This window comes from Esox lucius, chromosome 5, assembly GCF_011004845.1.
Source record: "Esox lucius isolate fEsoLuc1 chromosome 5, fEsoLuc1.pri, whole genome shotgun sequence".
NCBI classification, from domain to species: domain Eukaryota; kingdom Metazoa; phylum Chordata; class Actinopteri; order Esociformes; family Esocidae; genus Esox; species Esox lucius.
The window spans coordinates 32,435,861-32,496,808 of NC_047573.1; the positions used below are offsets into that span (position 1 = coordinate 32,435,861).

Here is a 60,948-nt window from a genome sequence, read left to right on the forward strand (position 1 = left end):
TTTCTGAGAAAAGAGGCTTAAAAGATTCACACGTGCCAGAGGGCTGATCTTAGTTTACGCCCATTCAGCATAGTTTACATCCACCCAGCAACTTAAGTATTCCAGCATTCTGGCGCATCTGAAAGAATTCAACGTTACCAACCTTGTTACCTAGGGTAACCAACAAGGCAAACAAGGAAGTACAGTGCAAGACTGTCAAGAACACCCAGACACACCCTTCCAGGAATTAATTACATTATGGATGTTATTGTTTAAGATGTACAGTGTAATAATGACATTTTGTTGCTTTGCAGCCTGAAATGAAGACAGACACAGTTTTTGTTTCATTCAGCTGTATTTACTCAGTGCAACTTAAAAAATCAAAGTGAAAGATACACCAATGTCAGAAACATTTTTTAAATTAAAAAACATAATCACAGAGTTGGAAAAAGGATCACCCTTAGTTTATTGTTGAACCACCTTTTGCTTTAATTACAGCCTTTGATTTGTTGGGATATGTCTCTACTAACTACACATCTAGACGTTGCAATATTTGACCACTCTTCTTTGCAGAACTGCTCAAGTTCAGTTAAATTTGATGATGACCGTTTGTGGACTGCTGTCTTCAAGTCATTCCACAGATTTTCAATGGGGTTTAAGTCCAGGCTCTGACTAGGCCATGCAAAGACATTCACCTTTTTCTCCTTCAACCACTGTGTGGTCAGTTTTGCTGTGTGCTTTGGGTCATTGTCATGTTGGAAGGTAAATCGTATTCCCATTGACAAATTTATTGCAGAGAACTATAGATTTTCCTCAATAATTTGACAGTATTTTGCCCCATCCATTTTTCCTTCTATCCTGACAAGTGCTCCAGTCCCTGCTGCAAAGAAAACAACCCCATAACATGATATTACCACCTCCATGCTTTACTGTAGGAGTGGTGTTATTTGGATGGTGAGCTGTATTGGATTTTCGCCAGACAAATCATAAAATCTTAGTCTCATCTGACCCTAACACCTTTTTCCACGTAGCCTTAGAATATTCAAGGTGTGTTTTGGCAAAGCTCAGTCGTGACTGCATGTGCCATGGCCTTTCTTGAGGAGTGGCTTTTTTCTTGCAACCCTCCCATACAAGTCACATTTGTGGAGAATTTGTGATACTGTTGTCACATGCACATTGTGTGTGTGACCACTCTTTGTCCTGAATTCCTGCAACTGCTTTAGAGTTGCTGTAGGCCTCTTGGTAGCCTCTCTGACCAGTTTCCTCCTGGCTATTTCAACCAGTTTGGAGCAACGTCCTGACCCAGGGAGGGTCTGTGTTGTACCAAATACCTTAATAACAGACTTCACTGTGTTTCTAGCGTCAGGGACATTTCTGAGACCTGTTGTATTCTCACTGATTAAAGGACTGAGTCCCATTGTTTAGATAAGTTGAGGACTGTGGGAGAGGGGGAGCTGGTATTTGCATAGGGGGCATCATTGACTGGTGTCGGCTGTTATAAAGGTACTCATTTATCTGTGCATTTGTATGACTCATCGGGGCATCTATTGTCTGTCCAGATGCTGTAAGAACTCATAGAATTGAAGAAGTTACTTATGGGAGGAAGGAGAGCTGTCTCCTTCCTCCCATAAGTTTAGGTAATAATAGAACAAAGGGAATGTGTCCTGTTGAGTTGGGGGATTGTGCAGGATTTTGTCCCACCCCGCTTCTGTCCTTATATAGTGTTGAATGACATGTATCGAGTCAGAGACTCTTCGGATGATTATGTTTGTAAGCGTTTGACACGTCTCTCATATTTGCAAATATTAATAAAACTGTTAGAATGTGCCAAGAGAACTTTGTCTCCGTTTCTTACTCCTTTAAGAGTATCGATACATGGAATTACACTAGGCACTGATAATGCCTTTGAATTTTTTTTTATCCATCTCCTGACTTGTGCCTGTCCACAACTTTATCCCAGAGATCTTTTGACAATGCCTTACAATCTATAGTTTATTGTTTTCTTCAGTTGCACTACCAAGGACTGAAATGCTTCAGGAAAAGCTTGTTTCATGCTGAGCTAATCAAAAAGACCACAGTTGAAAGTCAATTGGCTTTTTGTGCTATTGAGAAGGTGATTAACTACACCTGGTTGGGTTTTCAAGGAGGGGGGTGATTCTTTTTCCAACTCAGTGATCCTGTTTTTTAATTTGTAGTATTATATTGGTATTGGTATTATATTTTTCACTTGGATGTTATAAGTTGTAAATATAGCTGAATAAAACAAAAATAGTTTTTGTCCATTTTCATTTCAGGCTGAAAAGCAACAAAATGTGATTATTTTAAAGGGGGGTGATTCTTTTCTACACCCACTGTAAGTCCTACAAATGCCAGTTGTGGGTTCCTTGAATACACACTGCCACATTTCTACTTCAAAGGAACAGAAACCAAATACCTTCCATTTCCAGTTAGTCATAGTGTAACATAACAAGCTCTGTCAGATTGGATGGTTCAAGTCTGGGCTTTGGCTGGGCCATTTGTCACGCACAGACTTGTGGCAAAGCCAGTCCAGCATTTCATTGGGTCACTGTTGGGCTAAAAGATGAATAATTGCCCCAAAGGGGCAATCTGAGGAAACCATTTTCTCCATGAAAAGGGGCTGTTGCTTTCCAGGCAACGCTATGTCCCAAGCCAGTCCAAGCAGAGAACATTACTACAGTGGGGAGAACAAGTATTTGATACACTGCCGATTTTGCAGGTTTTCCCACTTACAAAGCATGTAGAAGTCTGTAATTTCAGAAAATCCAGAAAATCACATTGTATGATTTTTAAGAAATTAATTTTCATTTTATTGCATGACATAAGTATTTGATACTTCAGAAAAGCAGAACTTAATATTTGGTACACAAACCATTGTTTGCAATTACAGAGATCATACGTTTCCTGTAGTTCTTGATGGTCATTGGCAAACTTCAGGCGGGCCTGGACATGCGCTGGCTTGAGCAGGGGGACCTTGCGTGCGCTACAGGATTTTAATCCATGATGGTGTAGTGTGTTACTAATTGTTTTCTTTGAGACTGTGGTCCCAGCTCTCTTCAGGTCATTGACCAGGTCCTGCCATGTAGTTCTGGGCTGATTCCTCACCTTCCTCATGATCATTGATGCCCCAGGAGGTGAGATCTTGCATGGAGCCACAGCCTGAGGGAGATTGACCGTCATCTTGAACTTCGTCCATTTTCAAAAAATTGCGCCAACAGTTGTTGCCATCTTACCAAGCTGCTAGCCTATTGTCCTGTAGCCCATCCCATCCTAGTGCAGGTCTACAATTTTATCCCTAATTTCCTTACACAGCTCTCCGGTCTGGGCCATTGCATAGAGTTTGGAGTCTGTTTGATTGAGTGTGTGGACAGGTTTCTTTTATACAGGTAACGAGTTCAAACAGGTGCAGTTAATACAGGTACTGAGTGGAGAACAGGAGGGCTTCTTAAAGAAAAACTAATAGGTCTGTGAGAGCTGGAATCTTACTGGTTGGTAGGTGTGATGGTAATTCCATCGATCGACACTCTTAAAGGAGTAAGAAACAGAGACAAAATTCTCTTGACACATTCTAATAGTTTTATTAATTAGTCTCTAAAGTCTCTAAATTAGTACAGTACAATCATCAGTATATAAGGGAGGAAAAGGGGTGTGGTAAGATGCTGCCTATCTGTCTCATGTCAATAAAACACATTCCCTTTGTTATGTTACTTCCTAAGCTTCACACATGTCACATGCTGTCCTCCCCCACCTTATCCTTCCTGCCAATGTTTACTGTTGTTTTAACCAAAAGGGACAACTGACCTTACTTCCCCCCCAAGGACCACATTCCTTTTGTTATATCACTACCTATCTAAACAATGGGACTTAGTCCTTTAATCAGTGAGAATACATTGGTTAGAGAAATTTCCACAACATAGGTGATCAAATACTTATGTCATGCAATAAAATGTAAATTAATTATTAAAAGAAATCATACAATGTGATTTTCTGGATTTTTGTTTTACATTCCGTCTCTCACAGTTGAAGAGTACATATGAAAATTACAGACCTCTACATGCTTTGTAAGTAGGAAAACCTGCAAAATCACAGTGTATCAAATACTTGTTCTCCCCACTGTATTGGTGTAATGAGTCAGGGAGTGGCAACAATGAATAACACCTAACATCAAGGTGTGCGTAATTGTTAGGCAGCTTCATGACCTCAGGTAAAATGTGCCAAAAAAAGATTTAACTGACACTGAAGTCATAAATTGTAAAATGATTTTCAGACGGATGCAACACTCTTGAAATAGCTAAACTATTGAGGTGTGACCAACAGACACTCAAACGTTTTGTTGTGAATAGTAAACTGGGGCGCAAAAAAAGCACGGAGAAGAAAAGTCGCAAATGAACTGCATAAGACATGAGAATAATTAAAAGTGAAGCTACCAGGAACCCATTATCCACCAGTGCCATCATGTTCTAGAACTGAAACCACCTGGAGTGACCAGAAGTACATGTTGTCAAGTGCTCAGAGACATGCCCAAGGTCAAGAAGGCAGACACACGACCACCACTGAATAAGATTTGAAATTTACTGTATAGATTGGGCAAAGAATTATCTGAAGACAGATTTTTCAAAGGTTTTATGGACAGATTAAATGAGAGTGACTCTTTAATGGACCAGATGGATGGGTCCGTGGCTGGATCACTAATGGACACAGGGCACCACTTCAGTCAGGCGCCAGCCAGCTGGAGGAGGGAAACTGGTATGGGCTGCTATCATTAAGGATGAGGTAGTTGAACCTTTTCGCGTTAAAGATGGACTGAAACTCAAATCTACTGCCAGTTTCTGGAAGATACTTACCGTGAGTCCTCAGCATTCAAGAAGGCCATGATCTTCATGCAGGACAATACTCCATCACATGTATCCAAGTACTCCACTGCTTGGCTAGCCAGCAAGTGCCACAAAGATGCTTGAATAATGACTTGGCCCCCTTCCTCTTACTGACTTAAATCCTATTGAGAATTTGTGGACCCTTCTCAAACGTGAGATTTACAGTCAGGGAAGACAAAACACCTCTTTGAAAAGCATTTGGGAGGCTGTGGTTGCTGCTTCAGCAAAAATGTATCGTGAACAGAGCAAGAAACTGACCGACTCCATGGATGGAAGGCTCATGGCAGTTATTAAAAAGAAGGGTGGTTATATTGGTCACTGAATATTTTTGAAAGGACAAACATTTAAAATAATTGTCATTTTGTGTTACTTATTTTTTACACTTACTTTAAAAAATTTAAATAAACACGAGTTGGGAGAATGTTTGTTTTTAATTAGGTGCCTAATAATTCTGCACTTTTATGTAGTCCCCTGAGAAAGATCAAAAAACTTCTCCTTTGTTATACATTCAGGGTTGAGATTCAATAATATTTTGGATTGACTGAGAGCGTTGTGTTTATTCAAAAATAAAAGAAATCTTGAGGAATACGATTTGCCTAATAATTGTGCATGCAGTGTAGTATAAGCATCTTCAAAAGTAGCAATCAGGTATAAGAATTTTCAAGGCACCAAATATACCCCGGATTAGAGTAAAGTCCATTATTCAGTAATGCAGAGAGCAGTGAATCTATACTCCGACTCTTCTCAAAGAGGCATCAAGAGGCCTATGCCAACTTTAAAGGAGTTGCCCTATTCCATGGCTGAGCTAGGAGACCCGGTTAATATTGCAAAAATAGCCTGGGTGTTTTTACAAAAGGGTCCTTTGTGTGAACGTGGAAAAAAATGTATCTTGGCAACAGTTTACTATGGGGATGATTCTCTGCTGCAGGGACTGGGCAACTTGGGGGGTTACGGTTGGTGGGTGTCCCTTTGGTTTATGCCTGGCAATGTGGGTGGATTGCCAGGCATCCACCCACGTCTCAGTTCCAAGGTGTTACGCTGCTATATTATTGTGCTGGGGAATATGAGGAATGCACTACTAACTTTTCTCAGTCTCCTCCAGTTTTAAATTTTAGGAGGAGATAAAGGGTCCTGGTCCACACCGACAAATTACCTGGTTTTGGGGGCCCGTTGCTGTTCCTGTCCTTGTCCTCCTGGTCATACTTCTAACCTAGTCTAAAATCAAATAGACTCTGGATTTAGCCCAGATAAATGTATTTATTATTCCAATTGGACTCTTAATATCTCACCCGGCACAGCCAGAAGAGGACTGGTCACCCCTCTGAGCCTGGGTCCTCTCTAGTTTCTTCTTAAAATTCGGCCTTCTTAGGGAGTTTTTCCAAGCCACTGACATTCAACACTATTGTTGTTTGCTCCTTGGGGTTTAAGGCCGGGTGTCTCTGTAAAGCACTTTGTGACAACTGCTGTTGTAAAAAGGGCTTTATAAATAAATTTGATTGATTGATTGACTTATGGAAATAGATTTCATTCAAGATGTTGTAAAACTAAAAGAAATGAGTCACAAATATGTGATGCAATTGTCAAATAAAAATCACAGTCAACAAATATGTGCTTACAGTTCCACAAACGTTATGTAAAAAAAAAACATAATTAAACGATAACAAAAATAAAGCATTATCGAATACATGTATGTATGTTCAAACATGTTTCTGTGAATGTCAGTGCACTTGTCATCTGCATTTTACCAATGTATGACTTTCATTACATTAGTGAGTGGCCTTACAGTGAGGGAAAAGTATTTGATCCCCTGCTGATTTTGTACATTTGCCCACTGACAAAGAATTGATCAGTCTATAATTTTTGAACAATGAGAGACAGAATTACAACAAAAATAACCAGAAAAATGCATGTCAAAAATGTTATAAATTGATTTGCATTTTAATGAGTGAAATAATTATTCGACCCCTCTTCAAAACATGGTGGTAAAACCCTTGTTGGCAATCACAGAGGTCAGACTTTTCTTGTAGTTGGCCACCAGGTTTGCACACATCTCAGGAGGGATTTTGTCCCACTCCTCTTTGCAGATCTTCTCCAAGTCTTCAGCTCCCTCCACAGATTGTCTATGGGTTTAAGGTCTGGAAACTGGCCAGGCCACTCCAGGACCTTAATGTGCTTCTTCTTGAGCCACTCCTTTGTTGCCTTGGCCATGTGTTTTGGGTCATTGCCATGTTGGAATACCCCTCCAAGACCTATTTTCAATGACTTGGCTGAGATTTGACGGTACATGGAACCATCCATCGTCCCTTTGATGCGAGGGAGTTGTCCTGTCCCATTAGCAGAAAAACACCCTTTGATATTTCCACCTCCATGTTTAACGGTGGGGATGGTGTTCTTGGGGTCATAGGCAGCATTCCTCCTCTTCCAAACATAGCGAGTTGAGTTTATGCCAAAGGGCTTGATTTTGGTCTCATCTGACCACAACACTTTCACCCAGTTCTCCTATGAATCAATCAGATATTATTTGGTAAACTTCAGACGGGCCTGTACATGTGCTTTCTTGAGCAGGGGGACCTTGCGGGCACTGCAGGATTTCAGTCCTTCATGGCGTAGTGTGTTACCAATTGTTTTCTTGGTGATGGTCCCAGCTGCCTTGAGATTATTGACAATATCTGGCTAATTCCTCACCGTTCTCATGATAATTGACACTCCACGAGGTGAGATCTTGCGTGAAGCCTCAGAATGAGGGAGATTGACATTCTTTGTGTTTTTTTCATTTTTGCGAATAATTGCACCAACTGTTGCCACCTTCTCACCAAGCTGCTTGGCGATGTTCTTGTAGCCCATTCCAGCCTTGTGTAGGTCTACAATCTTGTCCCTGACATCCTTGGACAGCTCTTTGGTCTTGGTCATGGTGGAGAGTTTGGAATCTGATTGATTTGATTGCTTGTGTGAAGAAGTATCTTTTATACAGGTAACAACCTGACATTAGGAGCACTCCCTTTAAGAGTGCTCTTCTTTGGTATTGTGATCCCAAAACACAATACCAGAGAAGAACCAGTCAGGATGGATAGGAAGAGAGTTGTGGTCTGTGGCCACCACCTGCAAAATCATTCTCTTTTTGAGGATTGTTTTGCTGTTGCCTCTGCAGTTCACCTGTTGTTACTTTCATTTGCACCAAAACAGTGATTTACAGTGATTCACCATCGCTTATCCTTCCTAACTGGACAGATTCATATCCCTGAAATGTAATTGACTTGGTGTTATACTGTGATGATTGTGTTTCCTATATTTTTTGCAGCAGTGGATATTTGTGATTCACAGTATTCATTTGTCACTCGCTATATGCAAGTAAAAAATCTCCATAGATTTGCACCAGCTTGTTCAGGTTGGTTAAACCTAAACAATGACCTGCAGACTGGTTCTTTCGAATAGTGTCAAATATACCCAGTGGGATTGAGATCAGGACATTGGTCCACTGTAGGACATTCACCTTATTGTTCTTGACCTACTCCAATGTGGCTTTGGCCTTGTGCTAGGGTCAATTGTCCTGGTTCAAAGTACCTGTGTCCTTGTTTCTTTCATCTGTTGAAACGGGGAGCGTCCGGGCCACAACAGTTGAACACTACGAAAGCCACATGTTTCTTTGTTAACCTGTTAGTTCAAGTGCAAAAAAAGTCAATTTCCGCCTAAAATTATGTACCCAAATCTAAATGCTTGTAGATCATGACCTGAATATAGTAGAAACATTTGTTTGGTACCATTTGAAAGGAGACACTCTGTAGTTTGCAGAAATTATTAATTAATGCAGGAAAGTATAACACAATAGATTTGGCAGAAGATAAAACAAACCAGAAACATATGTTTTTTGAAAACAAACAAAATTCCTCATCATGTTTGAGTTGCAGTGGGGAAGGCCAAACATGGATTAGGAACCTGGAGGAACTTTCCACTTGATCTAATAGATGTCAGCAGGATCTGGGTAAAGTTTCATGGCCATTTGATATAAAATTCAGTGATCTACTTACTCTTTTGTAAAGCAAGGCCAAAGTGTCCTTTCCAGATTGGCCACTTTGTGCCAAATTGGACAGTTTGGACACATTATGAATTTTTAAGTTCGTACATACACAGAACATACAAAAGTGCAAAAGTGATTAATATAAGCCAAGGGTTACACACTCCCAGGAATGTTACACATGATGGAAAATTTGCTTTCCTTCATAAAGGTACTAACAGGAGGCACCACAAGGAGGCGGGTCCAATGATCTAACGTGTTGTGTTTGCATCATATGTGGTGATCTAACATCATTATTGGTGTTTGCATCATATGTGGTGATCTAACATGTGTGGTTTTTGCATCATATGTGATCTAACATCATATGTGGTGTTTGCATATTATGTGGTGATCTACCATTAAATGTGGTGTTTGCATCATATGTTAGATCACCACATATGATGTTAGATCATATCTAGTATCTATGCCTCCTTACACACATAGATAGTAAGCCAACAGTTGGCAGGAGTAGAAAGGAAAAGAGTAGAAGGGAATAGGAGAAAGAAGGGGGAGACTTATCGACTTCTGAGAAATCTCTGAAATGATGATGGTGTCACAGTGGTTGTGATGGTAATTCCATTGATCGACACTCTTAAAGGAGTAAGAAACAGAGACAAAGTTTTCTTGGCACATTCTAACAGTTTTATTAATAATAAGAGAGACGTGTCAACCGCTTACAAACCTAATCGTCTGAGGAGTCTCTAACTCCATACAAGTTAGTCAACCATATATAAGGGAGGAAAAGGGGTGTGGTAAGATGCTGCCATCTGTCTTGTCACATAAGAGTTTACCCAAAGGGCGGGCTGTCCCCCCCATGGGTAACCTCATCAACTCTAGGAGAAGACTCACAGCACCTGGACAAACAACAGATAGTCAGATTTACGATTAACCCTATAATCTACTGTTACCAATCAAGAATGCCCCCTTAAGACAAATACCCGATCCCCTCTATCACACTCCTCTACCTATCTAAACAATGGGACTCAGCCCTTTAATCAGTAAGAATGCATCAGGCTTCAGAATTTCCACAACAGGGTCAAGAGCCAGAGGGACCTCCTGAATCACTGTTGGTTATTCAGTGAGAAATATGGGGATGAATAGGCCATAAGAAACAGCCACAAAATGTCATAGCCAAATCACAGACAATTGGTTACATATAAGGACATTATGAACTGAAATCTACTATAATGACGTGACCCAATTGGCAGTAATTGCTCAGAAACTATATGACATAGCCTAACATAGCATAACATAGCCTAATATGCTAAGGGTAATACACTGTATGTCTTGGGTAATCTATCTTATTGTACTCACCAAGTTGCTTGACTCACAGTCCATGATTTCTTCCAAAAATTAAGTCCAAATTGGTCTGCTATGTTGTTTTTCCACTTAGGAGTAGCCCTTTAAACTTTAAATGCTGAGTATAGTTTAGTGAGCTGTGACAGCTATGCTGTCACAATAGTCAAGTTTGCACAATAGTCAAGTTTGGTTGAAGATTTGTGGGGGTGGTGGGCACTGTTGGTGTGTCCTGTGTGTGCGTCTGACGGTGATCGTTCAAAAATTGCCGTAAAGTGTGGCTCATGTTCTCTCAACCTAGCGAGTTTCAAATCCATTGGTCATCATTTGAGGGAGTTACATGCTACCCGCTGTTTTGCCTCTTTCACAGCAGAGGTTGCAGCCCTTCGGGTCTGTCGGTACACCGCAACCGTCTCCGGAGTCCTCCGGGATAACATATCCCGGAAGGCCTCCTTCTTCAGTCGGACGGCTTCCCTGACCATCGGTGTCCATCAGGGCGTTCGAGGGTTACCGCCCCTTGATGCACCTAAGACCTTTAGACCAAGGCTACCCGCCGCAGCTTCGGCAATGGAGGCTTTAAACATTGACCACTCAGGTTCAATGCCCCAAACCTCCACAGGGATGCCAGAAAAGCTCAGCCGGAGGAGTGAGGAGGACAGGGGCCTCCTCCAGACGTTCCAAGTTCACCCGCACTACCCATTTGGGTTTTCCCGGTCTGTCCAGAGTCTTCCACCCACCCCTTGACCCAACTCACCACCAGATGGTGATCGGTTGACAGCTCCACCCCTCTCGTTACGCGGAGTGTCCAAAACATGCGATCTCCGGTCCAATGACACGATCACAAAATCAATCATCGACCTTTGGCCTTGGGTGCTCTGGTAACATGTACACTTATGAGCATCCTTATGTTCGAACATGGTGTTCGTTATAGATAATCCATGACTAGCACAGAACTCTAACAACAAACGACCACTCGAGTTCAGATCAGGGAGGCCGTTCCTCCCTATCACGCCTCTCCAGGTGTCTCCATCATTGACCATGTGTGCGTTTCCTATGGAGTTTCCTACTGGAGCCCCATACAGGACTCCATTCAGGGTCTCCAAGAAGGCCAAATACTGAGAACTGCTGTTTGGGGCATATGCACAAACAACAGTCAGAGATTCCTCCCCCAAACCCATAGGTGTAGGGAGGCGACCCTCTCATCCACTGGGATAAACTCCAACATAGCGGCACTCAACCGGGAGCTTGTGCGTATCCCAACCCCCGCCCGGGGCCTCAAACCCTGGGCAACTCCAGAGAAGAATAAAGTCCATCCCCTATTCAGGAGTACGGTTCCAGAACCGAGACTGTGAGTGGATGTAAGCCCCACCAGATCTAACTGATAGCGCTTCACTTCCCTCACAAGTTCCGGCTCCTTCCCCCACAGAGAGGTGATGTTCCAAGTCCCCAGAGCCAGCCTCTGCCGCCCGGGTCTGGTCCGTCGAGGCCCCAGGCCTTCACTGCCACCCATATGGCAGCGCACCCGACCCCAGCGGTTCCTCCCATGAGTGGTGCCACGTTGCTTTTTCGGGCTATGCCCGACAGGGCTCCGTGGCAAACCCGGCCACCAGGCGCTTGGGCCTGGCTCCAGACGGGGGCCCCGGGCTTCCTCCGGGCAGGGTAACTCCTCCTCTTCCTCGTTTATACATGGGGTATTTTTTAACCATTCTTAGTCTGGCTCCTCCCCTGAGACCACTTTGCCATGGGAAACCCTACCAGGAACACTAAGGCCCGGACAACACAGCCCTCAGGTTCATAGGAACACACAAACCTCTCCATCACAATAAGTTGATGGCTCCCGGAGAGGCTAACATAATGTTAATCTTATAAATCACTTGTACTAAACATAGATGTTGCAAAACATTTTAAGTGCTTTAAGAGTGTGCTTAATTTAGTGCAAAGAGGTGAGTAAGCGTAAAGGTTTAGAATTACATAGAACACAGTTGAACACAGACCTGCATTAACTGAATACATTTCTACTTCACCATCTTTTCTACATAGCTTAATTTCCTGGCATGTATGCTTTTTATGGATTATGTATATCTCATATCACATGCTATTCTATTTAATTTTCTATTAATAATATTTTTTCTCTATCTTCATATGTTAGGCTTAATACCAAACAAGGGGTTATTTTGGCTGCCTTTTAAATGTGTAGATTGTTTGATGATTAAAAATAAAATTATGTTTAGAATATTGCAGGAAGTCTTCAGTTGGTAAACAGACCAACAGTTGAATAGCCCTACTCTAAATGTATAAAACATACGACAGTCTATTAATAACAGTTTCTGATAACTTACCATGCAGGATGTACCTTTGAGAAAAATCCAAACGAGGCAACAAATAAAATTAATGTCCATGTTGTGCTGTGTGGTATGTAGCAGTTACATAGTCTTAAAAAAATACAGCTCTGGAAAAAAGTAAGAGACCACTGCACCTTTTTCTTTCCTTTCCAAAAAAGTAGAAAAGGAAAGTTTTGAGTAAAGGAACAGAGCAGTTAAAATTAAGAGACTACTGGAAATTGAACGCTTCTGTTCCTCAGTCAAAACTTCCCTTTTCAACTTTTTTGGAAAGGAAAAAAAAGAGTGCTGTGGTCTCTTAATTTTTCCAGGAGCTGTATCTATAACAACTTCATCATGAAGAGAATCATATTGTGGAGTAATGGGTAGGGATTTTACAATATTACTGAAGCTCTGAGGTGTTGGCACAAAATCAGTAACAAACAAGTCCTCGCTTTCAGTAGAACCATGAGATTGGTTTGTTAGTTTTGGGTTGAAACTCCTCTTACTTTGAGATATTGTTGGTTGATTGTTGCAAAGAAATTGTTGAGGGTTGGTAATAATATAGGCTGAGAATTGTTTTGAGTTCTTCAGGAGTTGTCTTCCTGTTTTCCTGACAACAGTCACTCTGGGAAATTAGTTGTTAAATATAAAATGTTCTTATAAATGTACAGTTAGTTTGTCCGGCCACCAAATTTAAGACTGTGGGATCGAGACACTACCCTGCCAAAATCTACAAGTGTTGTATAGTGCCCTCCATAAGTACTGGGACAATGAGCCACTTTCACTGGATAATCAAGACACATGAAAGCACGATTAAATGATGAATGAGGCAAAAATAGACTGTTATTTTCATCTGTTTCATCTGAGTCACAAAGTAAATTATGTATTTCAATAGTAAATGAGACTATAATGCCATCTTGTGGAAAACTAAAGTTGATATTGTTCAAGCTGAAATTTGGCACATGGCTCCAGTGGCTAGCTTGAAAGCTGCATTGCAATGAAGACGTTGTTTGATGTGTCTTTGAAAATCAATTAATAAGTTATTGATTTTCAAATCTGTAATTGTGCTTTTACAGATTTCAGGAATTTGTACTAAATCCTACATAGAATTTCTATTGAAATCAAAGCTTGTAAGATTATGCCAGGTATTTATAGAATAAATCCGACATTGTTTGATGTATATATGACAATCAATAAGTTATTGATTTTCAAAGCTGTAAATGGCTATTGGTGAATGTCTGTTAAATCTCGGTTGAATGTCTGTTGAATGTGTATGCGAATATAAAACCAATTTTAGAATTCTAGACAATGAGAGAATCTTACAATGCATGTGTGCAGTGTCTTTAGCTGGCAAGGTGATAGTGTTCATGTCTACCGTCTGAAAGGCACACAATGCACGTAGCTAACGTGAGGCTAATCCAGTACGTTTGTTCTATGTTGGTAGGGTTCACACACAATAGCTGAATTTGCAGAGCTATAGTAGTGGCCAAACCGATGGCGCAAACTAAAACAGTAATTTATTACAGTACAGGATTGCCATATCCGAGGTTTTCATACTAAATTGGGCTACTTTTTAAACAATGTCACGAGGGAAAATTGTTCGCAAGTTGCACGTTTTTGGTCTACTACTAGGGGCAGGTTTCACAAAGCTATTTTAGACTGGTATATAGTGCTAGAGTAGTCTAAAATGTGCTGATAGGCTAGTCTAATGCAAATTAAGACCTTTTCATAAAAATAAAGACTGACTTATGTGATGATAATTCCATTTATCGACACTCTTAAAGGTAAAAGAAACAGAGACAAAATTATCTTGGCACATTCTAACAGTTTTATTATTATTTGCAAATAAGAGAGACGCGTCAAACGCTTACAAACATAATCGTCCGAGGAGTCTATAAATTAGTACAGTACAATCATCAGTATATAAGGGAGGAAAAGGGGTGTGGTAAGATTGCTGCCCATCTGTCTTATGTCAATACAACACACTCCCTTTGTCCTATCACACAAGTCACATGCTTTCTTCCCCCACCTTATCCTTCCTGCCATAATGTTTACTGTTGTGTTAACCTAAAGGGACAACTGTCCTTACTTCCTAAGCTTCACAAAAAGGACAAGCTCTCTTTCCCCCCATAGGTAACTTCCTCCATTCTAAGAGTTCCAACTAAACCCGGACAGACAATAGATGCCCTGATGAGTTATACAGATGAGCAGATAAAGAGTAACCATTTATTCTGCTGATACCAGTCAATGATGCCCATTTGGCAAATACCAGATCCCTCTCTAACACATTCATTTTCTAATTTGAATAAGGAGACTCTAAGATACTATGTTACCTTGGTAACAATCAGTAACAATCAGTTCCATAATAAAACAACAGCAAATATAAGGAATAATGGCTCATAATTTGTGGTTTGCTGACAATTTTATGGAGAGAGCTATGAGAAGGGAAAGAGTCAGGACTGCAATAACCCACTGGGGATATACAACAATGAGGACATCATCGGTCGGTTTCTTTAGCCCAAGGAAGCTATCCTGAGTTTAACAGATTAATTAGCCGATGTTCTTAGCCCTGATGTACGTTAACAGAACAGGAAAAAAAATACCCCATGTGTCATCACATTAAAGTGTGCCACCATATTTCCTGCCCCCATTAGTTTGGCTTAAATAAGTAGCAACCAACTTAACAATATGTCAGTTTGTTTTCATGCCTCAGGGTTGTTTCTTCTTACATTGGAGTTTTCTCACAAAACAAATAACATACTGTTAACAAAATATATAGCACTCAAGTCTCTGTTCATTCATATAAACACCAAGATTATTAAAAGTACAACATATTCACTCTTCAAACTCTTAACCAATTTTAAGAGAAGAAATTAGGCAATAAGGTATTTTAGGCCTATTAGAAGTAGGCAGACCTCCGTTGCCAACCTAATGATTTTGTCACGATATTTAGCTAGTATTCAGACCCCTCTAGCGAATCTTCTTCAAAAAAGCGACTAGCGACAAATCTAGCAACTTTTTCTTGGGTTATTGTAGAATTTTTTTTCAAAGTAAAAAAAAAGTTTTTTGCAATCAAATATTTAGTAATAGAGCGCAAAAATGCATTTAAAAACCAAACTCCCTATCAAGTTCTTATTTTTTTGCTTTCGAATTTTCTTTTTTGATTGAAACACTAGTTCTTCGTTTGCACTTGGCCGGGCTTTCCTGGGAGAACCCAATTCAGAATCCAAGATTACAGCCAAGTCAGTCCATTGCTTGTGTGTCAGTATGTGAGGTCTGCATTTTTATGTTTTTTGTTCAAGATATTATAAATTAATGGTACTTTCCTGGAATTACATCTCTTCTTCAGTCTGGGATCTTTGGATTATATATTTTATTAGATGTTATTGGATTCCCACAATACTCTAAGTTTTAGAATGTTTGAGATCTAGGCCTACCTGGAATCCACCTGCAGGTGTACAGCTCTTCAAGGGAAGATTTACTTCTCTGAAGTGCAAGTAAACGAGATCTTGTATCAAAATGTAATGCTGTTAACTGACTATTTTATGACAAATCAAGAAGGACTCCTTCTCACAGTTTGCAGGTATCGGTGGTTCAGACAAATCATCTCCTATCAAACTAAAATTGAGATTTGTGGTGATGTTTTTAAAGATAACTTCTGGAAATGTTCAGCCAAATCCTGGGCCTTCTACCTCTATGCATTGTTTACCCACTCCCTCAGATTTTAAAAGTAGAGCATGCCTTGGTTTTATACATTTAAATGTTAGAGGTCTAATCCCTCAAATGGATATGATAAAAATTTGGGCAAATACGACAGGCGCTGGCATAATGGTCCCATCGAAAACCTGGCTTAGGAAATTGGTAACTGATGACTTAATTTTTATTGATGGTTACAAAGAATTTAGAACTGATCAGGTGTGTGGGGTTGCCATGTATGTAAAATCCAAGTTCATTAGCCCTGTAACCCACTCAATTACTAAAGCTAAACAGTTTGAAGTCTTGTCAATAAAACTGGGCGTGTCAAAGGACTCCTATATCACTGTGATTTGCTGCTACAGACCCCCATCTGCCACAAAGAGTGCTTTCAAATCTATTTCAGATATTCTTAATTAATGAAATGATTCATATACTTTTCTACCGGTGATCGATTACAGTGACAAATTATATATGCATTCAGTGTATCACAAATTTCTATGTTTTATTACAAATGCAAAATCCCTTAATCACCATTGCATTCTTTATGATTTGGTGGGTTGGACATCACTGACCAACAGCACTGGTTTATTTTTATCTATAAAGCGATGTAAGGAGAACTTCCAGCATACCTCTGTACCCTTCCCTGTCTCAGTTCTGGTAGTTATCAGCTACACTCTTCCTAGTGGTTGCTTTTTAATGTACCTCAGGCTTTTGACAGATCTGGGGAGAACTGCATTTTCATACTATGCACCTCGGGCATGAAATAATCAGCAAAAAGATTTTTAAAAATGTACGTATTTACAGTGGATATAAAATGTCTACACAACCCTGTTAAAATGCCAGGTTTTTGTGATGTAAAAGAATGAGACAAAGATAAATCATGTCAGAACTTTTTCTACTTTTAATGTGAGCTATGATGTGAACAATTCAATTGAAAAACAAACTGAAATCTTCGAGGCAGAAAAATGAAAAATAAAAACCTTACAATAAACTGGTCGCATAAGTGTGCATACCCTCTTACAACTGGGGATGTGGCTGTGTTCAGAATTAACCAATCACATTAAAACTCATGTTAATTACATGTCATTACACACCTGCCATCATTTAAAGTGATTCTGATTAATCACAAATAAAGCTGTTCTTGTAGGATTTTCCTGACATTTTCTCAGTTGCATCTTGGAGCAAAAGCCATGGTCTGCAGAGAGCTTCCAAATCATAAGAGGGAGCATTATATATACCATGGAATACAGTGAGTACAGTCATCATCAAGTGGAGAGAATTTGGCACAACAGAGACATTACCAAGAACTGGACGTTCCTCCAAAATTGTTGAAAAGACGAGAAGAAAACTGGTCAGGGAGGCTTCCAAGAGACCTACAGCAACATTAACCCTGTGAGTACTATGCTTAAAATTTTCGTTTTTTAATGATTTCAGGATGATCTGGGTGAACATCAGGTTGGTCAGACCACTGAGCTCACCAATGCACAGGGTTGGGTAGGTTACTTTTTAAATGTAATTCGTTGCAGTTACAAGTTACCGGTTCAGATTTGTAATCAGTAACATAACTTTTAGATTACTCAAAATGAGTAACGTAATCTGATTACTTTGGACTTAGCATTTTAATTTATGGGTTTTGTACAGCGCCTTTGGAAAGAGTTTTTGCACTTTCATAATCACAAAATGTCACCTTTATTGAAATACTGTTGTGTATTTGCTTAGCTAGATTCATTCTTTTCAGTAAAGCTATTCTGCTAAAGAATGTATTTAATAGTGCATGTTACAAATATCCATTGTTACAAATATCCACTGTTTTACCTGAAATATTCAAATAATTTACAAGGTGCTGTCAATGTTGGGGTCACCTGCAACACACAGATCCCCATCAATGGTCAGTCTGACATGGACTCCTTAACTCAGTATGAGGAAAAACTGCAGGGCACACTTCACCCACTACAGAAATATCTGGCGAATACAGTATTTGGCTTTACGTGCAACGGTTGTGGACATTGTTCTGAAATATGAATTTTATCATCGTTGTTGGTATTTCAAAGCTCAGGAAGATGGAAGTAGTTATGGTTCTTATGTGTGCTTGTTCGCTAGACCAGTCCTTTTGAAGATAACATTATTTCATTCATTCAAAACAACATGAGATTTAACATGAGAAGTTATCAGAAAAAAGGTTATTGCATTAATGTCAGAACATATTCAGCAGATGGGGAACGCCATGAAAAAATTATTCCATGAACATTATTATAAGAAGATTAGTCTGCAATAATGTGATCATGCAATAATGTGCATTTGCACTATGGCTCTCAGAATGTTTGTTGTAATTCAGGTGCTGATATCCTGACCCTAATCTTACATAAGGACATCCAAGACATCTACTCTGTTATCAGCTGGCAGAAGGTACTGGACCACCGGGGCTCTGAGACAATGTCTGTACCCAAGCAAGAAGAATAAGTGTAATTTTTTCCTCTACAGTCCACAGACCTTAACTTAATACTCATACAATACAAGCCTTCCGACTTCTCAATTGAAACATCTCTTTCAACACTGTGATGGTTTCTAGGTCTGGGACGCACCCTTCTGCATTCGACTCCTTCAACCTCTACCATCACAAACACGAGGACAAATACATATTTATTTTCTCAAATAAACCTATCGCTTGAATGTAGTTGTAATAAAATACAGTGGGGAGAACAAGTATTTGATACACTGCAGATTTTGCAGGTTTTCCTACTTACAAAGCATGTAGAAGTCTGTAATTTTTATCATAGGTACTCTTCAACTGTGAGTGACGGAATCAAAAAAAGAAATCCAGAAAATCACAGTGTATGATTTTTTTATAATTAATTTGCATTTTATTGCATGACATAAGTATTTGATCACCTACCAACCAGTAAGAATTCTGTCTCTCACAGACCTGTTAGTTTTCTTTAAGAAGCTCTCCTGTTCTCCACTCATTACCTGTGCACCTGTTTGAACACGTTATATGTATAAAAGACACCTGTCCATACACTTAATCAAATAGACTCCAACCACTCCACAATGACCAAAACCAGAGAGCTGTGTAAGGACTTCAGGGATAAAATTGTAGACCTGCACAAGGCTGGGTTGGGCTACAGGACCATAGGCAAGCAGCTTGGTGAGAAGGCAACAACTGTTGGCGCAATTATTAGAAAATGGAAGAAGTTCAAGATGATGGTCAATCTCCCTCGGTCTGGGGTTCCATGCAAGGTCTCACCTCATGGGGCATCAATGATCATGAGGAAGGTGAGGGATCAGCCCAGAACTACACGGCAGGACCTGGTCAATGACCTGAAGAGAGCTAGGACCACAGTCTCAAAGAAAACCATTAGTAACACACTACGCCACCATTGATTAAAATCCTGCAGCGCACACAAGGTCCCCCTGTTCCAGGCCCGTCTGAAGTTTATCAATGACAATCTGGATGATCCAGAGGAGGAATGGGAGAAGGTCATGAGGTCTGATGAGACAAAAATAGAGCTTTTTGGTCTAAACTCCACTCGCCGTGTTTGGAGGAAGAAGGTTGAGTACAACCCCAAGAACACCATCCCAACCATGAAGCATGGAGGTGGAAACATCATTCTTTAGGGACAGGAAGACTGCACCGTATTGAGGGGAGGATAGATGGGGCCATGTATCGCAAGATCTTGGCCAACAACCTCCTTCCCTCAGGAAGAGCATTGAAGATGGTTCGTTGCAGGGTCTTCCAGCATGACAACGACCCGAAACACACAGCCAGGGCAACTAAGGAGTGGCTCCGTATCTCAAGGCCCAGCCAGTTTCCAGACCTGAACCCAATAGAAAATCTTTGGAAGGAGCTGAAAGTCCGTATTGCCCAGCAACAGCCCGGAACCGGAAGGATCTGGAGAAGGTCTGTATGGAGGAGTGGGCCAAAATCCCTGCTGCAGTGTGTGCAAACCTGTTCAAGAACTACAGGAAACGTATGATCTCTGTAATTGCAAACAAAGGTTTCTGTACCAAATATTAAGTTCTGCTTTTCTGATGTATCAAATACTTTTCATGCAATAAAATGCAAATTAATTACTTAAAAATCATACAATGTGATTTTCTGGATTTTTGTTTTAGATTCCGTCACTCACAGTTGAAGAGTACCAATGATAAAAGGTATAGACTTCTACATACTGTGTAGGTGGGAAAATCTGCAGTGTATCAAATACTTATTCTCTCCACTGTACATTTTATCTGAAAATTATTCAATGAGTATTTAAGTTAATATGGTTTGCAGTTGGAAAATGTGCAAATAAATAATGATACGATCAGAATACTCAATTGCGCACGCAGTGTATATTTACTTTGAATGTTCTTTCGTTATTAAGATGACATTTTTTATAGGAATTGTGTTAACCGACTCTAAAACCTACTAGAGACAGGTGAATTTAACCTGACATAATTTGAACTACCTCAATATTCACACTTTCCAAAAATGTTGGGACGCTGGGTAAAATAAAAACAGAATGCAATGATGTGCACTCTTTTAAACCATATATTCAATAGAAAAAGTACAAAGACAACATAAATGTTGAACCTGAGACATTTTGTTTCTTGGAAAAGAAACTCTGAATTTGATCCCAGTAACTCTTTAAAAAAGTTGTGACTGAGGCAACAAAAGACTATAAAAGTTGTGTAATGCTAAAAAACTAAACCTGGTGGAACACAATTAAGTCAATTGGCTACAGGTCAGTAACACAATCGGTATTAAAAGATCATTCCAGAGAGGATGTGTCTGTCAGAAGTGAGGATGAGTTCACCACTCTGACTGCCCAGACAAATAGTGCAACAATTTAAGAATAAAATTACTCAATGTAAAACTGCAAAGAATTTGTGGATCTCATCTACGGTACATAATATAATTAAACGATTCAGAGAATCCAGAGAAATCTCTGTATGCAAGGGACAAGGTAAAACTATGTTGGACGGACCAAATGCAGTGGCACTGCTTTAACAGACACGATTCTCTATTGGACATCACTGCATGGGCTCAGGAACAGTATCATTGTCTGTGAACACAGTACATCGCTGCAACCACAAATGCAAGTTACAACTCTATCATTGAAAAAAAGAAACCATTCATAAACAAAAAACAGAACTGCCTGCCGCCCTCTCTGTGCCCGATCTCATTTAAGATCACAGAGGTGTCGTCGTGGTGTGTGTAGAATAAAATGAGCCAAACGCAGGGAGGCGGTTAACGTAGCTGTGTAAATTTCTCCTTTCCAATGGCACGCAATAGAAAGCGCACAAGCGCTAAACAAACGTGGTCAACACCAAACATAGAACAATACCTCACAAAGACGCCCAGGAACACAGGAACTAATATAGGTCACCTAATGAGGGAATGGACACCCCGTGCATGCAATAACTAGACATGACAGTGCTGTGGGAGGAGGAGCAGCGTGACTAGAAGGCCGGGGATGACGCACGCTGAACACCACGCGGGGGGAGGAGGGCGTGCGTCTCCCACGCCAGTCCTCGTTACAGAGGAAAAGTGGAAAACTGTCCTGTGGTCTGACAAATAAAAATTTGAAATTTATTTTGGGGAATCATGGATACCACCTCCTCCGGACTAAAGAGGAGAGGGACCATCCAGCTTATCAGCGCACAGTTCAAAAGCCAACATCCATGACAGTATGAGAGTGAATTAGTGCACATGGCATGGGTGACTTGCACATCTGTGAAGGCACCATTCATGCTGAACAATATATACAGGTTTTGGAGCAACAGATGCTGCCATCCAGACAATGTCTTTTTCAGGGAAGGCATTTCTCCTTTCCACTAAACCACATTCTGCACAACATGACTCTGGGAAAAGTGTCTGGGTGCTAAACTGGCCTGCCTGCAGTCCAGACTTCTCACCCACTGAAAACATTTGGTGCATTAAGAAAGGAAAAAGTAGACAACAGAGACCTGAACTGTTGAGCAGCTGAAATCCTATATCAAGCAAGAATAGGAAAACCTTTCACTTAAAAAAAATAATTAATTGGCCTTCTCTGTTACCAAACTCTTACCGAGTATTTTTAAAAGAAGAGGTGACGCAACACAGTGGTAAACATGCCCCTGTCCCAACTTTTTTTAAACCTGTTCGAAATGGGCATGAAGTTTTCCAAAAACAATAAGATTTCTCAGTTTCAACATTTTATATGTTGTCTTTGTACTATTACAATTAAATATAGGTGTAAATGATTTGCAAATCATTGCATTCTGATATTTGCATTTTACATGGATTGTAAATACATTTTGATTTTATGTTGTAACATAATTGTGGAAAAGTCCAAGGGGAATTGAATACATTTGAGAGCCATTTCATGTTGATACTTAGGAATGGCATACCTGAATCATAGATCTGCTGTCTGCTTCTTGTATTCAAACTGGACTAGACTCTTGGTTTTCTTTCAAGGACTTGTGTTAAAGTTTCTTCAGTATTGTACTCCACGTCAATACAACACAAGATACACTACCAGTCCAAAGTTTTAGAACCTAAATTTTTCCAGTTTTGATGGAAATTCAGACAGTATGGAGGAATTGAAAACAACTGGACTCTTTTAAAATGTGTTTGTAATTAGTTTGATCAAAGCAGCCACCGTTTGCAGACATAACACCCAAACATGTTAGTGGCATTCTTTCTACAATGGAAATCAAATATTCCTTGGAAGGGTCTTCCCAAAACTCCAGAAGCTGTGTGAACTGTGAAATGGGTTGCACTTGTAGACTGCTTTGCTTTCACCCTTCTGCCCAGTTCATCCCAAACCAGCTCGGTGGGGTTTAAGTCTGCAGACTGTGCTGGCTATTTTGTTCATTGCAGCCTACCATATTGTTCTTTCTCCTAGGTAGTTCTGACAGCCTGGAGCAATGTTTTGGGTCATTAGCTTGCTGTAGGATGAACCCCTGACCATCTAGGTGTACACCAGAGGGTAATGTGATAGTAATTTTGGTTCAGGATGCCACTCACTCTGTGCACGTCATTGACACTAGAGCCAGCAAAAGAGCCGCAAACTTTTAAGTGCCCTCCATGTTTGACAATTAGTATCACATACACAGGAAACAACATTTTGCTTACTCAACAGTGTACAAAAACCCAACATGATGAACAAAACAATTCTAATTTGTATTCAATTATCCATAAAACATTCTTTCAGTCTTCAGTAGTTATCTGGCAGTGCTTCCTAGCACAATGGCTTTCTTACTGCCACTCGACCAGTCAAACTTGCAGCTTAAAGTCCTCTCTTCACAGTTGAAACTGAGATTTGCTTACTTCAGCCAGTGTAAAGCTGTTCTCCTGTAAGCCACCAATCACTCTCAGAAAGTCTCTTCTGATTCTGTTGTGGCTTTGGATCTGCCTCACCACTTTTTGTCCAAGTTTCTTCCAGTTTCCAAGTGCCTTTTGATGGTGTAGGGAACTACTCAAATCTTTGGGATGGTCTTAAGAATACACAAGCATGGACCATGGAATCTGATCTTCAGATTGTATATGGAGGAATGGTCACAAATCCCTTGTCAAGTGTTCTCCAACCTCATTACACATTATAGGAGCTCAGAGCTGGGGTTTTTTTTGCAAAGGGAGGTTGCACAAAGTATTAAATGAAAGAGTTCACATTATTGTTACACACATCTGAGAACCATTGTTTTTAAGATAAAACATTTTCTTAAAAATGTTTTGCTTTAATTAATTCTTCGATTATTGCTAATATTTTCAATGAAATAAAGTACAGCGCAATGTGTGGTTATTTCTTGGGAAGTATAATTACATTTTGCACTTGCAATGGAAGCACAGCCACCTTTGATGTATTCACCAATAGGTCTAAATGGGAAATGTCTAAAAACTTTAAATCAGCCCCAAGACAAACCTACATGGCACACAGCAATGAAAGATGTGACTGAGGACTGAGATTGACATTAAAAAAGTCAATTGACTCAAAAATAGGACTTATCGCATGTCACTGTACCAGAGTTAATTAATCAATATTTACCAATGATTTTAATATTTCCAGCTTACCTTAAACATGTCATTGTGAACAACCTAGAGAAACAACAGGAATACAGTCAAATTATGGGACTCTAAAGGCAGAGAAGAAAAAGCTAATTGTAAACAATTCAAATGTGGTTTTACTTAGTGGAGGGGAGAAAGACAGAGACAAGAGATAAAGCATTTTTATTTAAAATGTAAGGATCCCAAAAAGTATTTTGTCCACATAGCATTTTATTTTTTTTATTGACTGCTGTAATGGGTCACCTGAGATTTGAGTTCCAATATTACACAAACTAATAGTTTTGACTTTCTGAAAAAGCATACTGCAAAGAGTGGGGCAGATAGTGAACCCTCGAGACACCTCAGGCCAGAAACAGCAAAGTTTAGGAGGCAGAAGAAATAGAAACAATAGTAGGTCCTTTCTTTGAAAGGCTCCATTCCATTTCCCCCAGAAACTAACTTAAGGATTCTCAAAATGCCTTAAGACTATTTGAAATGATAAATGATTACATCAAAACAGTGAACACCCTATATCCTGAGCTGTCATGATCTTTGCCTTTCCCCCATTTTAACCAACCTGTACGAGCTAATCTTGGTACCAGAATGAACATCAGGCCTTCAGAATCACTTAAAAGGTTATTAAACTCCAGGTTTTCAGATTCTTTCCAATAAAGTGTACCAATATCTCTGACCTACTGTTTATTGCCCGATTCACAACACAGGTTGCCCCATATTTTCTTTTCACATTACTGTCCAACCAACAGAAAGTGGTAGAACAGGTCCGGTTTTGCAAATCAGAATTAATCATATAGGTTTATGAAAAACCTACAAAAAAAAGGAATCGGACAATGAAACAAGACAGTGCAGCATTCATTACAAAATAGCTGTGGTTTATTCCTTTTGCGGGGGAAAACAGCAAAAACGAAGTATCACAGATCATTAATAGGACAATTCTACAGGAAAGAAACAGCAATGGCTCCTTACCCCAAGATAATATGAAAATTCATTTGCAGCCAGGTAAAAACTGTAGTCAAACTTTTTATTTTTTTATATTGTTTTATCATACCACATTCTGCTTATCTTGAACATTAAAACGTGTTCATTTAATTCTTCTCTCCCCAGGTTGAAGGTAAAAAATAAAATTCCCCTGCCACGCTTTTCAATTTCATGGTTGAAAATGTTTGTTTACATTGTTCAAAAATACTTTGTGTCTGTACAAATTCTTATGAAAAACCACAAAGACAGTTCTGAGGAAAAACTAGAATGTAAATCAGAAAAAATTATATTTACAAGCCTGATTGAAGCCTAATATGATATTGCAATGTAACGGATACGCAGAATTTCGGTTATTTTCCAACATAAATCGAGATTACCTTCTCAAGTGCTACAAAGAGAGCCCCCCCACCCCCCAAGAAAATTAAGTTGTGCATTGCTATTTAAATCCCCTCTCTACTTTGTAGATAATTTAGCTTTAACCCTCAAGCTATTAACACTTTTTACATGGATTATCAACAGTTTGTGAAACAATAGGAGTGGTATGGGCTAATGCAGCATGCTTAAGTTATTCTTCACCAAAATTACATATTAGTTTCCCTACTCTGTAAGCAGATTTGACAGCAATCCATCATTTGGTTTACTTTCCCAGGAGAACATTCCATCTAGATCCTGGTACAGATATTAGCACTTTTCACACATTTCCTAAATCTGAATGTATTTTAGATTCATCTTGAGGCTCAATAAAGACACTTAATGTTAATGACAAAAAGAATGCATGAAAAATGCTAATAGTGATACAATGACTTCAAATGGAATATTCCACAAATGCAACAAAGTTAGTGTAACAATTGTTTTGCACAATATATTACAATTATCTTTAAGTACCTTTGTTGAATGTCACAATTTCACATACTTTCAGTTAATTTTAACTTGAGGAACAAACAAGGTTATGGACACCGATATGTAACTTTACAATTTGGATGAACTATGCCTTTAAAACTGTATACATAGATCCTCAACAAACCAAATTCTATAGCAACCCACATCTTAAGTTGCACATGTCAAATCTTAAAAGAGGATATTACAGGAATTTGGGTATTTATATAACATTTTCCATAGAACAGCAATTCTTCCCAAGAATACATATTAATAGAGCACGTAAACTTACATTCAGAGAATAGCTGTGTTTGTATTAATTCTACAAAATATTCATACCACAGACACACTAGACGGCAACTAAGCATACAGTATACTGTATCTAAGGTAATATTGACTTTGTAATCAATCATACCCCGTCATAACCATATCAGAGTACATAAGGGACTCTATCTCCTCACGTCAAGATCATTGCAGCAGGTCCACCTACACCCTGATAATAGAAACCTGGAATCATAAAATCCTTATTTTTGGGACAATGCGTCACAGTTCTCTCTCTAGATTATAAGCCCATCAGAGATGAGTACACGGGGGAGCAATCTTAGATTAGCACATGGAGAACAACATCTTTGCAGATGATCTGGTAAAGATCCCCCACCACCCTCTGACAGACTGGATAAACTATGCCACCAGATAAACATAGATATGAAGACCATGTCATTAACGGATTAACATGTTCTTTACTGGATTTTGTTTTAAGTCCAAATGTATACACTAAACAATGATTAAGCTGTATTCAACATTTCAATATCTAAATTACTAAATAAAAAATCAAAATCCAGTTGATTTGAAATAATAAACTTAATAAAACATCTACAGGCCATGACCAAAAATGTATGCTTGAGGGTTAAAGGGAATTGTTCTGTGGCCGTCCAGGGGTTCTGACCACTCAGCTTGCGTCCGGTGCTCCTCCACTACAGTCTCTATAGCTTCTGCTGCAGTGGGGTTAGACCTGGGGGACACCTGTAACATTAGTGCAACGTTTCCACTCCTTTAACAGGCTTTTGTTTATTTTCTCCAGTCTTTGAATAAGCCCTTGACTTCAGACCCTTGGCACTGGGCTTGATGGTCATCATGGTGAACAGGTCCTTCATGCTGCCATTACTTAACCAGTCTAATCTGCCCTTAACACCGTTTTGGGTTGACACCAACACCTACAGTTCTCAACGAGAACAGAGAAAGGGACGGAAAAAGCTACACGGGCACCAAAGGCCTTTGCTTTGCTTTTGTCCTCCTAATATACTCCCTGATCAAAAGTGTTTATCGTGGGTTTGGTTGGATTTGTCAATCCCACCATCTCCTGTAGAGATGCAGATCTTCTTGTGGTTATTAGAGCACAATGACAAAACACAGACCTCACTTAAGCCAGAGCTGAGAAGATACAGGTTTTTTTAGCGTAAGCTAAACTTAGCGGCTGGCTGTAAAAGAAACATCCACTTTTTTAGGCTGATCTGCAGTCCTCTCCTCATTTTTCTCTTCCATTTCCCTCCATCTTAGAAAAACACTAAAATACAGCAGGTTCAGATAAGGAACAGAGACAGGTGTTAACTGCAGGTGTGGGGTGGGGTGTGTGGGGGGGTAGGAGTTAATATCACTGTCCAAGTGTTAAGACTGTTTGAGGCGCTTCCGGGGCGGCCCCAGGAAGGGGCACTGGGCCGAGGCTAGTGAGCGGTAGGCTTCAGCCACCAAGTGAGGGTGGGAGGCCACCATGGACTTCCAGCCTGCCGTCTCCATCACCTCAGCAGCATGGCTAGAGAGAGAAAGAAGGAAAGAGAGGGGGAAGATGTAAGAGACAAAGAGAGAGATGAAGTGAGAGAGGGGGGTGAGAAGAGAGACGGGGGGGGGGGGGGGTGGCAGTGAGAGAACGAGAATGACAGAGGGGGATAATTATGTTAGAACAGCTGCTTGTCCATATCAAACCATGGGGTAATATGGACAGGCAGATCACATACAGTGGGTACAGAAATTCACCACCCCGTTTCAAAGTGTATACCTTGTCTTGCCTTACAGCAGAGCTGTCAAAACGGTTCTATGGAGGGCCGAGCGTCTGCAGGTTTTCACTCTCACCTTGTACTTGATTGATTAATTAGGTCACTAATTGGTTAGTTTCTACCCTCATGGTTGTTTAGGTCTGAACTGGGAACCAATTTAAAGGAAAAACCAAAAACCTGCAGACACTCGGCCATCTGTGGAACTGTTTGGACACACCTGCCTTACAGTCTTTTCTTGCCACCCTCCCATAGAGTCCAGATTTGTGAAACGCTTATGATATTCTGGTCACATGCACACATTGACCAATCTTTGCCGTAAAAGCTCCTTCAAAAGTTGCCATTGGCTTCTTGGTAGCCTCTCTGATCATACACGGTCTTAATGGTCTTAACTGTTCTGCAAGGGACAAAGTCTTTGAAATATTTGTATTCGACGGATTCTTTGATTTCAATCGCACTACTAAGCAGTGGAGTCCTCTATGAACAAATGCTTTCAGTCTCAACTAATCAGAATCACTACAAAGGATCATAAATGGAAAACCAATTATTTGTGATCTGGAAGTAGCTTGATTTGTGATCTGGAAAGTGGTTTGTAATACTTCAGCAAGTTTGCAGCTGCAATTCTATGGGGGGTTCCCTTATCCAAATAAGATATTTTAATACATTTTCAGATTTGTTAAAATGTTTTTATTTTCATTTGGATTTTGTCGGTTACTGTGTCTAAATCAATCTGGAAAAAGTCAGACTATGCATTTTTATTTCAGGCTATAAGGCAAAAAAAGGTGAACATTTTGAAAGGGGGTGGTGACTTTCTATACCCAACACATATACTGAGCTGTAAAGTCAGTTCCTTCCAAACTCAAATCATCTCTCTACACCTCAGTTGAGGAGGAACCACAGGAATTATGCTAGGAGTCCTCATCCAACTTAACATTTCTACAGAAAAGTGCCCCGTAATTCCACAATTTACACCCAGTAATCAACTTACTAGTTGATGAAGTCCACCGCCTGGGTTTTGAGCTGGTCAGCACTGTGCAGGTCTGCCAGAATGAGGATCTCTGCGGCATTCTCCACAGAAAGACTGGTGCAGAGAGCGTCCTCACACATCACCTTCAGCCTCTCCAGGGCATACTGACAGAAAGAAGGGGTTAGGGAGAGAGAACATGGTATAGAGAGATGAAATACAATGGCTGGGGACAGTCAGATCAAGGAATATACTATTATGAATCCCTTAAAATTGTTTCCAGTCACCAGGAACAATGGTTTTGTGTGTATTGTAGCCTATCTAAGTCTTCAGGTTGATTGACTAGAGATTTATTTCGTTTATACGTTGGATGGTTTCGTTTATACGTTGGATGGTTTGTTAATGTTAGTTGGAGTTTAAACTGCAACTACTACACTAGTCCGATTCAAGCTTGTGCATTCATTGGTAAGTTGTTTGCCAGACACAAGTAGTTATTTTATCAGGGTAACCTTCTGCCCTTAAAGTGAAAGTGGTAGCTGTTTATCAGGGATATCTTGGTTAAACACACACACCAAATTACAAAGGGTTTTTCTATAAAACGTGCTTCTATAAAACATGCTCTTTGTATGTTTGTATAAGTGCTGAGGTGGGGGCAAGGGATTTTTACAGACTCAATATTCCCCAATACTCCCAAAACTAAATGTCAAGGTACAGTTCTTCAATCTTTGTTATTGAGCAAAAAAAAAAGAAACAAGACAACTGACAATAGAACATTTGTAACAGGGAAAAACTGTAAAGAACCACCTGACTTAACCAGTTCAACTGAAAATTAAATCTAGGGACTAACTAGCCGGAATGGTTTCGTACTCTGTAGTAGACAAACCGATAAGACAGAAAGATTGCTATATTTTAGGTAAGCAACCTACATCACCAGACAAGCGAGCTAATGCAAAATGTATCCAATGGATTACAGGACATTTTCAGTAACTACTCATTCCAAAGGTAGGGGTAGCATTTCAAATAAATCCAAAAGGGCTGGTTTACACACATCCCAAAGGTAGGGGTAGCATTTCAAATGAATCCAAAAGGGCTGGTTTACACACATCCCAAAGGTAGGGGTAGCATTTCAAATGAATCCAAAAGGGCTGGTTTACACTCAGTGGTCACTTTAGTAGGTAGACATCCATTAAAACAAATAGCAAAACAGTGAATCATGCAACTGCAGTCAAACATATGATGCATGCAAACAGGGTCAAGAAGTTTAATATTTGTTTGACCTTACAATTGGAAAAACGCATGATCTAAGTAACTTTGACTGTGGTATGATTGTTAGTGCAAAATATGGTTACAGTATATCAACAACAGCTGCCCTTCTGGGATTTTTACACACTGTAATGTAGTCTCTAGAGTTCACAGAGAATGGTGTGACAAACCAAAAGCATCCAGTGAGTGGCAGTTCTTTGGGCAAAAACACCTTGTAAAGATAAAGTCAGAGGACAATGTCCAGACTTGTTCAAGCTGACAGAAACGCCACAAACACTCAATCACTCTTTACAACAGTGGTGCGCAGAACAGCATGTCACAACGTGTTAGACCTGAGGGTGGGTGGGCTACAGCAGCAGAAGACCACACCTTGTTCTACTACTGTGGGCAAAGAACAGGAGGGGCTACAGTGGTCCGGTGATCACCAAGGGCAGATGGAAGATTGGAAAAAGGAACTTCTGCTGCAACATGCAGGTGGTAGGGTCAGAATTTGCATAAACTGCATGAATCATTCCTGCCCTGCATCATTGATTCAGGTTGGCGGCGATGGTGGTATTGTGAGGGGAACATTTTCTTGGCACACATTAGGCCCCTTTATGCCAATTGACCATCATTTGAATGCCAAAGCATAAGCAATTGTTGCTGACCATATGCATCCCTTTTATAACCACAGTCTACCCGTTTTCAAAAGGATACTTCCAGCAGGACAATGTGCCTTGTCACAAAGCATGCATCACCTCAATCCTACACAATACTAAACTCAACAAAATTATAAGCGCAACAGTTTTGTTTTTGCCCCCATTTATCATGAGCTGAACTCAAAGATCTAAGACTTTCTCTATGTACAAAAAAGGCCTATTTCTCTCAAATATTGTTCACAAATCTGTCTAAATCTGTGTTAGTAAGCACTTCTCCTTTGCCGAGATAATCCATCCACCTCACAGGTGTGGCATATCAAGATTCTGATTAGACAGCATGATTTTTGCACAGGTGTGCCTTAGGCTGGCCACAATAACAGGCCACTCTAAAATGTGCAGTTACAATGTATTGGGGGGGTCCAAGGGGGTTCCAAAAACCAGTCAGTATCTGGTGTGACCACCATTTGCCTCACGCAGTGCAACACATCTCCATCGCATAGAGTTGATCAGGTTGTTGATTGCGGCCTGTGGAATGTTGGTCCACTACTGTTCAATGGCTGTGCGAAGTTGCTGGATTTTGGCAGGACCTGGAACACGTGGTCATATACGCCGATCCAGAGCATCCCAAACATGCTCAATGGGTGACATGTCCGGTGAGTATGCTGGCCATGCAAGAACTGGGATGTTTTCAGCTTCCAGGAATTGTGTATAGATCCTTGCAACATGGGGCCGTGCATTATCATGCTGCAACATGAGGTGATGGTCGTGGATGAATGGCACAACAATGGGCCGCAGGATCTCGTCACGGTATCTCTGTGCATTCAAAATGCCATCAATAAAATGCACCTGTGCTCGTTGTCCATAACACACACCTGCCCATACCATAACCCTACCGCCACCATGGGCCACTCGATCCACAACGTTGACATCAGCAAACCGCTCACCCACACGACGCCATACACGCTGTCTGCCATCTGCCCGTTACAGTGAAAACCGTGATTCATCGAGCATGCAGATGAGCTACCCTGAGACGGTTTGTGACAGTTTGTGCAGAAATTCTTTGGTTATGCAAACCGATTGTTGCAGCAGCTGTCCGGGTGGCTGGTCTCAGACGACCTTGGAGGTGAAGATGCTGGATGTGGAGACCCTGGGCTGGTGCGTGCCAACTACACGCTCCCTCAAAACTTGTGACATCTGTGGCATTGTGCTGTGTGATGGAACTGCACATTTTAAAGTGGCATTTTATTGTGGCCAGGCTAAGGCACACCTGTGCAATAATCATGATGTCTAATATAGAATCTTGATATGCCACACCTGTGAGGTGGATGGATTATCTCGGCAAAGGAGAAGTGCTCACTAACACAGATTTAGACAGATTTGTGAACAATATTTGAGAGAAATAGGCCTTTTGTGTACATAGAGAAAGTCTTAGATCTTTGAGTTCAGCTCATGATAAATGGGGGCAAAAACAAAACTTTTGCGTTTAGAATTTTGTTCAGTGTAGATAGGTGTTAAACAAATGGCCACTAAGTGTAGTAAGTCGAGCATGGAAAATGCAGTTTAATGAAATTCTACATACGATTTGCATATATTTTAGCCCCAAAGTCCCAGAAAATATACACAGGTATTTGAACTACATCAGTACACTCTCACTCTGCTGTGTGCGCACCTCGCCAGCTCTCACTATAATGACAAAGGATTTAAGCCCATTGGGCGGAACTCAAATCGCTAGTGCTTTCAAACTAGATTTTGTAGCTAATTAAGTTTTATAAAGTATTTCAGCAATGCTGAATCAGATGTACGAAAAGTCATGTGAGATGTCTGACAGTAGGCTAGTAATTATTTTGACTACACTTCACAGCTGCAGAGCTTTCCTAAAGTAATCTTTTGTCACCTCACACAGTCCGCCATGTTTTATATCCATTATGATTACAAACAATTTTTTGTAAATCCTTTACAACAGCCTTACAAAAACCTAACCACCACACCACATAGTGAAAAAGCTTTGCATCACATATATCCAGTGAAATCATCATACACGCTACCTAAACACTATACCCCTGAACTAACAGTACTATACCAAGCTTACTGTTACAGAAAATAGCAAGTTGTTGCAAGTTCACAATGTTGAGCTTAAACCACACATGGTAGACCTGGCCTAAACCAAAAGACAAGAATATCAAATGTGTATTATAAGATATTTATATACAGCGCACAAAAATAAATTAAGGGAACACTTAAATCACACATTGGATCATGAACAACATATATTACAGACCAAAATCTTTACTGTACATTCTCTAATTTGTTGAGAATGAAATGACAAATCAACAGTTAATGGAAATCAAAATAACTAACCAATTGAGGGCTTGATTCAAAGAAACTCAGAAAATCAAAATAAACAATTTAAATCCCAGGGTGTTCCAACCTGTGTGAATTTGGATCAGGACATCAGTGAGTTCCTGGACAGTCTGTGGCGCTACTTGGCGGTGTTGGATGCACCAAAACATAACATCCCAGAGGTTCTCAATTGGATTCAGGTCTGCGGAACATGAGGGCCAGTCAATGGCATCAATGCCTTCGTCATCCAGGAACTGCCTATATACTGTGGCCACATGAGGATGGGCATTGCCTGCACCAGGAGGAACCCAGGGCCCACTGCACCAACATAAGGTCTAACGATATCATCCCAGTACCTAACAGCAGTCAGGGGACTACTAACTAGCACGTGGAGGTCTGTGAAACCCTCCATGTATATGCCTCCCCAGACCATCACTGACCCAGTGCCAAACCGGTCATAGATGATGTTGTAGGCAGCATAACGTTCACCACGGAGTCTCCAGACTCTTTCACGTATGTCACATGCACAGTGTGAACCTGTTCTCATCTGTGAAGGGAACGGGGCACCAATGGCGACCTGCCAATTTTGGTGTTCTCGGGCGAATGCCAATCGAGCTGCACAGTGTTGGGCTGTGAGGACAGGTCCCAATAGAGGACGGCGGGTCCTCATGCCACCTGTAGTGACAAGGACACTAGCAAAATGCAAAACTAGAAAACAATCAGTCTGGAAGGATAAGAAGAGAGCAATTATCTGTAGCCACCACCTGCAAAAACATTCCCTTTTTGGGGGTTGTCTTGCTGTTGCCTCTCCAGTTCACCTGCTGTCACTTTCACCAAAACAGGTGACACTGATTCACAATTGCTTAGCATTCCTAACTGGACAGATTGATATCTCTGAAGTTTAATTTACTTGATGTTTGGGTTGTGCATTGGACTCTGAATAGTGTATATAAAAAGTCTACACACCCCTGTTAAAACGCCAGGTTCTTGTGATGTGAAAGAATGAGACAAAGATAAAAAATGTGAGAACTTTTTCCATTTATAAATGTGACATATAATGTGAACAATTCAATTGAAAAAAAAACTGAAATCTTTGACAGGGAAAAATGTAAAATATAAAACTCACAATAACCTGGTTTGCCTAAGTGTACACACCCTTAAACTAATACTTTGTTGAAGCACCTTTTGATTTTATTACAGCACTCTATTAGCATGGCACATCTTGACGTGGCAATATTTGCCCACTCTTCTTTGCAAATGAACTCCAAATCTGTCAGATTGCGAGGACTTCTGTACACAGCCCTCTTCAGATCACCCCACAGATGTTCAATTGGATTCAGGTCTGGGCTCTGGCTGGGCCATTCCAAAACGTTAATCTTCTTCTGGTGAAGCCATGCTTTTGTGGATTTGGATGTGTGCTTTGGGTCGTTGTCGTGCTGAAAGGTGAACTTCATCTTCAGCTTTCTAACGGACGCCTGAAGATTTTGTGCCAAAATTGCCTGGTATTTGGAACTGTTCATAATTCCTTCAACGCTGACTAAGGCCCCAGTCCCAGAAAGCATGATTCTGCCACCACCATGCTTCAGTGTGGGTATGGTGTTCTTTGGGTGATGTGCAGTGTTGTTTTTGCGCCAAACATACCTTTTGGAATTATGGCCAAAAAGTTCAACCTTGGTTTCATCAGACCATAACACATTTTCCCACGTGCTATTGGGGGACTTGATGTTTGTTTTTGCAAACCTCAGCCAGGCTTGGATGTTTTTCTTTGTAAGAAAAGGCTTTCATTTTGCCACCCTACCCTATAGCCCATTCATATGAAGAATACGGGTGATTGTTGTCACATGTAGCACACAGCCAGTACTTGCCAGAAATTCCTGCAGATCTTTTAATGTTGCTGTAGGCCTCTTGGAAGCCTCGCTGATCAGTTTTCTCGTCTTTTCAATTTTGGAGGGTCGTCCAGTTCTTGGTAATGTCTCTGTTGGGCCATATATTCTCCACTTGATGATGACTGTCTTTACTGTGTTCCATGGTATATTTAATGACTCGGAAATTCTTTTGTACCCTTCTCCTGACTGATATCTTTCAACAATGAGATCCCTCTGAAACTTTGGAAGCTCTCTGCAGACCATGGCTTTTGCTCTGAGATGCAACTAAGAAAATGTCAGGAAAATCCTACTAGAACAGCTGAATTATTTGTGATTAATCCGAGTCACTTTAAATAATGGCAAGTGCGGAATTACATCTATTTAACATGAGTTTGAATGTGATTGGTTAATTCTTAACACAGCCACATACACAGTAATAAGAGGGTGTGTACACTTATGCAACCAGGTTATTGTTAGGTTTTTATTTAAAATGTTTCCCCCTCGAAGATTTCAGTTTGTTTTTTCAATTGATTTGTTCACATTATAGGTCACATTAAAAGGTGGAAAAAGTTCTGACATTATTTATCTTTGTCTAATTATTTTACATCACAAAGACCTGGCATTTTAACAGGGGTGTGTAGACTTTTTATATCCACTGTATATGTAATTAAAAACTACAAATACAACATGAGCGCTGCTACATAACGCGCAAAGGAGTGGGTCTGGTTCCCATTAACATTGGCTTAATGGCCATTCATGTGTCAGACTAGAGGACAATATTAATCTGCACATAACATTTAGTTTTTTGGAGTCTAACAAGGCTATTAAACTAAGCTAGCCAGCTATCTTCCATTTGCTTAACTTACAGTTTTCTGCACTCTCAACAGCGTTAGATTCCACCGCCTAACTTTACGTAGCATTTTGTGGCCAAATCCATTTTCTGTAGTTAACATCAATTCAATAAATATATTCCATCTCCCCTTGAATTAGTTAACTTTCATCCACTTGCTAACAGTAGGCTATGCTGTATATATTGCATCATTCTGAGTGACTGGGCTCCACCACACTACTACCAATCGTAAACAACAAATGTGTGAAGGAGCACGTTATAAAAAAATTAAATAAACATTAATAATTGTTTTTGTCATGGTATATCATCACATGTAATTTTTTTTAAAAAGAAATCAAGATTGCAATAACATTCAGGTCTGTATATTTCAACCACAAAAATACATTTAGCCTAGGCCATGGCATTACTTTCTTTTTTTAATACACACAAGTGCTGGAATACTAAATTATTTTTGGATATTCGACTATATCCTTGCCCATCCCTACTTGGTGTTATACCGTGATGATTAAGTGTTCCCTTAATTTTTTTGATCAGTGAACTATACATACAGGTGCTGGTCATAAACTTAGAATATCATCAAAAAGTTGCTTAATTCCATTCAAAAAGTGAAACATGTATACATTCATTCCACACAGATTGATATATTTCAAGTGTTTTTTCTTTTAATATTGATGAAAACTGACAACTAATGAAAACCCCAAATTCAGTATCTGAGAAAATTAGAATATTATAGTGAAAAGTTTCAATATTGAAGACACCTGGTGCCACACTCTAATCAGCTAATTAACCCAAAACACCTGCAAATACCTTTAAATGTTCTCTCAGTCTAGTTCTGTAGGCAACACAATCATGGGGAAGACTGCTGACTTGACAGCTGTCCAAAAGACAACCATTGACACCTTGCACAAGGAGGGCACACAAAAGGTCATTGCTAAAGAGGCTGGCTGTTCACAGAGCTCTGTGTCCAAGCACATTAATAGAGAGGTGAAGGGAAGGGAAAGATGTGGTAGAAAAAAAGTGTACAAGCAATAGGGATAACCGCACTCTGGAGAGGATTGTGAAACAAAACCCATTCAAAAATGTGGGGGAGATTCACAAAGAGTGGACTGCAGCTGGAGTCAGTGCTTCAAGAACCACCACGCACAGACATATGCAAGACATGGGTTTCAGCTGTCGCATTCCTTGTGTCAAGCCACTCTTGAACAAGACACAGCATCAGAAGCGTCTCGCCTGGGCTAAAGACAAAAAGGACTGGACTGCTGCTATGTTCCCTGATGAAAGTACATTTTGCATTTCCTTTGGAAATCAAGGTCCCAGAGTCTGGAGGAAGAGAGGAGAGGCACAGAATCCACATTGCTTGGAGTCCAGTGTAAAGTTCCCACAGTAAGTGATGGTTTGGAGTGCCATGTCATCTGCTGGTGTTGGTCCACTGTGTTTTCTGAGGTCCAAGGTCAACCCAGCCATCTACCAGGAAGTTTTAGAGCACTTCATGCTTTCTTGCTGCAGACCAACTTTATGGAGATGCAGATTTCATTTTCCAACAGGACTTGGCACCTGCACACAGTGCCAAAGCTACCAGTACCTGGTTTAAGGACCATGGTACCCCTGTTCTTAATTGGCCAGCAAACTCGCCTGACTTTAACCCTATAAAAAATCTATGGGGTATTGTGAAGAGGAAGATGCGATACGCCAGACTCAACAAGGCAGAAGAGCTGAAGGCCACTATCAGAGCAACCTGGGCTCTCATAACACCTGAGCAGTGCCACAGACTGATCGACTCCATGCCACGCCGCATTGCTGCAGTAATTCAGGCAAAAGGAGCCCCAACTAAGTATTGAGTGCTGTACATGCTCATACTTTTCATTTTCATACTTTTCAGTTGGCCAAAATTTCTAAAAATCCTTTTTTTGTATTGGTCTTAAGTAATATTCTAATTTTCTGAGTTACTGAATGAGATTTTCATTAGTTGTCAGTTGTAATCATCACAATTAAAATAAATAAACATTTGAAATATATCAGTCTGTGTGCAATGAATTAATATAATATACAAGTTTCAACTTGGATACTGAATTAGATAATCGTAACAGGCCAGAAACAAAACACAAAAGTGCTTTGGTTCTCCTGGAATAAGGTAGAAAACCCCTGCCCTAGCAATACACAGCTCATTCAAATATTCAAAGCTAGTAGATGAGGTGGTTAATTAAATTTACTATGAAATTCTAGGGCAAAATAAATAATATTAAACATTTCCATTCCATTTTTTCCCATACCTTGTCAGCGGCTGCTAGAAGATCATCTGCCATCTTGTCCAAATTGGGGGCCTTGTCTGTGTAGATGAAACACATCATTTCTTTGAAGACCTCCGGCTCCACGTCATTGATCTCCACTCGGTTCTAACAGGTTGGAGAAAAGTGGTAAGGCAGAGAAAGTGACAGAGAGACATGGTGTGTTTAATATCTGTGTTAAATGAAGCCAAGGTGGAATAATGTATGCACTTTAAGAGCAACCCTATCAAACATAAAATCACACTAATCTACAAGAGAAATTGCTGCTCCTCACACTTCATCATTGATTTTAGTGTCAACAATTCGCAAGGTGGACAACTTTTTACATTGTTTTTTTAAGCTAATTCGAAAATTATATTGCTCCATCTAAAAATTGTTCTTGGTAAACAAAACAAAAAAAATATTTTAAAAGTATCTCTTCTCTGCAATAGCATTGTAGACAGAACCGCTGGAGAATCCTTCACAATTTCATTTCTTATTGTTACCAGCTCAAAGGACAAGAAACGCAATTCCTGGACTCATACTGCTTTGACAGCAAAGGATGAAGTGTTGACCTGGTATACAGCGAGAGACTATTTAATTTTAGGAACCCTATAGTGGAGTTCTGCCCAAAAGCTTTGTGCAATTGAACTGGCTGCAAAATCTCTCCCCCCTTGTACTGAAAGACTGCAATTGTCTGCTGATACTGAAACAAAGAGCCCAGACATGTTTCATAGAATGTAACAATGCATGGTTATAGACTTATTGCACAAGAGGACTTGTTATTGTAATTATTTCTAATAAGCATTATTGTTTTATACGTAGAAACATAGGACAAAGCCCTAAAAAGGTCCACACTGAATATGAGATCCATTGAGTTTTACTAGCATCTAAGTTAGTGGCTTCAAACAGATTTTTTGTTTTTCCTTTAAATTGGTTCCCAGTTCAGACTTAAACCAGGTGAGAGTAAGACCAAACCAATTAGTGACCTGATTAATCAATCAAGTACCACGTGAGAGCGAAAACCGGCAAACACTCAGCCCAATGTGGAACCGGTTTGACACCTCTGATCCAAGTGAAGAAAGATTAAAGAAAGCTGCCTCAGACTCACCTTCTTGCTTTCCTCCATCTCATGCTCAAACATGGCACTAAACACAGGAGAGCGAGCTGAGGAAAAGAAATCAAAGATATCTTTGATTAATTACACCAACAGGCTCTAATAAATATTAAGTGTTTGCATTTTGTTTATGTGTGGGCATGTGTAGTGTCTGTCTGCCTGCCTGTGTCCATACCTGCCAGGATGGCTTTGTGGGCCTGGAACTCCTGCCCGGCCACACACAGGGAGCAGTCTGTGAAGCGTGAGTTCTCCCATAGCCCGCCCAGCTCGTCAGCAAGTCTGCAGTCCGGCACCTTCACCATATTCATGGTATTCTGACCGGAGATGTTTACAGAGTCCTGCACCACACTTACCTAAGAATACAGAGAGAGTATGTCAGCCTGCCAAACCAACCTGAGGTGTGTTTATGTACTCAATGGATTAACCCTCTTTAGTTGTAATTCACCACCAGAAACACAAATCATGATACTTCACCTCCAGTCAAGGGCTATGTTCCACCAGTAGAGAAAAAAAAATCCATATAATTAAACTTTTGGAAAAAGCTGTCTGTCAGTGAAATTGCTAAATGGTTTAATAACATGTCATAGCCACTGCCATAATGCAGTTTCGATGGACTCTCCTTGCAAGAAAGGGGTTAGACAGTATGCTGTTTCATGCCACACGGTGCAATTTAAACAATGCGAACACCTTTGCAATTATTTTTTTCTTTGGGGCAGGTGTGGTAAGATGCAAGGCTGTACGCGATAGGCAATATCGTTCCATCACCCCACTGAATTTTAGCGGCCCCTCCCTGTCTTGATAATGGTTAAGACAATTTCTTGAAATTCAACACATTTTTCCAAGATGACAGACATGTTTGCTACCTGCAACTCTAAAAATTCTCATGAAGCTGAGAACAATGGAACAGCAAACATACATCACACATTCAGCATTTTAGAAGTAACTAGTTAAACATTTATTTACGCACCAAATTGTTGCAAAAATTGTAGCAACAAAAACCTGTTTAAGATGTTTTACAGATATCTAAGTCCAATGATAGCATTTGAATTAAAGTAATTTGGCAGACGCTCTTATCCAGAGCAACTTGTTGATGAATGAAGGGATGAGCCGATTTCAAGCACAGGCCAATTCATAGCTGAAATATGCAGATCACAAGAGCTGTAATGTCAAAAAAGAAAACAGAAAAGAACCAGCCATTGTGACGGACAGTGCGGCCAATAAGATATGTGCTGTGGCATGGATGGAGCTGCTTCAAGGTGGCTGTTTCACACCCATTAAACCTACCCTCACAGTCTGCTCTCATACATCCAGCAATCGCACGCTTGCTTGGTCAGGGAAGGCCCTTCGCAACCTATTTTCACAGAACACTAAGGCCAGTCATGAGATTAAAAAGAAACAGAAGTTGCAAGATCTGCCTTTACACAATTGGCTTAATGCGTAAAGGACCACTGATGTGGCAACCCAGCAGAATATTGTGGTGGAGATCCTTGAAAGGTCTCTGGAGCAGAAGCCAGCAATCTCTGCAACTGTTGCAACTCGCAATGTGCAGTTTGCAAACAATTAGTAATTGTTTAACTACTGTTTACGGACTTGAGAGTAACTTTTTAGCCCCTCGTTCAACTGCACTGTTGAGTCGAACGGTTTGTGGTGGATTTCTACAAAATCATTGGTTTCATATGCGATCTTGCAACAAAATGCCCTGACCAACAGCTGTTTACATACGCAGAGCAAAAAAAGGCTGAATTATAAATAACTGTTTATAACTGCTAATTGGATGCAGGTTGCAATAATGAATGCAGATTATAATTGTGATGACAAACATTTATATGAAAACCTAAACAGTGGTTCGGACTAAAATATAAATAAAAACTGAGTGCAATGATATGCAAATCATTTATCCCACAATTTAAAAGAACACTACAAAGACAGGAAAATAAATATTGAAACAGAAAATTGTATTGTATAGAAATTGTATCGTTTTTGGAAAAATACATGCCCATTTAGAATTTGATGCCCCTGTGCCAATGTTTTGAAAACGTGTTGCTGACATGTTTAACACGGTGTTGCATCACCGCTTATTTTAACAAAACTCTGTAAGTGTTTGGGAACGGAGGAGACCAACTGCTGTAGTTTTGAAAGTAAAATATTTTCCTATTCTTGCTTGATATAGGATTTCAGCTGCTCAACAGTCCGGGGCTCCGATGTCTACTTTTTCCCTTTCTTAATGCACCAAATGTTTTCAATGGGTGACAGGTCTGGACTGCAGGCAGGCCAGTTTAGCACACAGACTCGTCTACATTTTGCAATGCTGTTGTAATATGTGCAGAATGTGGTTTGGCATTGTCTTGCTGAAATAAGCAAGGCCTTCCCTGAAAAAGATGTAATCTGGATGGCAGCATATGTTGCTCCAAAACCTGTATATATTGTTCAGCATTAATGGTGCCTTCACAGATGTGCAAATCAACCATGTCCATTAATCATGGATGCTGGCATTTGAACAGTACATTGATAAGCTGGATGGTCCCTCTCCTCTTTAGTCCGGAGGAAATGGCATCCATGATTCCAAACAATAATTGAAAATTGATTTGTCAGACCACATGCCTCAGTCCATCTTACATGAGCTCAGGCCCAGAGAAGGCATCGGCAGTTCTGGGTCTTTTTTATATATGGTTTCTTCTTTGCATGGTTGAGTTTTATACCTTGTTCACAGATAATGGTTTCCAGAAGTTTTCCTGCAACCAAGCAGTGCTTTCAAACAACTTAATCACATCTGTTTTTAATGCAGTGCCATCTGAGGGCTTGAAGATCATGACCACCCAATATTGGTTTTCAGCCTTGTCCCTGTCATACAGAGATATCTCCGGATTCTCTGAATTTTTTTATTATATTTTGTACCGTAGATGATGAGATGCCCAAACTCGTTATTCTTAAATAGTTGCACTACAGTGGGGGGATATTTGATACATTGCCAATTCTGCAGGTTTTCCCACTTACAAAGCATGTAGAAGTCTGTAATTTGTATCATATGTACTCTTCAACTGTGAGTGAGGGAACCTAAAACAAAAATCCAGAAAATTACTTAAAAATCATACGTAATTTGATACATCAGAAAAGCAGAACTTAATATTTGGTAAAGAAACCTTTGGTTGCAATTACAGAGATCATACGTTTCCTGTAGTTCTCGACCAGGTTTGCACACACTGCAGCAGGGATTTTGGCCCACTCCTCCATACAGACCTTCTCCAGATCCTTCAGGTTTCGGGGCTGTCGCTGGGCAATACAGACTTTCAGCTCCCTCCAAAGATGTTCTATTGGGTTCAGGTCTGGAGACTGGCTAGGCCACTCCAGGACCTTGAGATGCTTCTTACGGAGCCACTCCTTAGTTGCCTTGGCTGTGTGTTTCAGGTCGTTGTCATGCTGGAAGACCCAGCCACGACCCATTTTCAATGCTCTTACTGAGGGAAGGAGGTTGTTAGCAAAGATCTCGCGATACATGGCCCTTCCATCCTCCCCTCAATACGGTGCAGTCTTCCTGTCCCCTTGGCAGAAAAGCATCCCCAAAGAATGATGTTTCCACCTCCATGCTTCACCGTTGGGATGGTGTTCTTGGGATTGTACTCATCCTTCTTCCTCCAAACACGGCGAGTGGAGTTTAGACCAAAAAGCATCAGACCACATGACCTTCTCCTATTCCTCCTCTGGATCATGCAGATGGTCCTTGGCAAACTTCAGACGGGCCTGGACATACGCTGGCTTGAGAAGGGGGAGTGTGCGGGTCAGTGTGTTACTAATGGTTTTCTTTGAGACTGTGGTCCCAGCTCTCTTCAGGTCATTGACCAGGTCCTGCCGGGTACTGGGCTGATCTCTCACCTTCCTCATGATCATTGATGCCCCACGAGGTGAGATCTTCCATGGAGCCCCAGACCAAAGGAGATTGACTGTCATCTTGAACTTCTTCCATTTTCTAATAATTGCGCCAACAGTTGTTGCCTTCTCACCAAGCTGCTTGCCTATTGTCCTGTAGCCGCCCATCCCAGCCTTGTGTAGGTCTACAGTTTTATCCCTGATGTCCTTACACAGCTCTCTGGCCTTGGCCATTGTGGAGAGGTTGGAGTCTGTTTGACTGAGTGTGTGGACAGGTGTCTTTTATACAGGTAACGAGTTCAAACAAGTGCAGTTAATACAGGTAATGAGTAGAGAACAGGAGGGCTTATTAAAGAAAAACTAACAGGTCTGTGAGAGCCGGAATTTTTACTGTGATGTAACAACAGTCAATTGAAATGCAGCAGAAGTAACTCAGGTTCTTCCTTTCCTGTGGCAGTCCTCACAAGTCTCCTCATAGCATTTCATGATTTTTGCAACTGCGCATAAAGAAACATTCTAAGTTCTTAAACATTCGTATTGACAAACCTTCATGTCTTAAAATAATGACTGACTGTAGTTTTTCTTTGCTTATTTGAGCTGTTCTTGCCAAGGACAAATACAATAGACAGTCTTGTCTCAACATAAATGATTGGCTCAAACCCATTAAGAAAGAAATACATTTCACAAATTAACTGTTAACATGGCACAACGGTTAACAGAAATGCATTCCAGGTGACAAACTCATGAAGCTGGTTGAGAAAACACAAAGATTGTGCAAAGCTGATATCAAGGCAAAAGGTGGTTACTTTGAACCATCTACAATATCAGAGGTTTTTGGGTTGCTACAGAATTCCATGTGTTATTTCATAGTTTTGATGTCTTCTGTTAATCGACAGTATGGAAAAACTGAAGAAATCCAAAAGAGTCCAAACTGTTGACAGGTACTGTACATGAGCAAAGTTTCCAATTTGCACCAAAGACACAAAGAAAAAAGCCACATCAACCCAGCAATTATTTTTATAAATGACAAACAATGTCAACTGCGGCAGCACAATAAACCTTAGAGAGACATGAGTAGCTGTGATACAGAGGATTCCAAAACAGGCCACTAGAATTTAACATACACAAATTGTGTAGGTTATTAACCTTCCCATTTGATTGTTTAACAAATGGTTTTGTTAAACAATCTACGTAGTGGAAATTTCACCACGTAGACACCTGAACAAGAAACCAGGCAAGCCTAGTTCAGCCGGCCCACAATTGAGAGGGTTGACGGTGTCTGGCCGCTCGAGAATCGAACCTGCGTTGCCCACAGGAAAGGTAGCGTCGTTAACCACTATGCCACCGAGCTTCACATTTACAAGTGAAAAGACGAGAGAATCATGTAGCCAGCAAAGTGTTTGTCTATCCTGAACAAATCCTAATATCCACCAGAACTGTTTTATTTTAGGCTTCCTATTACATAGCTACGTAGGGTTAGGGCCAGCGAAGTTTTGTAGCCAGTGAAGTAATGCGCTTCTTACTATTACGGGAGGCGAACGCAGGACCTGTTGTTCCCGGAGCCAGCGTCTCTAACAACGACGCTATTTAAAAAGGGGTAGTCATTCAGTCAGTCAGAGACATTCGCTCTTCTAGGCCGGCTCTGCTTACGCAGTCCGGCAAAAACAGTTCACATTTCTGAAGATGACTGATTCTAGACCTCGGCTTTTAAGTGGTGCTCATTTAGTGGAACGGGGTCTTACCTCACAGAACAAGGTAAGCTTATCGTCTGGCAGAAGACCGTTGGCCTCGTCCAACAGGAAGTCTCGGCGGATGAACTTCTTGAAGCCCCAGTCCTTCCCCTGAACAAACCGATATGCTCTCTGGCTTTCTGCAAAGCCAAGGAGAGAGATGTGTTAGAGAAACCTATTTATAAATAGACTAAAGCTGGGTTTCCCAAACTCTGTCCTGGGATGCATGTTTGACTTTTTGCCCCAGGAGCACAGCTGACTCAAATCAAATCATCATTATACTTTGATTATTTGAATCAGTTGTGTAGTGCTAGGCTATAAACCTTAAGGTGTATTTGAGGGAGGCTTCAGGACAGAGCGTGGGAAAACACGCAAACGGTTGTCTAATGCAGGGGTTCTCAACCTTTTGCAAGCTGGGCCCCCCCAAAGCTGGTTCATTGCAATTGGGGCCCCCCTTCTCGGCACCACCCCCACTACACAACCTTGCATAGATAGATAGATAGATAGATAAATAGCCCCCTAGGCTATTATTTTTAGGCCCACACATTATGATTATACTCATCAGTAGTGGTAGGTAGGCCTATTATCATTACTAGGCTATTGTTATAATTGGCAATAGCACCAGACTTCTAATGTGAGCTTGCAGGCATTATTATTATTATTATTTTGTTATATATTTTATTATTATTATTAGGAGTAGTAGTAGGCCTATTATCATTACTTGGCTATTGCTATATAATTATGAGGTTACATGCTTTATTGTCGGTATTATCATCATCACCATCACCATCAGGCCTATTATCATTACTAGGCTATGGCTATAATTGGGAATTGGCAGCAGACCTCTGATATGAATGAATGCTCTATTATTGTTATTATTACTAGGCTTAATAATAGGCATATCATCTGTAAAAAATGCAGAAGCTTGCAGGTAGGTGATGTTAATGTGAGATCTGAGCCTGTTTGCCTTGCAAAGATCCTCAATTCTTGGCGCAATGTCTGATAAACATAGCCTCAAATCATCCTCGATTTGTGCCCGATTGCTGTATTGCGTTTTGATTGCAGTCATTTGAGAATCCTGCCTCCCACAAATATGTCGATGCGAAAGGGAGGAGAATCTTCAAGGCGAAATCACAGAGTTGAGGGTATTCCTGCATCAAAGCTGCCCAGAATGATGAAAGAGGGCAGGAGGTAAAGAGTTCCTTCAGCCTACTGTCACTCTTCAGCTCAATAAGCTGTTCCTGCATATCAATTGACAGCTCGTTTGCTGTGCACACAAATTAATCTCGAACCCACTCAAAAGAGCGATAATCCTCTTTAAAGTACGTCGCAAGTTGTTCTCTCATTGCTGACAGGTGCTCAGACGCTGACTGAAATAGAGAGGAGAAATCGTGTGACGTGCCTGCATCAGTGATAAAGTCTGCAAGGCTGGGGAACATGTCGCAGTTCCCTCTACTGATGCGGCCATTCCAGAGGTCAAGTTTTTGTGTGAAGGAGTCCACTCTGTCTGCAAGGAGCAAAATATGAGTTTCGCGGCCTTGCAAAGACAGCGGTCAAATATATCAACCAAATAGGACAGAGACGCAAGCCACATAATGTCATCCAGGTGCTTCACCAGATCTGATTTCTGTCAAAAAACACTTCACCTCCTCTCGTAGCTCATACAACCGCTCTAACACCCGCCCCCTGGAGAGCCAGCGAACTTCAGTGTGCAGAAGCAGCTGTTCGTGCCCTGCCCCCATCTCCTGGCAGAGGACCCCAAACAAGCGAGAGTTTAGCGGCCGTGATTTGATGAGATTTATCATTTTCACGGATTGGTTCAGCACGGAGGCAAGGAGAACTGGCATTTTTTTAGCAGTTAGTGCTTCGCGATGGACCATGCAATGTGTCCATTTCACAAGTGGAGCTACTTGCTGAACGCGAGCAGCTAGGCCATGCTCATGGCCCGTCATTGCCTGCGCACCATCCGTGCATTAGCCAATGCATCGGTCCCAAGTCAAACCATTTTCACAGAGAAAAATATCAAGGACATTGAAGATGGCTTCTCCTGTAGTGTGTGACTGAAGAGGCCGGCAAAACAGGACATCCTCCTTAATCGCCTTGTCCCGCAGATACCTGACATAGGTGAGGAGCTGTGCCTGCCCAGCAATATCAGTGGATTCGTCCAGCTGCAGCACGTAGTAAGGACTCTTTTTTATGAACTCTATCAGTTGCTCTCTGACATCATTAGACATGTCTGAAATTCTCCTAGCGACTGTGTCATTGGACAGTGGTACTGCACTGAGCCTGGCTGCGGCACTATCACCTATCATTATTCTGCACGTCTTGCGCGGCCGGCAAAATGAGAGTCTCCGCAATTGTACCATCCATCCATCTTCTTCCGCTTATCCGGGGCCGGGTCGCGGGGGCAGCAGTCTAAGCAGGGATGCCCAGAATTCCCACTCCCCAGACACTTCCTCCAGCTCTTCCGGGGGGACACCGAGGCGTTCCCAGGCCAGCCGGGAGACATAGTCCCTCCAGCGTGTCCTAGGTCTTCCCCGGGGTCTCCTCCCGGTGGGACGGGACCGGAACACCTTCCCAGGAAGGCGTTCCGGAGGCATCCGAAACAGATGCCCAAGCCACCTCAGCTGACCCCTCTCGATGTGGAGGAGCAGCGGCTCTACTCTGAGCTCCTCCCGGGTGACCGAGCTTCTCACCCTATCTCTAAGGGATCGCCCGGCCACCCTGCGGAAAAAGCTCATTTCGGCCGCCTGTATCCGGGATCTTGTCCTTTCGGTCATGACCCAAAGCTCATGACCATAGGTGAGAGTAGGAACGTAGATTGACTAGTAAATAGAGAGCTTCGCCTTGCGGCTCAGCTCTTTCTTCACCACGACAGACCGATACATCGACTGCATTACTGCAGAAGCTGCACCGATCCGTCTGTCAATCTCCCGTTCCATCCTTCCCTCACTCGTGAACAAGACCCCTAGATACTTAAACTCCTCCACTTGAGGCAGGCACTCTCCACCAACCTGAAGTGGGCAAGCCACCCTTTTCCGACTGAGGACCATGGCCTCGGATTTGGAGGTACTGATTTTCATCCCCACCGCTTCACACTCAGCTGCAAACCGTCCCAGTGCATGCTGAAGGTCCTGGTTAGAAGGGGCCAACACGACAACATCATCTGCAAAGAGCAGAGACGAAATTATGTGGTCCCCAAACCTGACACCATCCGGCCCATGGCTGCGCCTAGAAATTCTGTCCATAAAAATTACGAACAGAACCGGTGACAAAGGGCAGCCGGAGTCCAACATGCACTGGGAACAAGTCTGACTTACTGCCGGCAATGCGGACCAAGCTCCTGCTTCGGTTGTACAGGGACCTGACAGCCCTTAGCAAAGGACCCAGGACCCCATATTCCCGAAGCACCCTCCACAGGATACCGCGAGGGACACAGTCGAATGCCTTCTCCAAATCCACAAAACACATGTGGATTGGTTGGGCAAACTCCCATGAACCCTCCAACACCCCGTAGGGGGTATAGAGCTGGTCCAGTGTTCCACGGCCCGGACAAAAACCACACTGTTCCTCCTGAATCCGAGGTTCTACTATCGGCCGTATTCTCCTCTCCAGAACCCTGGCATAGACTTTCCCGGGGAGGCTGAGAAGTGTGATCCCCCTATAGTTGGAACACACCCTCCGGTCCCCCTTCTTAAAAAGAGGGACCACCACCCCGGTCTGCCATCCCAGAGGCACTGTCCCCGACCGCCACGCGATGTTGCACTTGTTGCAATTGTACCCAGTTTAGCTATTCTTTTGGCCACTACATACGATGCCTCCAAACACTGTTTAGGCACAGTGCTGTGAACTGAAATTGTTGCCTGTTGCTGATGGAGGCTATCAAGCTTTCTTTTAAAATATTCAGCCGGTTTATCCTTAATGCCAGCATGCTTTGTTTCGAGGTCCCTTTTTAGTTTGCAGGGCTTCATGCTGTCGTTTGCCTGCACCTCGGCACACACGACACACTGAGGTCTCAGATCAGCCGTGACTGTAAACCCAAACTGCAGGTATGCTTCATCGTACATTCAAAGCTTTTTTGCAGCTGGTGTGCATCGGTTGCCTTGTTGGTTCTCACTAGAAATCTCTCCATTTTTTTTGGGTTTTGAAATAATTTGGATGTGGATTGGTTGTGTTTTCAATAAAGTTTAGGCTATGCTGTAAAGATTTGTTTGGGTTTTGAAGTAAATTGATATCGATGGATAACAACTAGACTAGCGAGAGATGGCACAAGCGAACTTGGCAAGAGACTAGACTGGAGGGAATGCAGCGATTTATTTTTGTGTGAGAGTGAGTGAAGAAACATTTACATTTACACTCCGCTCTGTAAACCAGGGCTGGAACGGCGGCGGCCATACTCAATGCGCGATTCATTTGCAGCCTGGACGCGGAGTGGTGTGAGTGTCCTCACTGCTGCGCGAGGCTACTGAGAGACTGACCGCCTGTGAGTGCTTTTGGACGGGGGAGGGGCTCACGGCAGAACCTGCTGCTCGTTGAGCACAGTAACTGCAGAGTGATACGTGCTTTCGAGTCTCCAAACACCACAAAACATTTTTCGCCATCTTATTAATCACTAAATTTACTTCTGACAACGTGCTTCAAATTGACAATTGACAATTTGCTTCAAAGTTTTCAGAGTTGAGAAGCTCCATGAAGTGATGCGACAGCCAGATAGTGCCTGCCCTGGCAGCTAGCTCATCGGTCAGACAGTCCTGCGCAGAGACCTCACTGTAAGCTGGAGCTCTCTCAGACCGCTCTCGTTAATAAGAGGCTTTTATTTTGCCGTTGACGTTTCGTTTGTTTATATCACAACACATGTCCATCATAAGATCAATGTGGTTAACTTTGGTTAACTGGTCTTTTCGGAGTTAAACTCCAAAAGAGTGCCCTGCGGGCTTGACAACCTCGCACACACACACACAAGTTTGTACAGCTACCCTCATGGCGACCAGAAAATATAAATTGCATGCTCCCTTGCCCTAAACCTAACCCTAACCGTAATCTCAATAAAGTAAAATTTATGCCTAACCTTAACCCTAAACATAACCAACAACGCCTGGACCTTAAAGAAACCCCAATTCTAACTATAAAATCAATTGTAAGTTTGACCCTAAACCCTGAGCCGGAAAATTTACTTTTGCCTCACGGGGACCGGCAAAAGGTCTCAATTAGGTCAATTTTTTCTGGTTTTACTATACTCATTGGGACATTTGGTCCCCATTCGTTCAGTAAGACCTAACACACACACACACACACACACACACACACACACACACACACACACACACACACACACACACACACACACACACACACACACACACACACACACACACACACACACACACACACACACACACACACACACACACACACACACACACGGGGGAGAGAGAGATACCGTTTCTCTTCGGGAGATTTATTATGACAAATATGCTATATGCTATACATTAAATTATGACAAATATGCTATATATATATGTCACTAGATTTGTCGCTAGTCGCTTTTGACACAAAAGTCGCCAGGAGGATGATTTGTGTGTTATAATAGTCCAACCACTTTCATTTCAACATGGGGGGAATTTTTGTGAATTTTCTTTTTTCTGATTTTCTTTTTTTCTCCCATCCTGTAGCCTACTTGCGCCCCACTGGTTGAGAACCACTGGTCTAATGCATGTATAATCTAGTGTTCTTTGTTTTGCTTGTTTTTGTAAAGCGTCTTTGGGTCATTGAAAAGCGCTATATAAATCCCATGTATTATTATTATTATTATTATAATCCCTGAGTGAAATTAGAAAAATGAGAGCTGGAGACTTTTTAATATTGCAGATAATAAACAATACATATTAAGTGCCATTATTGGTACTATTTTAACTTAATCAGAGTAGTTGTGAATCCAATCACCTGACAACGCCATTCCAACAGCCATACTAAAAAGTCAACGGCTAACAATACTCACCCATGGCTTTGGTCTCCTCTCCCTTGGCGTTGAGGATGGAGAACTTGAATTTGGCGCGCACCTCAGCCTTTGGACAACTGACCAGGAGCAGATAGAGGGAAAGGTAGTCTTTGCTCTCCTCATCCAGCCCTTTGGGGTTCACCCGCAGACACCTATCAGCATAATGAGTATGAGTGAACAAGCAAAACTGAAAGAAACCATTGTCAGTAAGTTGCCGACACCTGGGGTGCACTCATTCTGACAAATATAAAACCTTAGTCACAAAATGTTTTGCCAAACAATGAATTGTACAAATACAGTTAGGTCACTCAGTTTTTTCTGTTACAAAATGAATATGCTCCAGGTGATGACAAACCAGTAAGCAACACATTCAAATCGGAGGGTCAGAAGGGAAAGAACATTAAAAATATTTATTTCACTTATATTGTGATATTGACTAAAACTATTCCCAAAAACAATGAAGCATGATATGTCGCTTATTTATTTGTAGAAATACTACATACAAAGAAAATCTTGAAAATTGTAGTATGCAGAATCTGACTTAACCAAAAACGCATTTTCAAAAATGTGGCAAGGGCAATAAATAGAAAATCACTAATTACATCCTGAAAATGAAGAGGAATCAAAAACCTGATCCCACACACCATTTAAGCTTATCATTGGCTCCTGAAGAGAAGGTGGAGCTCTTAATGACCTCGCCCATCTCCTCGCGACAAAAACTGAAGTTGTTGATGGTCCACATGTAGGAGAACTTAACCACTTTAATCTGTGGGGAGGAATGCAGTCAGAGTTGGGGATTAAAAAGATTAGACCTATTTAAGAATGCCTTCCATATGTTATTGAACATTTTAGATAAAGAACCCACATACTATACAGACTCTCAGATCGCCAGCATTGACCTCCAGACAATAGAATTCCTTAAAAATATGACCCACATCTTCTCCTCACCTGAGTATAGCACCAGCTCTCCGCCACAGGCCCGCTGGACATTTCCGCAGGGGGAGGGGGACTCGGGACTCTTGACATCGCCAGGGTGGCAGCAGGTTGTGGTTCAGGTTGGGAGAATCTGTTTATTCAGAAGTCCAATATTCCTCCAGAGTCAAAGATGTGTTAATAAACCATAGGTGGCATAAAAGTGTGCCCTGAAAAGACAAGGGACAGGGTGCAGGACTTTCAAAACAACATGTTGGCAGAGTCTACCGAAACCAAAACTGTCCTTTTCCATTTAGTCAATGGTATATACTGGAGACAGCCATTGTGGAAATAGGCTCACTGTTCCTCTAGTTAGCTACAGTGCACTGCACTGGATCATGTAAGGTTTAAGACTGACATCTTTGATTGTTTATATTTAGTGTAGTGTTTATTATTTGTCCAAACAGGTTTCACGAGTGCGTTCCAGTTTAGTCATGCAATTACCATCACTGCCACCTACACATTTTGCCAAATGCCAAAATCAAAGCCCAAAGTTAAACTGTACTTTAAAATTATGGTTTCAAAACAAATAACAAACACTACGGAGTCACATTATCACCAAATCATAATGTGACTCAGTAGTGTGTATGGCCCCCACGTGCCTCTGTGAACTCCCAACAACATCTGGGAATGCTCCTGATGAGATGGCGGATGGTGTCCTGGAGGAACTCCCAGACCAGGATCAGGGCATCAATAAGTTACTGGACAGTCTGTGGTGCTACTGTGCGGTGGCAGATGCACCAATACATTACATCCCACCTAGAGAAGCTCCTGACTGCAGTGTGCAGCTCGGGACGGGGCTCATTGTGGGCAGAGTCAAACGGGTTTAACCCGACCCGTTAGTCTCCTTTAAGGTCACTCAAGCTGAGGTTCACGAAGGTATTAACGTTAACAAAAGCTAATCTTAACTTTTACAATAAATCTACGTTTTAACATGATAATCCATCTTAAATGATAGACCTATAGAATATACATTATTAAATGTGACAGCAGGTGTATTATCTTTTCATTATAATATTATTGGAAAACTACACTATAGGAGAAATGTTTCCACTCATTACATGCGGTTCTTATTAAGATAAGCATATTGTCCCAACTGCTATATAGGATAGATTTAAAACCAAGTGGGTGATAAAGGGATGATCAGCTGGTAACCAGTTGAGACAAACACGACGGCTCGTACTTTACACAGCTGCAACGCTCTTCGCTGGACACAGAAGATAAGAATTACATCATTTCAAATGTTTTCTAAAGCAAACATTTTCATTTCAAGTCAGCTTTAGATATTTGATTTTACAGCCAATATACGCAAATTATAAGCTTTTATAAGCTTAAAATTTGAAAGCATGCGATTTCTTGACAAGCAGCCCATTGACTTAATATATTTTTGTTCCATTTTGGTTGCGTGCTGATACAGCTTTTTTCAATTCAATATAAATGAATTCAAAGCAAGTAAATGTACTAGTTTATACACTGTGTGCACAATTATTAGGCAAGTGAGTATTCTGATCGTATTATTTCTATGCATATTTTCCAAACTATATAAACTTGAATGCTCATTTGATTGAATCATTTTCAGGTAAAATGTATTGGTGTAATGAGGGAGGGTTCCCAGCTCATGGTATTTATTGAAAAGAAGGGTGGCTTTATCGGTCACAGAATATTTTTGAAAGGCCAGAAATGTTATTTAATTTTCATTTTGTGTTACTTATTTGTTGCACTAAATCTAAAAGATTAGAATTAACAAGTGACTTGGATAAATCATTTTTGTAATTTAGTTGCATAAATTCTGCACACTAATTGTTGCCTAATAATTGTGCACACTTATGTATTCAATTATATTTTGGATCGACTGAGAGCATCGTGTTTGTTTAACAATAAATCTTGAGGATCATTATTGTGAAAGCAGTGTACATTCTATAGGCAAAATGTTTCAAAATGCTGAGCATCTGATTTTCTTTCCAGCCGATAGCGTATCGGAAATGCTTTACTATTGTGTTGTTGTATAAAATGAATAATAAACTAATAATATAGTGGTACTTTGGGTGTATACATTTTGGCTAAAAGACTGATAGACAGATCTGTAGACTCATTGAAATCATGGTTATTTTGTATCCTAATCCATAAAAAAAAAACAAGACAGACTTCATTAAAATACTGTATGGCTGGGTTATATAAAAACCAATACTCAACATACATAAATCACAAAATTGACAGATTAGCCATAATTCAAACAAGCTAATTTGGAGTGGCAATTATATTTCCTGTGACTGAATAGCGGTTTTGAGCAGAGCGATGGGAAAGACATGGAGCGGTGGAGCACAGCGTAACCTTCGCTCCAGAGGTTACATACTCTGGTATCAATGTAATATTTCCTTCTATCTTCAAACATTTACTATGTTTGTATTCAACAGGTGCCATGCACAAACATGTGTTTGTATTCAGTGTGTGACTTTCAAACCTCAGATGCACAAAAATGGTGGGTGGGGTCAAATGTAGGCAAAGTCAAACGTTTCACCCCACCAACATTGATCCACGCCATGAACTGCACACTGCAGTCAGGGGTCTCAATTTAATTCAGGTATGGGGAACGTGAGGGCCAGTCAATGGCATCAATGCCTTCATCTTCCAGTAACGGCCTAAACACCCAGGGCCCACTGCACCAGAGTAATGTCTGACGATTTCATCCCAATAACTAACAGCAGTCAGGGTACCGTTGGCTAGTACGTGGAAGTCTAATTTAAATAAGCTTAAATAAGTTGCCTTGATAAAAAAAAATGCTATGTCGTGTTGCATCATTACAAATGTACTGTTATATCATATTCAATTGATGAATTTTTATTCACATTTGGATGAAAATAAAACAGATTCATAGGCCCCTACATGATGTGGTTACACGTAAACAGTAATGTATATATTTTTAACATATTTGTAGGTAGAACTGAAACAATTACATTTTTGTTGACAAATGAACACTATGGATTCGAAGCATTCTCTCATTATTAAACTTGAGAATAGCGAAATCTCCAAGACTGACAATATATTTCACTAAATATATATCCGTTTCCTCCTCCTGACAGACAAGTTCCTTTCAAGGTTCAGAACAAGACTACCATTCTCCTTAACCTTCAGCTAGAAAAGTAATTCATGGTTTCCAATATGCTCTCGTTCATAAGTGAAATCCTTGACCACCTTTGTCACCAGGTATTTACCAAAACTGAAGCAATTTTTTTTTTATCACAGATTCTGTTAGCCGTAGCCTAAATTACTCTTCTGAAATAAAGGAGGGTCCTTTTGTACAGAATAACCCTTAATGAACCCTAAACGCAGCAATTTGTTCTAACTTAAGCTTTGTTTCTAAGCAATAACATTAGTTTATTTAGGCCAAACTAGCGATTGAATTCTTCCCACAGTCTCTCTTCACTGCGCTTGATTTTTTCTTATGGCAACCCTCCCAAACTACGTCTGAATATGCAGTGGGCATCTGATCGTAGTTTTGGAGACTTTGTGAACCCAAGAGCCAGCTAATGTCTGCAATTCTCCAGCAGTGATCCTTGGAGATTTGGCCTCTCAAACCATCCCGCGTGGTTTCAATATAGAGAACTTCCAACTTCCACCTGAGATATTAAGACACCCCAGGAGACACTATTCACATCACGGATCGGATCGGAAACAAAGGCGTGGGAAGCGTGGAGGCCCTCGGGCAAGGCTAATGCTAGGCCCCCATCAGCCATCTTACAAAAACGGATTGGGATTGCAGCATCATGATTTTCTCGGAAACGTGGCCTAACAACAACATACCAGAAAACATAAGAGTTGGAAGGGCGTAATGTCTTCAGAGCAGACCAGAACGAGGAAGACTCTGGCAAGACCAGGAGGTGGGATGTGCATTTATGTAAACAAAACATGCTGTACAAACACTAACGTAACCAGGTGTCACTGCTCAACCAATCTGGAGTACCTGATGATTAGGTGCAAGCCTTTTTACTTGCCTCGGGAGTTTACATCTATAGTTGTTACTGCAGTCTACATAACCCAGTATGCTAACGCCAAACTAGCAATAAAAGAACTGCAGGCTGCCATTAGCAAACAGCAGAAGGAACACCTGGATGGTGTTTTTGTGATTGCAGGGGAAATCAAACATTTAAATTTGAAAACAGATTTTACCCAAATTCCACTCAAATGTCTTCTGCGCCACCTGAGGAGACAATACACTAGACCACAGGTTAGACAACTTCACCTACTCCACCCTGATCCTGAACGCCGGTGTTCTACAAGGCTGTGTGCTGAGCCCTCTCCGGTACTCCCTCTTCACCTACAACTGTGTTCCTGTACACAGTTCCTGGATTACAGAAAGTCTAAAGGCTGCAGTCATGCCCCACTTCCCATCAATGGCACTGAGGTGGATCGTGTGTCCAGCATCAAATACCTGGGTGAACACATCTCCAAGGATCTCTCCTGGACCCTCAACCCTGGCCAAAAAGGTGCAGCGGCTCCTGTTAATTTTTGAGGCTGAAGAAAGCCTGTCTGTCCTCCAAGATCCTTGTGAACTTTTAGTGCTCCACAATCAAGAGCATTCGGACAAAATGCACCACAGTGTGGTTTAGCCGACCGGAAGGCCCAACAATGGGAGGTGAAAACCGCCCAGCACATAACTGGTGCCCAGCTTCCTGCCATCATAGATAACCAGCGCAAGCGGTATCTGCGCAGGGCGCTGGGATCATCAGGGACCCTTCACATCCATGCCACAAACTGTTTCCCCTCCTATCATCAGGCAGGCGGTACAGGTCTCTTCGTTCCCACACCAGCAGGCTCAGGAACAGTTTCTTCCCATCTACTGTAACTCTGCTTAACTTCGTAACCCAGAGAACTCTGTGATTCATCACTAACCATAACCCACACCTCCCAGGGACCTTGTTGCACTACTTTGTACTACTCTGACATTGCCTTGCAAAGTCCGATAATGGAAGTTCAGTTGTTACAGGTACGTGTCTACCTCTGGAACCTCACTGCTGCTATCCCTGCATTTCAGTTGCACATGCATCTTGCACATTCAATTTACCTCATCGCACATTTAGAATTGCCATCGTGCTTGCAATTTTACAGTTGTTACATACACCTCTAAATCAGGGACCTCATTGCTGCTCTCTCTGCATCCCGGTTGCACATGCTACCTTATTCCTTAAATTTGCCTTGGTTGCACATCTAGAATGCCATTTAGAATTGCCATTTTAGCCGCACAACTGTTATCTGACTTGTAACATACACTATACTTAATACTTGTACATTTTCTGCCCTCTTCTATTTGCCTTCATTGCACATTTAGTATTGCCATTTGTACTGCATGTGCCTTCATTGCACATCTATACATTCCACTTGCAATATACTAAATACTTGTAAATACATTTTCTGCCCTCTATTTGCACTTCTGGTTAAATGCTAACTGCATTTTGTTGCACTGTATTTGTACTGTTCAATGCCAAAGTTGAATCGAATCGTCCTCATCCAGGTCAATTGTTAACATCTCCATTTGCTTTAAACTTCTTAATTATTGTCCTGGTAGTGGAAATTGGCATTTTCAATACAGTATTCTCAGGCCTTTTCTATAGCGATGAATGAGACTATGTGAATTTGGCATGTGGGTCACCTCATATTTATACCATAGTGAAACAATAAGTCAATGCTTACCATAAGCTTTAAACAATAGATATATTCCAAACACCAATGTTGATCATGCCCATATGGTGTTCTATGCTTGTCTGCAGTAATTACAAACCAACCCAGATGTAAAAAGTAGCCTAAGTGTATGGTAAAATTAATTAATTAATAGCTGTAGTGGTGGGTTCTCCACAAAAATTATTCACACTTTTATTAACAGACATAAAAATTAATGGATAAAAACTTCTAACGGATGTGATACACAAACAAGAAAACTGTATACAAGTGACTTCATTAGCCAAGTCAAGACAGCTTTATCATAAATTTAAAATGAACTGATGGATGAAGTTGCAATGTATATATAAATTCCAATCATGAGCTGCAGTGGGAATAATAAATGTATTTTTGTCCATTTTAGGCTTACCTTGGAAACTGCTTAGACTACAGTTGAAGACGGAAGTTCCTCCCGTAACCATCATTAACATTTTCTGTAACCTGTGCCAGAGTGGACATTCTGTAGGTTTAGACCAGGCAGGACACATCATTGCAATATTTACAATATGGTAAAGTGGCCCATTGTACAAGTTTAGTGTAGAACACAGATAGGTAGACAATATACCTAACATTGGTTTGTACAGATGATGTACCAACGTTTCAGCTAAGTTAATCACTAACGTACAGCCTTGTTCCCAGCTGCTGTCTTTGACGGTGTCTATGGCCAGGACTAAAGAGGGAAAATTCCATTATCCCATAAAGTTTTGGAATGAGCAGAATTAGATGTTGGATAAGTTTAAAGTTCTGAAATTATTGCTTACCATTGTGAGAAATATTATAAATGGGGTGTAAGGACATCAACGCATGCCTAATGTCTCAGGAGACCTATTTTATGCTGTATTACAAACAGGGCAGCTGCACCAAGATGTTAGGCTAGATTTGACATAGAACCAGTCTGTCTTTAGTCAAAAGTGAAAGTGTGTATTGTGTGAGGCAACCTTCAATGCTGAAGTCAACCTACTACGCCCGCCCCACATTTACGGTGTTCATCTGTCTTCCCCAAGCAAGGTGTGCTTAAGAAAATGTGGATTTCACAATCCTAAGCAACGATTTACAATGATGTGAAAAAAGGTCAATACAACAATGAAAAGATTTATCAAACACTAGAATGCCATGTCATATCATGAGCTAATACCAAGCCAATATGCGACTGGGTTCAACCCAATAAAGCTTTAATTATCATGTTCACTGAGGGTTAATCATTGTTAACCCAGAAATAAAGTGATTTGTAATTGGTCAGATTCTAAATTATGTTCCGGATCCAAGTGTTAGGCTAATAGAAGAGAACGAAAACAGAAAGCTCCACATACTCTTTGAAAATTATCAGCTAGTGTATGGGACCAATCTCACCCACCCTATGGAAACCTTGGAAATAGAGGATTTGTCCCACACCAGAACTAATACAGTTGATTATCTCATGCAGTTGATTCAAGACAGATGTACAGTTTTTCATTATGAAGTCCGTTCATAAGACATGAAACCATTATCGATCTGAAATTGACAGTTAAAATGCCAATTATATTCTACTGCAAGTCGACAAGGCACAACTTTACGGGAACAAACAGTATTAAATATGGCAATACTTGACAGAAAAGCGGTTTTGACCAAAAAAAAATAATTCAGAAGCAATTTATATGCCAAATGAGTAATTTCATTTAAGAACTATGGGGGCAGAGGTGCAGATATTCTATAATTTACTAAGATTGTGTACTCAATCTATAAAAGTTGAAGAGAGAAGACGATGTAATTGGAGAATATAGGTCAGACAGCCTACATGTCATTAAGATGGAATGTTTGAATCATGATAAATCTATTGCATTAGCTAATGGAACAGCAGGATCTGCAATGCAGTAACATTACCTGCACAATGGATGAAGGCTGATGCATTGCTTAGCTGGCAAGCAAGCAACAGTACAGTAGTAAAAGTTTATATATTTCCTAGGATGCTTCTCAGCATTACTCCATTTGTTCAATCACTACCTTCAGTTCCCTAATTTCAAACAGGGGTACAATGGCATTGGATTACAATGCAACATGAACTACATCTGTACAGGTGTTACGCACCAAACAAGGACGGTGGGTGGTTGTCTGCTTAATTGATATATATTGTAAATCCAACATTTCTAGCGAAAGTACTGTAGACCGCAAAAACTATATATGTATTACTTAGTTATTTACCACCGTGTAACTAGCTCCTGTCCTACCCAGTCTTTCGTAATTAACCTGAGGGTAAACTCTTACAAACTACAGTAGGCTCCTACTAGTCCTAACGACACATCACCAAAGCTTTTTTTACGATAGATAGGTAGATTAGTAGCTAACTACCTCCTGATGGCAAGCCGTTATCTCGCGACAACATGAATAGCAAGTTACTGTATGTGGCTAACTAAACTAGTTACAGCTGAAACATGAATATATTAGCTTAATTTCACTAAATTAAACAAAAACCTGTATATAAAAAGTTAACGCAACCTTAATTTACTCTCTATTACAATTACTGTAGTTACTGTAAAGATAACAGTAACTACATAACTAAACTGGCTGCGGTACCAAAAGATAAGTCTAAATCGTATTCGACTACCGAACAACTGCACTGTAGCTGAAAGCCCTTTACAGTTTCCTGGCCAGTTAACCTGGGTAAAGCTAGTTAGCTATGCTAGGCTGGTAGGCGCTAACGTTATGGTTGCAACAAATGTCTTAGGTATGGAAATGACAACATTGTTGGTCATAAAGGAAAAATAATTATATTCATAATTACTTTACCATTTAATCTTGACATATATCCTGTTACATATTCCGTAAACTCACCTTCTTAGCTGGCTTGTATTTATTTCCCCGGACCTCTTCTGTTGTTAGCTAACTGCTGCTACTGCTACCTAGCTAAGAAGCTACATCGACAAGATTCCATCATTGGATTTAAGCCAAAACATTTGCTTGCACAGCGCCATCTACTGCTCTGGAGTGGAAATCGGATAACATTTGAGCGTTAAGAACAAATAAAAAACTAGGCCAATACACAATACGGAGCTTTCAAACACAGAATGGTCATTAAATTACATTTTCTGAAAATGAGTGAATCTCTAGATGCTGGTATCTGAGAAATGTCAGGACAGTGGTCTTGTGGTGCCTGGATAAGTAGGTATATTTTGCCAGATATCATCCAACACGTTCTTTGCCTAGACTAAGGAGTTTTCCTGGTTAATATAGG

At 40.8% G+C, this 60,948-nt stretch overlaps 1 protein-coding gene across 4 annotated transcripts; it reads right to left on the reverse strand.

The window, feature by feature from the left end:
• Positions 1-25,116: 25,116 nt before the first annotated feature.
• Positions 25,117-60,630, reverse strand: spop (speckle type BTB/POZ protein). Of its 4 annotated transcripts, none has more exons than XM_010904066.3 (11): positions 60,549-60,628; positions 58,111-58,181; positions 52,005-52,198; positions 51,701-51,822; positions 51,057-51,208; positions 45,071-45,198; positions 39,640-39,817; positions 39,459-39,514; positions 38,354-38,476; positions 29,152-29,294; positions 25,117-27,925 (listed from the first exon to the last, which is right to left on the reverse strand). In XM_010904066.3, the coding sequence occupies exons 3-11, from the start codon at positions 52,080-52,082 to the stop codon at positions 27,781-27,783; spliced, it is 1,125 nt and encodes a 374-aa protein (XP_010902368.1). In that variant the 5' UTR covers positions 52,083-52,198; positions 58,111-58,181; positions 60,549-60,628; the 3' UTR covers positions 25,117-27,780. The 4 variants fall into 4 exon arrangements, with proteins under 4 accessions (XP_010902368.1, XP_010902360.1, XP_034148191.1 ...); XM_010904058.3 differs by having other exon boundaries at positions 58,111-58,200; positions 60,549-60,616; XM_034292300.1 differs by lacking the exon at positions 60,549-60,628 and adding an exon at positions 59,601-60,308.
• Positions 60,631-60,948: the final 318 nt, after the last annotated feature.

What these genes read in the sequence shown, in the direction of transcription:
- spop (XM_010904093.3), bottom strand. Translation starts at nt 52,082, where the DNA reads ATGTCAAGAGTCCCGAGTCCCCCTCCCCCTGCGGAAATGTCCAGCGGG. An exon ending in AGCTTACCTTGTTCTGTGAG is followed by an intron (nt 39,818 to 45,070) that starts GTAAGACCCCGT and finishes CTGTATTCTTAG; the next exon opens with GTAAGTGTGGTGCAGGACTC. An exon ending in TTCTAGCAGCCGCTGACAAG is followed by an intron (nt 29,295 to 38,353) that starts GTATGGGAAAAA and finishes TCTTTCTGTCAG; the next exon opens with TATGCCCTGGAGAGGCTGAA.